The sequence below is a fragment of the Sphaeramia orbicularis genome, chromosome 16 (assembly GCF_902148855.1).
Source record: "Sphaeramia orbicularis chromosome 16, fSphaOr1.1, whole genome shotgun sequence".
Lineage (NCBI taxonomy): Eukaryota > Metazoa > Chordata > Actinopteri > Kurtiformes > Apogonidae > Sphaeramia > Sphaeramia orbicularis.
The window spans coordinates 41,354,742-41,426,830 of NC_043972.1; the positions used below are offsets into that span (position 1 = coordinate 41,354,742).

The 72,089-nt window shown below is 37.3% G+C and overlaps 3 protein-coding genes across 3 annotated transcripts in view; all 3 read right to left on the bottom strand.

Moving 5' to 3' along the window:
• Positions 1–561: 561 nt before the first annotated feature.
• LOC115436359 (mitogen-activated protein kinase kinase kinase 5) lies at positions 562–38,123 on the bottom strand. Its single transcript, XM_030159213.1, has 28 exons — positions 37,664–38,123; positions 37,418–37,557; positions 31,175–31,362; positions 30,851–31,019; positions 27,428–27,534; positions 27,173–27,343; positions 25,186–25,298; positions 24,274–24,433; positions 24,023–24,173; positions 21,169–21,273; positions 20,874–20,923; positions 20,278–20,373; positions 16,217–16,301; positions 15,555–15,688; positions 14,205–14,332; positions 12,882–13,018; positions 12,240–12,345; positions 12,010–12,167; positions 11,316–11,517; positions 9,635–9,803; positions 9,126–9,288; positions 5,513–5,698; positions 5,288–5,393; positions 4,848–5,094; positions 4,582–4,697; positions 2,435–2,532; positions 1,141–1,217; positions 562–975 (listed from the first exon to the last, which is right to left on the bottom strand). The coding sequence occupies exons 1-28, from the start codon at positions 38,004–38,006 to the stop codon at positions 879–881; spliced, it is 4,002 nt and encodes a 1,333-aa protein (XP_030015073.1). The 5' UTR covers positions 38,007–38,123; the 3' UTR covers positions 562–878.
• A 4,510-nt stretch (positions 38,124–42,633) lies between these two features.
• Positions 42,634–49,224, bottom strand: snip1 (Smad nuclear interacting protein). Its single transcript, XM_030158822.1, has 4 exons — positions 48,910–49,224; positions 48,708–48,834; positions 46,714–47,234; positions 42,634–43,513 (listed from the first exon to the last, which is right to left on the bottom strand). Exons 1-4 carry the CDS (start codon positions 49,068–49,070, stop codon positions 43,258–43,260), a joined length of 1,065 nt encoding a protein of 354 aa, XP_030014682.1. The 5' UTR covers positions 49,071–49,224; the 3' UTR covers positions 42,634–43,257.
• An 8,134-nt stretch (positions 49,225–57,358) lies between these two features.
• The window catches only part of gnl2 (G protein nucleolar 2), a 16,224-nt gene continuing 1,493 nt past the window's right edge, over positions 57,359–72,089 (bottom strand). Inside the window, exons 3-16 of the mRNA XM_030158898.1 lie at positions 71,671–71,765; positions 70,461–70,600; positions 67,363–67,547; positions 66,276–66,342; positions 66,011–66,169; positions 65,770–65,883; positions 65,011–65,139; positions 62,196–62,300; positions 61,704–61,862; positions 60,502–60,609; positions 59,938–60,404; positions 59,503–59,588; positions 58,687–58,766; positions 57,359–58,514 (exon numbers count right to left, since the gene is read on the bottom strand). Of these exons, the coding sequence (XP_030014758.1) occupies positions 58,371–58,514; positions 58,687–58,766; positions 59,503–59,588; positions 59,938–60,404; positions 60,502–60,609; positions 61,704–61,862; positions 62,196–62,300; positions 65,011–65,139; positions 65,770–65,883; positions 66,011–66,169; positions 66,276–66,342; positions 67,363–67,547; positions 70,461–70,600; positions 71,671–71,765 (2,038 nt within the window). The 3' untranslated portion in view covers positions 57,359–58,370. The remainder of the gene's footprint in view (positions 58,515–58,686; positions 58,767–59,502; positions 59,589–59,937; positions 60,405–60,501; positions 60,610–61,703; positions 61,863–62,195; positions 62,301–65,010; positions 65,140–65,769; positions 65,884–66,010; positions 66,170–66,275; positions 66,343–67,362; positions 67,548–70,460; positions 70,601–71,670; positions 71,766–72,089) is intronic.

The following is a 72,089-nucleotide window of genomic DNA, read 5'->3' on the forward strand; positions in this document are numbered from 1 at the left end:
TAACAACCATGTCACATCCGTCCACTGCCACATTTTGTGTTTTTGTGTCAGCTGTTATTGTTTTAGATCCACAATACTAACATTTATGAATAAGAGGAGAATTAGCAATAGTAAGTATATAAGTTTATTACTAATAAAGTACTGGTACTGACCAGATCATCATGGGTAATGTCACGTCCGTCCACCAGCAAAAGTTTTCACATACACGTGCTATTCAAAATCCAATATTTCTGAAAATATAGTTTCCACTGTCAAATAATATCAGTAGTCTGTGCACAAATGTATTAGCATTATTTCAACACAGTTCTATGCATTTCTTACAACTTTTTTTTGACAAAAATGGCCACTCATTTGACACCCTAAGTAAATTTTAGCCGATAATCAAAATAAACAGTGAATAACAATGCTTTTTTTTTCCATCAAGTGTATATAATTTTTCAATGCCTCTGGATATTGAATTTAATGCTTTTCAATTCCATTTAAGGCCTTAATTTTTTGCTTCTTAATGACCCGCAGAAACCCTGTACATTGGTTTCAACCATATACGTACTTCATTATGTCATCTACTATAGTGCATTTATCCTTGTTTTGACTGAAAGACTCCTAGCAGCAGAAATTACACACATTATGTTCAAAGCCAACACAACCCTTAATAACTTGACAAAGTTTTATTTATTAAAATAAGTTTTGCTTCCTAGCTTACATTCACAAACAGTATCATTACAAAAATACATTCACAGTTCAGCGGTACAGCTCATGTCCGTATTGCTTTAAATCAGTTTCTTGCAGAGTCAGTTGAGTTCATCTGTTTCCCGTCTGCCTGACACAGGACCAACCTGTCAATAAATATGTCCTGGGATTTACAACATCAGCAGCTGTTACAGAACCGTGTCCTCGATCTCCTCGGTGTGTGTGCTCAGCTGGGTTTTCCTGTGCGCCGTGATGGCCGCCCAGATTCGACACAGCATTCCGCCTCTAAAAAAGCGATAGCAGACATGGTGAAATGTTTCTCTGATATAAGAGACTACCAGAGGAAGAGACTTAAATGCCACAGATTAGATTAAAGCAATACATGGAACTCTATCTGGGCTCTTTGTGCATGGACAGACAGTGAGAGGGTGATGTGTGGAAGTAGTTCACCTTATTCCACAGTACATCAAATCATCCCTGCAGGCCATGATGAGGAGACAGTCCAAGGTAAAGTCATGGGACACCAACTACAAATGCAAGGCCAAACATGCATGAATTAACAGGAAGTGGATGAGTAATTACACTTGGCATCAATGAAAACTTCACATTTGACTTTTTTATTATATGAGCTTAATAAGTGGAGATGGTAGATGTGTTTTTGTTGTTATTGATTATTTTGTTATAATGCGAATCCTTAATGATGTACACATTTAACTTAATTTAATGTAAGTGGTGTGTCAGGTGAAAAGGATAGGCAAAAAACAAGCTTTTGCTTCTGGCCTATTCCTTTTTTTGTTTTTTTTTTGTTTAGTTGTTCTATAAACCAAATTTATTATATTTTTAACCAATAGTTTTGCTGCTACAGACATATGATGTCATCATGTCTATGTGTGTGCTGATGTCAGTGTATCACTTGCCTCTTTATATGTGCCAAGTTTGAAGTAAATTGAAATAAAATTAATATTTTTGTAGTTATTTTGAAATTTCGCCAATTAAAAGTAAATGGGAGGGAAAAAAAGACTTAAAAAATTCACAATAAAGCTGAACTTTGACCTACTTTTCCCAAAATGTAATCAGATTTATTCTGGGTTACTGACAATATATAAACCCAATTTGGTATGAATTCAACCAATTGTTTTGCTGCTACAGACGTGAAATTTTGCCCATTAAAAGTAAATGGAAGGGAAAAAAAAAAAAGATTAAAAAAATTCATAATAAATTTGAACTTTGACCTACTTTTACCAAAATGTAATCAGATTTATTCTGGGTCACTAGCAATTTATAAACCCAATTTGGTATGAATTCAACCAATAGTTTTGCTGCTAGAGTGTTAATAAACAAACAAACAAACCGAACCAAAAATAATACCCCTTGCCTCCCCTTCATGGGGCGGGGTAATAAAACTCACACGCCTGTATGAAAAGCCAGTGCAAATACTTGCATCTTGAAAAGAGATTTAAAGTGCTCAATGAACTGTGCACATGTGATTTGTTGGGGCAGAGTGATTTTTGAATGCTGTGAATTTACAGCACAATCAATGCATCAATAGGCCTTGAGCTGTTAAAATAAACTCAGCCAGAAATCATTGCTCAAATACGTATTTATAAAAAACAACAAAAAAATAAGTATATAGTTTTCATTGATGCCGTATGTACAATTAGCCTCTAGAGCTCAAGCTGTCCATCTGTGTGTGTGTGTGTGTGTGTGTGTGTGTGTGTGTGTGTGTGTGTGTGTGTGTGCGTACCTTATCAATAGCGTCTTTATCTACAGGGACAGCCTTCAGCCAGCGCACCATCGACCTCACCTCTGGATTAGAGTTTTTCTGTGAAGCCAGGCCATCATCTGAAAAACACAGACGTTACAATATCAGACCAGATCTCACACCATCAGTTACTGTCTTTTCTTCAGCCACACTCATTACATAATCATTATCCAACCTGACGAGTCAAGTTTGAGCACATGAGCGACTGATCCGATGCTCCACGCCTCCCACAGAAACCAGTCAGCCCGAAGCTGAGGCGTGGCATGGATTTATGAGTACAAGCATTAAGAAACAGCTAATGACTGTAAAACAGATCCTGTCACGGCTTGTACTGTGAATCACAGGAATAAAAAGAACTCTTAAAATCACTTCGAATGTGGCAAACAAATACAAATACATACAACATCTGTAAATATGAACACATTCACTTCTACATTGGAATATTTGCAACATAAATAATAACTTGTAAGTCACAGTGAAATACACTGAAAGTGAATAACCTCATGGCAAAGGAATTGGTAGTAATTTTATATTAAGAAGACAATTTATTTGACAAAAACTGTTTAGAACTTGATAATTTTGGGGTCACCTGATAACTACTGAACTGTATTTTCAGCATGTATTAACAAGTTTAAAATGAACTAAACAAAGTTAGTTTTGGTGACATGTCAAAGACATCAGTGTAGACTTCTGCATTACAGGGTGATCTGCTGAAGTTAGCATGCTAACCAGCTAGCCCTGACCTGTCCAGTCACTGCAGCTTCCAGTCTGCTATGGGAATTATGGTCAATACTAGTTACAAACATGAAAACTGCATATGAATGCCCCCTCACGTCATATTGTCCACTGGAGAAGTGGGAAAAAAATTTGATACATCAGCTGCCTAGTGACTAGTGAAGACAAGTCACTGGTTTTTCCCCTGGTTTATTTAACTTTATGATAAATACCTTTAATTACCGTAAACATATGCATAAAGATATTTCAGCAAAGTTTTATGTTAGAGTTTGCATATTGGTTCTTGGTCAGTTATTGGTAGTAATTAGCATTGGTGCTGGAAAAAAAGCAGTAATTATATCAAACTGCAATTATTTGTAATTATCGTAATAATAAAAAATAGAAGAAATTAATAAAAATAACATATTTTACCATTATTTCCATAAGCTACGATTGCTTAACTGGTTCTTGTTGTATTCTTCTCAACATGTACTGTAAGAATTCACTAAAGAACTACTAACTAAATAATTAATTAATTTCTATTTTGTACTTTGGCCATTTATTAAAAAAAAAAAAAAAAAGTCCACATCTCTGTAATGAATTTCCTTGGCCAAACTACATGGCTTTGATTTTGGAGATAACAGTATGCCTAAATGACAGTTACTGTCTAAAACTTAACCCATACAGACCCAGTGCTACTTTTGTGTCAGTTCCCAAATTAATTTTTCTGCAGATGTAATCTTTCTTAAGCAATTTATCACCATTTATTATCACATTATCTTCTGTATTTTGCATTTTTTCAGTGAAAATCACGTATTTTCCTATATTTATTTCACTGATCATATAGCTGTTCATAAAGGCTCAGAGTAAATTCAAAGATTATTATATCAGAAACAGAAAAAACTGGGGAAAAATGACTTTTTAAGAAAAAATATCATCAACTGAACACAAATATAAGCATCTCCATCCACTGTCATTGATCCAACTCCATAGGTTTTATTGGTGAATCAATGTTGTAGAAGACGACGGTGTTTCCACATTCATTATGGAGCCTCTGAACGTCCAAATGGGTCATATCTGATGACCATGAAAAGGTGACAAACTGCATTTGACATCAATTGTTTACATGCATTGACAGGATTAACGGATCAGAACTTATTAAACATTTTGCATCAGCAGATGGTTTTGGTCACCAGTGGCTATTTGGATCTTTATGAGTTAAACATCAATACAAATTTCTGTATCATACATGACATACTTTAGAATGACTCTTCTATATCTAAAATCTGGATCTGAGCTCATTAATCAGACTTATATCAGCACCAGTGGCGTTCTTTTCATTATGCCTGCACTGACACCAATATTCCAATGCTATCTACAGGGAAGAAACAGACTAGATGGTTTCAAATCATCACCAGAGGTGGATGCTGCTGCTTCCCTCAGTGCATCAATCTGTTCCTGTTTCCTCTGGACAGATTTTCTCAGCAGCTCCTGGTACTCTTTCTCCTTCTCACTCAGCTGATTCAGCAGTCTGGAACACAGTGGCAAAGGTTGTCATTAGTCAGCACAAAGCAGGGTAACTTCAGATTCTTGATAATTACTATGTGGTATGTAATAGAGATGCCAGTGTTAGAGCTGAAGGTTGTTATTAGTAATGTAATGAATGCTTTATTTACAATACCTGTGAGTTTCTGCTCGTAGGTCTCTGAATGTTTCACTGAGGGGACAGTTTGAGTTCAGGACAAGGTCTGTTGGGGAGTCAGGGCTAACCACCGGTAACCTCTCATTTATGGGTACCATCTGATATATGTCTCTTTGCTCCACCTGCTGCTCAGGAACCAGCACTACAGGAGTGTCTGGGTCTGCAGACTGCTCCTCGGGACTGCTGTCCTCATTCTCAAAAGATGACTGCAGCTGGAGTTTCAGCTCTGGAATGGTGAGAGAGGGTGGTATAGGAAGCAGGAGTCAAAAGGATGAGAAGATGAATATCCCAAAAAGTAAGCAAGTGATAAATATTCACACTTGATATATGATGAGAAAGGAAATGTATCCTAAGTACAGTCTGACCAGATTCTCCACAAATATAGCTCTAATATCATATTCTCTGTATGTCAGCTGTACCTGGAAGGAGAACGGTGATGGCATCCTGCACCGCCTGTCTCAGCAGATTGTCCAATGCAAACATCCAGTGAGGTTTCACCTGCTGTTGCCTCAACACCTTCTTCACCTACAATGGCGCAGACAGGTTGAAAAGATAAGACATAACCCAATATTTGAAATAATGTTCAACACAAAATATGGTAAACACTACCAGCAATATGTGTATCTGGAGCCAAAACAACTTACAGCATCTTGGAAGCTAAACAGCACCACCTGCAGGTTGTTAAGAGGTACTGCGGTAGAGACCAGCTTTTTCCGGAGGTCAAGCAGACTGCTGGTCAGCTGTTTCCTGTCTGGGGAATGGATGTTGTTTCGCAAGCAACTAATGAGCTCAGTGATGTGGTCTGCAGTGAGGCCTGATCCATCCCCATTCTACAAACAGGAAAAAAGAGGATATGGGGCTTTACTTTTCTCATTTTAGTGCTGTTCCTAGATACTCCTCTCCACAATCCACAACAGAATCCTTGTTCTGGGTTGGTAGGATCAGGGTCTGCTCTAGTCCTAAGAACCAGTGGGTTTTTCCTTCATCCAGACCACAGGTGTCAAACATGTGACCCGGGGGCCAAATCCGGCCTGCCAAAGGGTCCAGTCTGGCCCTTGGGATGAATTTGTGAAATGCAAAAATTAAACTAAGATATTGACAGTCCTTTAAGTTCAGGTTCCACGTTCAGACCAATTCACTCTCAAATGGGTCAGACCAGTAAAACACTATCATAATAACATATAAATAATGACAACTACAAAATTTTCTCTTTGTAAATGTAAATATTTTCATCTATTTACACTAAAACAAAGTATAATTTCACAAAATATGTGAATAACCTTAACAAATATGAACCTGAAATACCTTAAGAGAAGAAAGTACAATTTTAACAAGATTCTGCCTGTTACCAAATATTTTGTGTATTTGTAGATCCACTGTGATCTGTAAGTTATAATGTACATGTGTAAATGATAAACTGAGGCTAAATATTGTTAAAATTACACTTATTTTTTCAGTTTGTTCATGTTATTCACACCTTTTGAAAGGATTGTTTGTAGATGTAAACCTTTTCATAATGTAAATGTACTTTTTTTGCTCTAAAACAGTGAAAAGTTTGAAGTTGAGATTATTCATAGATTATTATGCTATTATTTTACTGGTTCGGCCCACTGCAGATCAAATTTAGCTGAATGTGGCCCCTGAACTAAAATGAGTTTGACACCCTTGATCTAGACTCTAGAGATTCTCTAGACCAGTGTTTCTCAACAGGGTCAGTTCCTGGCCATTTGGGCTGGTTTTGAACACTTTAGGCTGGAAAAAAAGGCATTGGGCAGGTTGATAAGATTTGGGCTGGTTTTCACAACATTTGGCTTAACTTGACTTAAGTGTGGTGGCTGATTCATTATCAACTACTCAATCAGGTGTGTGGGTGTTCGTGTGTCAAACCGCATAAGTTTACAGTTGGCTTTAGTTGTTTGGTTGCTCACATTTGATACTGGTATTGGAAAACTTTTTTTGCAGTTGCTATGGCATCTTGATTGGGAAGATAATCTGTGTTGGTTATTTGATTGTCTGATTGCACTCTGCGGGGAACCTGCTTATGTTACCGTTTTTACCCTTCAGCCAGTATTGTAATGGTTTTGTCATCCGTTCGTCTGTTAGTCAGTCAGTCCGTCCGTCCATTCTGGCCGAAGGGTAGCAGCATGTTCTGTTCTATGTTTATTCAGCGCACCAAGTGCACTGTGCTTATGACGTGTTCTTTATAATGCATATAATATTTTTATAGTTTTAACACGAGTCTCTGGAGAAGTTGAAATTCGGGCTGGTTTTTAATGAGATGGGCGGGTTTTATGTTGGATTTGGGCTGGAAACTGTCAGTCATATTTGGCAACACTGCTAGAGAACCACCACAGAGCCACATCCTGCTATTACTTGACTGATCACTTTAGTGGTATCACATGTGCATAAACCTGACTTTTTTTCCCCCTGCTTGTTTATCATCATGTTTTTTTTTTATTTTTATTTTTTTTATGTTATTTCATTGGGTGCCAGCCATGCAATATGTTGTATACTACTGTTAGCTACACATTAGTCCCACACTAATATTTTGTCAGCCCGCGATTAGGGCTGTGTATTGGCAAGAATCTGGCAATACGATACAAATCACAATACTAGGATCATGATATGATATATCACGATATATCATGATACTGTTAAAAAGGCAATTTTTTTATTGGTTTTGTTTCTTTTTTTAAAGATTATTTCTTGGAAGAATGGAATTACACCAGAAATATGCACAAATACTAAACATTTTTATTTGATCACAACAGGATCTAATGTTATATCGCAAAATTTTCCTGTGTTAAAAGTTAAATTATATTTTACAGACATTACAGTCTAAGATCCTGTTCAAATGTTCATATTCTATTAGTTCATAACTAACATCATAACATTATTTTTGAGCAATCCCAACAAAGGAACTATTATTATGTAATAAAAGAGTGTTAAATAATAATAAATAAAATATAAACAAAAAAGAAAAACTGAAAAACAAAAATGAACCTCCATAATATCTGCATTTGAATAAATACCTAAAAATATTGATACAGTACTTTTTAATATCGATACAGTATTGTGAAATGAAATATCGCGATATAGTGCAGAACCGATATTTTCTAACACCCCTACCCACCATTAGCCTTAATTATAGCAGGCATTCACTGTGGCATCAGTTTGATAAACTCCTACAATGTCACAACATTTATCTACAATATTTTTGGGTATAAAATGTTGCTGAACCAAGACCTGACCGATTGAATCAACCCCAGCTCTTGTACTGTAGGCGTTAGGCATGATGGGTAATCACTTCATCTCACACTGATGCATCCATCACCCTGGAACTGGGTCAGTCTGGACTCACAGACCACATGATCTTCTTCCATTGTTGAAATTGATGGTTGTTGAAGAAATGAGAAGCTACTCGTTGCATCAGTTACAGTTAAAGAACATGTTGCAGCTGAAACATATTAATATCTCTGCAGTAATTAGCCAATGAAAGGATCTGATCTATTTGTGAAGTTACACTGTTGCCCTTAAAGATGAAATAAAACATTTTTGACCTCTTCTCATGAAATGAATGTGACAATGACATTTATTCTTGATAGAATAAAGTGTAACTGGGACTCAATATATAATCATTGTACCTGATCAAAGGTGATTACTAATGTGTATAAATAGGAATAAAAAGAGGCATGTGTCTAAAAACGGAATTATTTCAACTTTATGGGCAACAGTGTAAATCCAAGTACGCTTTCTTCCATGAATTTAATAATGTGAACAGTTTTATTTTATCCAAAACCAACTAAAAACTATGAAAAACAGATCAGAAAACTCTTGTGTCTAAGTCATTCCCCCTGTGTCTTTGTGTTAATGGAGGCTGACGTTATGATGTTACACATTCTTTGTGTGGTCTGCGTTCTTGCGGAATAAAAAAAACAAAAAGACAGAAAAAGGAAGGAAAAACTTGGCCTAGACTAGCAGCTATATTTGTCCCATGGAAAACTGTTACCAAGCAACTTATGTGCAGGATAATTCAAATGTACATGTATTTTTTTCATTTCTCAGCAGCAAAACACCTTTAGTTGCAGACTTCATAAAGACATGCTGAATATGCCAGTAAACTAAAGTAAGTCTGATAAAGAGAAGGTTATGACAGGTCAACATTAGTTTGACTCTGTAGAAACAGGCCTCTGTGTTCGATACTGTAGCTCACATAGGATTCCATGTTATGCTCTGATGTGAGTTTCCTTCACCAACCTCAGGCATCAACTCCTGTATATGTCTAACAACGTGGCTAATGTAGTCAGTGAGGACTCGGTGCAGCGTGGCTCTCCTCTCGCTGTCTTTCCTCAGCATAAACAGGCCAACGCTCTCCATTGTTGAGGCTGGACTACTCATGTCTGTAGAATCGTCTGGAACCCTGGACACCAGGAAAAGTAAAGAGATTAAACATCATCAGAGAGCAGAGAAAGATAAGAAAAGAATAAGAAATGTGTTCACTGATTTGCCAATCTGTCAATAATACAGAAATTTAAATAGAGATAGCAATAACTGAGACTATTTCAGAAGTAATAGGAGGTTTATCCGCAGATGGTGGCATTTTCCTCTTTAACAAATAAACCCTTTTCAACACAGGATGTAGCCTCATTATACTGATGTGAGTGAAACCACTGTGTGGTTTGCCCCTGATGTAAGATCCTGCAGAACCTTGGCCGATACAAAGACTGAAAGGCTTTTATCTCGACTTGAGAGGTAAATTAACTCACGGCAGGAAGCTGCTGGTGCTGGGGGGACTCTCTGAGATTTCATCTGCTTTGAGGGGCAACTGATGCCACCTGAGGTCCAACGAACAAGACAGGTCAATAGAGCCAGAGTACGAATCAGTGTCTTCCACAAGGATGGAGATAGGCGCAGACAGACTGCGGTGATAGTCGGCTGCAAAACCCAACATGATAGTGGTTAGATAGGTTAGTGATGTAAATGTACAGTAAATGTGCAATGAGAAAAAACAGCAAAGAGACAGAAAACTGGAAGAGAAGAAGGAATGTGATGCAGAGAGGAAACTATGGAACCCTAACCATATAGAGCAGGGGTGTCAAACTCATTTTAGTTCTGGGGCCACACTTGACCTAATATGATCTCAACTGGGCCAAACCAGTAAAACAATAACAGTGGAAAAAAGTAAAGTAGCATTATAAAAATATTTATGTCTACAAAGTTTCCTTAAAAATGGGAATAACATGAACAAGCTGACATTTTTTAACAAAAACAAGGGCAATATTAACAATATTCTGCCTCAGTTAATCATTTACACAGGTTCATTACAAGATCACAGTGGATCTACAAATACACAAAACATTTAGTAACAGACAGAATTGGTTGTTCATATTTGTTCAGGTTATTAACATTTTTTGTGAAAGAACAGTTTGTAAATGTAAACATTTTCATGTAATTTTATTTATTTATTTACACTAAAACAAAGAGAAATATGTGGAGTTGTCATTATTTATAGGTTATTATAATTTTTTACTGCTCTGATCCATTTGAGATCAAATTGGTCTGAATGTGAAGCCTGAACTAAAATTATTCTAAAATCTTTGACTGTTAATATCTTTGGTGTAATTTTTGGATTTCACAAATTCATCCCACAGATTTGGCCCCCGGGCCGCATGTTTGACACCTGTAACATAGAGGAAAACTACTAAGAACATTAAAGTGTATCTATACTAGTCATGCTTTCGACATTAATTGTGCTTTGCCGGTAAAAAAATAAACAAATAAATTTTAAAAATCACCATAAATGCGCCACACTGGACCTTTTTATTGCATGAATTACAGGCAGGGGCAGAACCTATGGGAAGCAGTCATTGCCGGCCATAAGTGACATAGCTGCATTGTTTCTAGGTGATTGAGTGTGAGTAAACAAGCAGCAGTCAGTGAGCAAAATTGAGTTAAAGCACGTGTTGGTGATTGTTGTTTGTGCAGCCATAAGCTTTGCACTCCACCATTGTCCTAGAGTCATGACCCAGCACTGGCTGATAATGTGTCATCCTAGACTGGTGTCTGCTGCACGGGGTCAGGGACCAGTCCATCACAGCCCAGGTAATCTGATAATATGAGTCTGTGTCACTATCGGTGCTGGAACAGCCCGTGAAGGAGCCAACATGTCTTGCAGGGACTTAGTACTCAACATTTGACAATGACCTACGACTCAAGTTACCTGACAGAACCACTAGTATTATACATGATCTTTTGAAATAACTAGCAATGAAAATTCATTACAAGTACCCTTTAAGTAAGCGGAAGAGGATCAATCAATCAGCCAATCAATCTTTATTTCTAAAGTGCTTTACAACAACCAAAGCTGACCAAAGAGCTGTACAATACAAGAATAAAGATAAAGGCATCACAAATAAATACACATAAGATACAAAACTGAAGTCTCACCAGCAGAAAGAGAGTCTACAGGCTCCGATTCCTGCGGCGTTCGGGGCTTCTTTCTAGGGGATGACCTGAGGAAAGTGTCTGCCAGCAGCTCCGTGGCTGTGGCTCTGTTGTCTGGGTTTGGCTCAAAACAATTCATGATGAAGCCCTTCGCCTCATCAGACATGCACTCCGGAACCTTGGGGTGGATCTTGAACATGCCAACCTGCAAAGAGACGATCTGTCTGCAATGCTTGCTATGAAGTTCCTTGTATATCACATAACATGATCCATCTGTATTTTTTCTTTACATATTATCAACCTTGACATGTAGCGGGGAGAAACTGTGTTAATGGCTGTGGCTCAGGTAATAGAGTGGGTTTTCCCTGGTTTGAGCCCCAGTTTTCTTCATTCATCAAACAAAAACCTACTAATGTTGTAAAAACTATTTGAGTTAAGTGCTGATGCTTTGTTATTGGTGAAGAGTAGAGCCACCCCCCCCCCCCCCCCAAAAAAAAAAGGTGGGGAAACATTGACGTCTATTTGTGAGTGTTCCAAGAATGACTCACAGTTGCATCATTTTACAAAGTACTATTTTGCAGTACAGTTTACAATAAAGACTGAATTGCAGAACTCCAGCAAACTGTGATTTGTGAAATGTATCTGCACGTACTTATCACCTAAACCTCTAAAACTGATCATCTTTCCCTTCTCTTACCTTAAACATGGCAGCTTGAGGACTTCCCAGCTCATGGAAGGGTGTTTTTCCTGTAGCCATTTCTATAATCGTGCACCCGAGAGACCAGATGTCAGCTGGCTTCCCATAACCCCGTGGTCCCTGGTCTATAATCTCTGGAGCCATGTACTGGAGGGTTCCTGCAGGAAAATCATGCTCATTCATACAAGTTTCTTGAAATGTAATACGTCCTGTATGTTAAAAATACTTACCAGTGAATGTCTCAGTGCAGGGGTTGATTCCAGCTAAACGTTTGGAGGTTCCAAAGTCGGATATCTTTAACACCCCACTATAAGTGTTGATCAGGACATTATCACCCTGCAGTGAAGACACATTTTCCACATATTAACATGACACATAAACTTTTCCATAGCTTTATATATAATATACTGTGTTGATGCTTTGGGAAACATACAAAATCAGTGATAATCCCATACTTATACTCCTGAAGACAGCAATAAGAGTAGTAAGTCTATCAGATTATTATACACCAACCAATAAAACATTTATTTATTAAAAATAAAGTGGGAAAATGGGTGGAATGATTGCAATAGAGAATTGAGGATTCACTCAACATGTTTAGAAAAATGTTCAAATAAAACACATGGAAATTCTTTCATTTCTATATATAACTAGTTTTTGGAACTGTGGAACTAGACTATTTGTGGAATTGTAGGGAGAAAAAACATCTATTTTTGTTTTTGTTTTTGAGTTGCTTTAACCCAAAGAGCTGCCTTCAATGACAAATATCTTTTGTTCTTCATCACTGTCTTCATTTACTCTGGTAAAGAATTTGGTACAGACTGAGTGAATGACTGAGTGAGCTGCTATTTTCCACTCAGGATCCTTCTGACCTTAATGTCTCTGTGGACGATCTGATGGTCGTGAAGGTATTTGAGCCCCTCCAGGATCTGTTTGGTGTAGAAGATGATGGTGGGTTCGTTGTCTTTCAAGGGACCCCACTTGGAGCGCAGGAGGGATGACAAACTCCCTACAGGCAAGAATTAGAAGGAGACATTTTTCTCACATAATGCATTTTCTCTCACATATGAAAATACTAAATATCTACTGTTTCTGAGCTTCAGCACATCTGGACATTTAAACCAAGCTATGGAGACATTTAAAGGCATTTTCCATCAGCACTTTGGGTTACTAACATGGTACTAGTTTGGTAATAAATGTAATCATGTAATACTTCCATATAATTATTAAAATAATAGCCACATAATAATGCCTTTAGTAACCATGAAAATCCTTGGCATAATTATAACGCTGATCTTTTTCTTATTTAGCAAACATTGCTTTTTATTACATGAAATTATATGTTTAATGTGATGACTTGATAGCTGGAGACAACTGTGGTAGTTTCTGTGTAAACCCAAAACTGTGGATGAGAAAACTGTTTGTTCAATTTCATTATGTCAGGTTAAACCAAGCATTTATTAACACAATTATCTGTGATAGTTTCTGTGTAATAACTATGTAAAAAAAACTACCTGTTACACATAGATTTTATCATAATATTAGACTACACCATCACAACGAGGCAAGAGCCCATCAGTACTGCAGAATGAAAACTGTTAATACACATAAGATAATTACAATTTTCATTTCCAATAATTTATAATGGGTTGGCACTGTAGTTTTCATGTGGTTATTACATTAGTAGCCACATAGTATTACTACATTACTACCATTGTTTTTCCAATAATTACCGCCCATTGTCATGTTACTGTCAAGCTTTAAGATACAGTCCCACACATTTTTCTTCAATGAACAGGATGAGAATGGAACCACCCACTTCCTTAAAACTGCCTTCCAGTAGATATTACCCAATAACACATTCACAAAGAAAATCTACCTTCAGATTGTTATTTAAGGACAGACTTCCTTAACAGCTAAGCAGAAAAGCTGTAGCTGTAAGTGGGAAATGGACAGGCTTCCTTATGAAACTCCTCTGACCTAGAGAATATAAGCTCATCTGGTGACCTCCACACCAGTATGGAATTATAAATTGTGGGTGATATTACTGCAACACCACAGATGTGTTTATTACACAATATTTTGTATTTTAAGGCTTGAACCGTGACCAGTTTAGATTTGTGCGTATTGGTTTGACTAATAAGATACAGTAAAGGACATTAAGTGCTGTCAGTCTGAGTGTTAAACATCTGCACCTCCAGGGACCTCCTCCATGAAGATCTTGATAAAACCGTCCTGACTGACAGAACCCAAGTACTGGACGATGTTCCTGTGTTTCAGCCTTTTATGCAGCGCTATCTCCTCGTGAAGGGGCTGGGAGTACCTGAATGACACAAAGAAATAAAGGTTTGAGTTATGTCAAATATTTACCAATCATAAAGCATAAGATAAGATAGAACGCTATGATCCCAAAGGAAATGCTTGTGGTTGTAGAAAAAAACAACATAACTAGTATCAGTCAGTCATGGATATATTACATGAAAAAAGTGAACTAAAACAAAAGACATAATAGAATAGTAGTAAAATGACTGTTGACAAAGTAACCTGAAATAATAAAAGTTAATATTGTGTGTGGAAACAGGAATTATTGTTCATAACAGTATTTTTTCATCCTTATGTGAAATCATATTGCAAATAGATAAGAAATATAAATCACACAAAAGCTTGAAATACCAAGTTAAAGTTGAATTATCCATAAAAAAACCCCAATGTTTTTGACTGATGAAAACATAAAAACAATGCGGAAGATACAGAATTCCATTGACTGACGTTAATTAATTAACACTGTTCCTATTTACTACATCTCAAGCTGATGTGATTTCTTAAAATTACAGTTAAAGTAACCTTAAACCTTCTTTTGAAAAAGAAAACAGAAAAAGTTACAAAATTAAAAAAAAAAAACAAAAAAACATTTAATTGTTACCAAAATAAGAAAAGTTATGCAAAACAATTTCCATCCTGACAGTTATATAATTCCCTCCTTAGATAATTCCTTTCAAATCTCCTGTCTATAATATATGTTATTAGAGACTATGTAATTACACCTTGTGGAGCAGTAACTGGATAATACTACACTGCTGGAGACAGAATTTTGTCAGTGTAATTGCAAAGAAAAAGGCAATAAACTGAGACATTAAATGAAATTAACAGATATCTATTTTCTCTAAAGGAAAAACCAAACACTTTTAATAGTTATAATGGTCTGAGTTCTAAAACTTTGGACTAGTTTTGTATTGATTATATTTCACAATGACTAGAAAACTAACAGAACCATGATGTTTTTCTTCAGAGAAATCCGTAACAACATAACATTGTAATATGAGCCAGAACTTTTACCGATTATAGTAAAAGTCTAAACACTCATCCATCTCCCCTGAGTTTCAAAGAGCATTGTGGATCTAGAGCATACCACTGAGTGATCACTGCCAAATCCTTCCCCTCTAAGGCAATTTTGATGAAAATATCTCTGTGAGAAACATGGCTTATGCCTCCTGGCAGAAGATGACTGTCTACATAATAAAAAACAAACTGAGTGTTTTTCTCACGTGCTGTCCTTCTCGGGGATCTCTTTGATGGCAATGCGTACTTGGTTGCTCAGGTCCCTCCCAGCGTACACCACACCATAGGTACCTTTACCCAGAACCACCTTGTCCCCATTCTCATTGGTCTCATAGATGTACTGGCAAATGAGATGACATAAGAGAGTTTGCAAAATGTGACGGTTGAATAAGCAAACTGTAGACTGACTATAGTATGGTATGGTAAAATCTTATTTGAAGAAATTTTACCAAGATTATTTTCACTTGTTCCATTGGCAGATTTTTTTGCTTGAATTAAGCAAAAAAATCTTGAATTAAGCAAAAAAAAAAAATCTTGAATTAACCAAAAAAAATCTTGAATTAAGCAAAAAAAATCTGCCAATGGAACAAGTGAAAATTATCTTGGTAAGATTTCTTGAAATAAGATTTTTAAGATCTATTGTCAAAAAACAAGTTCTTATATCTCACTGAAAAGTTACTCTTTAGGTGATTATGTCTTATTTTAAGCGTGATGAGATATTTTGACTAGAAATGAAAAAATACACTTGGTAAGATTTTGATTTTGCAGTGTTTCTTCTTTTATCTTGCTATGGTTTTTCTCTTCGTCTAAATGAGTGAGACTTAAAAAGTACCCACTCTGCATCAGAGGAGTGAAGGACTGTACCGACCTCTAGTATTCCATCAGATAGGGGGTTCAGGTCCTGAGCCGGGGCTTCGGCCTGCTGAAGCAGAGAGTTCACCAGTTCGCAGAAACTAGTGGGAGAACAATGTAAGAAAAAAAATTTAAATAAAAAACATGAAGGGATGGTGAGTATGTGATGAATCAAACTTTTACAAGTATCAGTTTAGGTCAGCGGTGTAACTAAAGGCTGGGTTCCTACAGATTAAATTTAGGACCTTTTTAAGACTACTTAGAACAGAATTCAATGCCCATTTGACAGCCAAACCGGCAAATATTAATGACTCCTTGAATTTAGGAAAACGCATTCATTTACTCCAATACTTTGATTCCCATTGTTCCAAGTCATTTCTCACCAGGGGCTGCAAAGTTAGCAATAACTGGTTCCTAATTTCAGTATAAATTGTCGGGTTGAAATGGGTGGAACTGAGTTGACTAACGTCACTTTCTTTGCAGCTTGGACTTTTAACAGACACATTTAAACACAATACAGCCAACAGGTTTATGACAACATAACTTAAGACCTACCATATCAGATTTATTAGACTTTTTTAAGGCATTACATGCAGATTTGTAAATTCAAGACTTTTAAGACCCCCTGAGGAACCCTATAAAGAGCTTTTAGGTAAAATATGGCATGTTAGGGATTGAACCAGAGGGTTTTTTGGGGGGTTTGGCATCTTATAAAAAGCTGTAAGTAATAAGGCTCATATTTCAGATGTTTATGAGATGTTACCAACTTCCCCAGAGTAAGTAGGTGAAGTCCCACTGCTTCCTGTTGTGCCCCATCAGACCTCATTTCTCTACACATTGTACATGTACACAGTAGTGAGAAACAAATGATTTTTTGACCCCGTTTGAATTGTGCATCATTTACTCCTACGGTGCTTTTTTATTTAAACTATTGCAGTGTGTTGTACGGATGTTACAATATCAGACTGTGAGAATATGTAAATACTAAGACTACAAACCTGAAAGTTGTGCAAGTGACATCACCTGAACTTTCTTGCTTCAGATCTGCTGAAGACGTCTCTGCAGCGTAAACATGACCAGACCTGTAGTGATTTCCGCTTCTTTGATTACTTTTGCCCTCCCTCTTGAGGAATGAGGTGAAATACTGTGTGTCAATGGCTGTTTCGGTGTTGGTGACGTGTTTCATGTGAAATATGGGATTGAGTCCATTGAACTGTTTAAGCCTAAACTAGATGTTCATTAGCCTTATCATAACGTAGGACTTTCTCAAAACATAAACTGTCTTTTAAATTGACAAATTGTGGCACAATTCAATGAAATCAAAAAAATGTTTAGTCTCTCCCCATTGACTGCCATTCCTATTTTTTCTGATGTTAGATCCCATTACCTTTCTGTTTCAATTTTTGGCTTATTTTTTTGTGCTTTATTTTTTTTTAATATTATTATCTTTTTATTTATCCTTTATTTAACCAAATAAGAGTTCCAAAGTGCAACCTGGCCCAGGGGTCAGCAGTACACGCCATGAAAGAAAAGAGGTTTTAAAAGACAGCTAATAATAAAGCAAAACAAACAATAATTTAGTAATACCAGGAAAGTTTGAGAGTTTTTAAAGTGCAATTAACATTTTTTTAAAGTGAAAATTTAGCTGAGGTCAACAGCAATTTAAAAATACAGACACTGTCCGATTGACTCACTTTTTTGTCCGAAGATGGAAGGAAAAGTTTGGAGTGACATGAGCTCAGGTATTCTCATTACTCTGGGAACATTCAAATACTACATTTCACTATGTATGTTTTAGTGGGAAGGTATGGGTCTATTTTCTGTAACCTTTTGCTGCTGCTATATTAGCTAGGACATCCTTGCAAAAGAGATTTTTAATCTCAGTGACTCAATTTTTCCTAGTTAAATTAAAAAAAAAAAAAAAAATCCTAATAATGGAATAATATTACATGGCTGTATTGGTACTTTATGCTTCAATACTTTTTCCACCAGTGACTGAGGTAAGATATCAGACACACCTAATAACTATATGACATCCAAACTACCACTGTGTAGAAAAAGAAAATGGGACCAATGGGAATAGGAATTTGTGAGGCTGTCAGGTTCTGTCTATGTTAGAGTCTTGTGGTCTTGATGCAGATCAACCTCCCAATAAAAGCGGGTGGTACTTTGACTGGAAGAGAACTGAACTTATTAAATGAAAGTCCATATATGATTTCCTGTCAGTGATCAATAGTAACTACAGTTGCAGAAAAAATTATTAGACCACCTTGTTTTCTTCAGTTTCTTGTTCATTTTAATCCCTGGTACAACTAAAGGTTAATTTATTTGGACAAATATAATGATAACAAAAAAAGCTCGTAACAGTTTAATTTCAGAGCTGATATTTAGCCATTTTCTATGTTTTCTCGATAACCAAAATCACTTAAGTTCTTACATCAATCGCTATGGCATTGTACTGCCAAAAACAGTGCTTTTAGGCATTCCATGTTTTCTTTTCTGTCTGTTTTAGTCACATGATACACACAGGAGTTAGTACTTGATTGCATAACCATTGTTTTTGATGACTTCTGATGGTTTAATAATGTTTTCTGGGACTGTGTATTGATATCTGTAACCATTTCCATGTTATCTAAACATTGGTGACCTTGAGTTCAACCCTTTAAGGTCACTCAAGGTCAAAGGTCATGGGCCCAAATTAAAGTCCATATATGACTTCCTATCAGTGCTCAACAGTAACTATATTGATATCTGTAACCATTTCCATGTTGTAAGTCTTCAAAATATGACCCATTATAAGTAAAAGCAAATTTTTTATATTTCAAAAATTCGTCAAAAATTCAAAAATCTAAATTTCTCAAAACTGTGAACAAACTTAGTAGACATTGTTCCAAGGAACCTACATATAAAATTTTAAATGAATCCGACCAGCAGTTTCACCGGAGATGATGTTTAGAAGAAACAGTCACTTATCTTATCTATGACAAATCATCATTGTTACTCCAGTCAAGACCATGGTGCAATACAAATACATTAGTTTCCCATCATTTACTACTGTTTATTACTACAGGGTTTCTGCAGGTATCAGCAGATCTAATTTAATGCTTTTTAATGCCCTTTTCAATGCCACTTTAACAAATGTGATGCACATATCCAACTGCAGATACAATATTATATATATTTTTACTGTCAACAGGCTTTGACCAGATTCTGAATAGTTCCTCCTCCAATCACTTCTGCTGAAACTTGCACTTTCCCATTTTTCCAACATTTGCTAATATTCCCTCCACTCTTTCACCACAGCATGAACATGCTCACAGCACATTGCATTCCAAGCATCTGGTGTTGTGACTTCGTGCATCGGCCATAAACAATAGCCAATTAAAAGGTTCCACCTGTCAATCATCACACTATACTTCTGATCAAAACTATTAAATGTTTATATAATCAAAATAAATTGTGAATAACAATGCTTTCTTTCCTCATCAGGTGTATTTAATTTTGTAATGCCTCTGGACATTGAATTTAATGCTTTTTAATGCCATTTAATTTTCACAAAATCTATTTAATGACTTTTAATGCTTTTTAATGACCTGCAGAAACCCTGTACTATTGTCTGGTAAGTAAGAAAGAGAAAATGAGGAAACTTCTGGTACAGTGGGAGTGAATTCTATTCTACTGAAGAGTGCAGCTGGATTTTGCGGGTGAATGTGACACTAAACTAAATCTTTTTGAAGTGATTTCATTTAGGTCAAATATATATTTCAGTGCAGGAATCGGTCCAGGGGATTTCCTGGAGGGCATTAGAGGAAGTATGACTCATGCAGTGCAGTTGCTTCACACTTTAAGATGCCAGTTTACCAACAGTCTTTGTCAATCAACCTCGGATTATCCCTCCATAACATGTACCGCTGTGGCCTAGTGAGTATCTGCCCATCTATCTACTGTCAGTCAGATGGTGTGTTTTTCTTTGTTGTGGCCGTCAGCTGGTCAATGGTCAGGTCATTCACACTGACTGACGCACAAAATAAACACAGTAGGTCCTGCTGGATCTGAGCCAGTCTGGAAGTCGCTCACCCTTTGCAGTGAATCTCTGAGGGGAAGCATAGCTGGAAGTCATCCGAGTTGTAATGGACATACAGGAAGCAGCTCCGCTCATCAATCTTTGAAGCGCTGACGAGGAAAAAGAAACAGATTTTAATAATTCACGCACTCTAATCAGTCATTCTTTTGTTTGCTTTGGCTATAAAAGGCCTCGATACAGATATAAACAGATTGCATTGATCGCGCCCTTTTCTGTTCCAGCGAAGCAGCAGTTTGGTTTCTACCTCTCAAATACAGCACTTTTCAGAACCGTGTTTGCTTTCTGTTGTTAAAATTTGCTTAAACTGGCCGAGTGGCAAATCAGCAGACAAAACAGCGCTAAAGTACACAGCTGCAATGATTAGTAGTTGAAAAAAAAAAAAAAAGTAATCAATAAAAAGCCGGGGTCGCATAACAAAGAAGCAAAGCCTGAAACCATATTGACAGAGCAGAAATCTGACAGGCAGCCAAGGTTTCCCAGACAACGCAGATGTTTTTGTGTCCCGTGGCTGGTGCTGTGGGCTTGAACACACCCAAAAAGTCAGAGCAGATATTTGAGAGATGTTAGCACATGCTGGGCTCCAGTGTACCTCACTCCCCGAATTGCAGAGGCCGGGAAAGTCCACTGGTGTAAGCCTTTCTGTAGATGCAAAAAATGACATTTACTCTGAAGTGCATTACACACAGCAGGACAGCTCACACCGGATTTTGTTTTCACGGATGAAGTATGAGCTAAATCTTTTTTTTTTCTGTGACTGTCAGAGCACGCCCACACACTTCTGATCAAACATTCATTCAACCATAAATGAGAGTGCGCAACAAAGGTCTTGAACTGCGTCTCTGTTTTACTGACAGGTACTTTCAGAGATACAAGGGTCTATGTACCTTTAATGTAGTGATATGTTTCAGTTGGACGGTGCGGTTTTCATCCTCCTCGCTCACACATACTATAGATGGCTGGAAGACTTTACTGGGCTCCAGAATAAGAACCTGGAAAGACATGGAAAACTAGGCTTAACATTAATAAATTATGGAGCCTTTAGTTGTTTTAACCCTCTTTCCTTTTTGTTTTTGACCCATGCTTGTATGTTTATACAGGGTTCCTACAGGTTTCTACAAGTTGAATTTTTAAGACTAAGAACAGAATTTAATGCCCATTTCACAGTCTATTTCACTGGCAAAAAAACCATAACTCTTAGAATTTAGGCAAATGTATTTACATACTCCAACACCTTGATTCCCACTGTTCCATGTCATTTCTCATCGAGGGCTGCAGAGTTGGTGCTAATTGGTTCCTAATTTCAATATAAATTGTCAGGTTGGAACAGGTGAAACTGAGTAGACCAGTGTTTTTCAACCTTGGGGTTGAAAACTTAATAAAAACTAAAAATAATAAAAAATACATGGTGAGTTGAGAGAGACCATCACAATCCATAAAAGACATAACAAACTGTGAAGCTGAAACTGAAGCACTGTGGTACTGTTTATCTTTCAAATGTTCAATGTAGTCGGTTTCAGATTCTGCAGCTCTTTCATAATTCATAGTTTCTGTTATTGTTTTTTCAGTATTAATTGTCAGCCTTGTAAATCCAAGCTGGACTGACTGTACATATCCTGACCAAAGAAAATAAAATTCTCACTTTGTGCAGTAATCTACACCTGGCTTTTCTGCCTCCATCCATAATAATATACATTATATAGACTAAATGGTGTCTAAAATTAATGTTTATTTGCAACATAGTATAGCAAACAATTCCATGATCAAAAACAAATAACTTTAGCAAAAGAAATGTCTCCGTTTTGAATGTCTGGGGTCGCCAGAAATTTGTGATGTTAAAATGGGGTCACAAACCAAAAAAGGTTGGGAACCAGTGGAGTAGACTAATGTTGCTTTCTTTGCAGCTTGGACATTTAACAGACACATTTAAACACATGTATGGCAACATAACTTAAGACCTACCATATCAAATTTAATACCTTTTAAAGACTTTTTAAGGTATTAAATGCAGATTTGTAAATTCAAGACTTTTAAGACCCAGCAGGAACCCTGTTATATGACGTTTGTGTTGAGAGTCTGGAGCTAGTGTTGTCGCTTTACAAGAATAGAACAGAGGAGAAGTCTGGAGTGAGTGAAAAACAAGTGAAGTTCTCTGCATAGAAATCAGTGTCCAGGCTGTTATCATGGATGTCGAAATGAGATTAGCTAATATCAACAATACAGGGTGTCCAATAAAGTCTCTTTACAATTTCAGAAATTTATTACAAAAGCAAATGAATAGACAAATCTGTGGAAATTATTACAAAATGAAAGTAGATATTGAAGGCTTTTTTTTTGCCTCATTTAATACTCCCCTATATGGGCACCATTAGCAGGGATCCCACTCTTTACCTGAAATTATTTTCCAGGACAGTTCCAGCCACTACAAAGACAAGTTATCACATCATACACTAATCCATTCCCCCTCCTTCTTTGGAAGCGTTCTTTTCTACAGTTGTAACTTGCATTTACCCAGATTGTTTCTATGTTTATTATTCTGACATTTGATGTACAGTCTATGGCTATAATTTATCTATGAAAACTAATTATGACAAATGTATCATAATAATGCAAACACACCCACAGATTACAGCGTAGCACTTCTTTAACCTGACAAACTGGTGTTACAATGTTCAAATTGGGCAATTCCAACTCAACTTTCTCTTCTCCGTTCCTTTCTCTTCCGCACTTCCTCTAAAATATTTGTATATTTTCAATAAATCACTGAAAAAAAATTTCCATTGTTTCATCTCAGTTTAGGCAGACAAGGTCACAAGGCAGGGGAAGGATAAATAATTTTCCAGGATAACTTAACTGTTTCCAGGACATTTGACCTTTTTCTTTCTCATTTTCCATATGTTTTCCATGACTGGAAAATTGGTTAATCATTTTCCAGGTTTTCCAGGATGCGTGGGAACCCTGTTTAGTTGCTCAAAGCACATCAAAACTGTACTGGATTTCTTGCCATGTTGGCTGCAGCATAGCACCATTACATATCATCAAGTGCTTTTGTTATAATTTTTTTTTTTTTTTTTTTTTTTTTTTTTTTTTAAATTGTAAAGAGACTTTGTGGACACCCTGTATTATTTTTTTTTTGTACTTTTTTATTGTTTTAGTATAAGGAACAAAACAAACATAGAAATGGTAACAGGTACATTCAGACATTTACATACTGTTTACTATCCACAGATTGGATGAAAAAGTCCCATTTTTTCCAATACTTTACACCCTTGTGTTGTTGTAGGCGGAGACTGCAGGTCATCATTTCCATTAAATGGATATGATTGACAGTTTTTATCACCAAGGAGATTGAGGGAGGATCCTTTTTTAGCCAATATTTGGTGATGGCGTTTCTGCCTGCAACCCCCCCTGTATTATTGAGGTATTATGGGAAAAGGATTATGAACCCCAAAATGCTGCCTCTTCTTTTCTTTTCCTCTTTTATTTATTTTTTTTTCACTTTTCCTGGCTTCCATATGACTTCCATGCTATACAGGGTTAAAACTGCAAATAAACGAACGTTTGCTAGCAAAGATTATGGCTCAATTTGGTCAAAGCGAAAAATGTTTGGGCTTAAATGTTCTGAAAGGTGTAATAAACTTGCTGTGTTTTTAGTTTCCCTGAACACATCTGTACATAACCACCACTAGAATCGCTTGTTGTCCTGAAGGATGCCGTTTAGTCTGATCTGTGTTGACTTACTGGGCAGCGGTTTGTGGAGATGGTAGGTTTACAGGCCTGCAGAAGCAGCTCCATCCAGAAGTCCAACATGTCCTGTTTGGGAGATCTCACCTCAGGCAGTTTGGCAAACTGACGGTACAAGATGTATGTCTCCATAATGGACGCTATATACCTGAGAAACAGACCTTACACTCATGAGGACACTGGACCCCTTTGAAATCCTTCCTACTCTACTTTTAACATCCTTATCAACATAACTGTTTAAGTCTTACCAGATGGGCGCCTTGAGCCTGTAGAGTTTCTCAGAGGCATCGATGACTTTTCTGTATTCATTAACAAGGATGTTTGCTCCAAGGTAGAAGCCCACATCCCAGTACTCCTTCATCTTCTCCAGGCTGCCCTTCCTCCCAAGCAGAGTGTTGATGGTCACACCTGGACACCAAACACAGAATGTTAACAAAACAACCATGGCTTATTCCTTATAAGCATATCATTGATGTCAGGCGAAAACCGAAAACCTTTTAAGTCCATTTTTGGTCTTCTGGACGATTCTGTTGGTCAGTCTTCACATTGGTTTGATGGTTTTAGAAATATTTAACCGACGAAAAGTGATGAAAACAGTTTGTGACTACATCTCTTAACCCCATTCATTTATTTAGAATATACATCATTTTTCCAGTTCGCTGAAAAATAACCATTTTGGGCATAAGAGGTTTCTGCTCGACAGTGACGATATTATAGTGGTATTTTTAAAATTTTGAAGAACAGACATAAGACGCATCACAAAACAGACAGAAAATGACAAAAAAGACTCCACACCCACCCCTCCATCCACTCTTGAGCAAATAAAATAGACAAAGAATGACAACAAAAGCAACAAAAACAAAAAAACTATCTGCTCTTAGAGGATACAAAAGAAAAATAATCATAACAAGCATCATCTTTGAGTGGACGTCTATAATGATTCTCAGACCACAGTAAAAGTTAAAACAGTGAATATACAGTGCATTGATTTAATCCAGTTGTACTAGGCATGACTACGTACATACATTAGAATGTATTCAGGATAGTTTGGACAAATAAGACAGAAATGGTTGCCACATTCATCAAAGATTGCAGATATGACAGAAACAGTGTATTGGATCTTATAAGTTGGTTTCAGCAAAAATGGGAAAATAATGTACCTATTTTGCGTAGTTCAATAGAAGTGTCAAACTCATGTCCGACGGCCATCAAGAGGACCACGCTGTTGATGCCAGAGTGGAGAGTCGGCTCTGTTTCAAAAGCTTTCCCATACCTGAAAAAAAAAAAAAAAAAGAATATACCACATCTACACACAGAGACCCGCAAGGATAATATGAACAGCACAAAAGAATCAGAATACTTTATTAATCCCAGGGGAAAATTATTGGGTGTTAAAGTCACTGCATTCAAGTAGAATAAAAAGTAGCAGGAAAGAAATGATCAATACAACAGATAAAGAAAATATATAAATATATAAAGCTCTAAGTATACATTTTTGATTACAGGAGATATTCACTGTCACAGCTTTATTGCCAAATAATGTTTATGTAGTGTCACAATAAGGTTCATAATATGTTTTCCATCCATAGTTGTATTAATTTTTAATTACTGATGATAGAGAACCGGACTGCTGCATCAAGTTTTCATCACATCCTAAATTAGAGTCTGGACATTATGGAGGTTAATCTTTGTGTGTAAATGGTGTCTCATTCTCCCTGAACCATTCTGTCACAAACCTGATGATCCTGATCAATCCTGGCATTGTCCAATCTGTTTGACATTAGAGACATAAGAGGACACTTAATGCATCAGTTAAAGTTAAATATCCTGTTCCAGCTGAAACATTACACACTGCAGTACTTACCCATGGAAGGATCTGAACTATTTGCTTAGTTAAATCCAGGAAGATACTTTTTTTTTGATCCAGGCTGTTTATTTAACTCTAACTGCAGTAAGTGTCCTGTCCTGTGTAATTTGGGATGTGATGAAGACTTGATGCAGCGGTCCAATACTCCATCATCAATAATTAAAAATTAATGCAACTATGGATGGAAAAAATATTATGAACCTTATTGTGATACTACATAAGCATTATGTGGCAAAAATGACATCACAAAGAATGTCTCCTGTAATCAAAACCAAAGGTAGTGCACTGAAATACTGCATGTCTGACTTTTTTTTGGCCGGGCAGTGAAAATAGTTCTGAATATATATATATATATATATATATATATATATATATATACACACACATATACACCTACACACACACACACACCAAATATACACTACCAGTCAAAAGTTTTAGGAACACCCCAATTTTTCCAGTTTTGTATTGAAATTCAAGCAGTTCAAGTCCAATGAACAGCTTGAAAAGGTACAAAGGTAAGTGGTGAACTGCCAGAGGTTAAAAAAAAAAAAAAAAGAAAAAAGTTAAGGTTAAACAAAGCTGAAAAATAATGTATATTTCAGAATTATACAAAAAGGTGAACAAGAAATGGGTTAACAACTTAAAGCCATTCTGCAGCAATGGAGGTTGATCAAGCCTCGAAAGTTGGTGCTACCAATTCTTACAGGTGTTCCAATGTTTCTGAATTACTTACAACCCCCTGTGTCTGCATAAAAGTAGTGTTGGAACACACTTTGGTACCATACCGTTGTGAGCATTATTTGAAAAGTATTGTACTGCAGAAAGTAGTGTGTTACTATAAAAATGGAAAAGAGGAAAAAGCAATTAACGATAGAAGAGAGACACACCATCATAACACTTAAAAATGTAGGTCTGTCCTACAGAGAAATTGCCAAGAAAGTCCAGGTGTCAGTAAGTCCAGTTTCCTTCACCATCCAAAGGCACTCAGAAACTGGGGGAAATGCTGACAGGAAGAGGTCTGGCAGACCCAAAGCCACAACAGAATCAGAAGACAAGTTTCTGACAGTAAACAGCTTGCGTGATAGGCAACTCACAGGACAACAGCTTCAAGCTCAGCTCAATAGTGGTCGTAGTAAGCAAGTCTCAGTTTCAACTCAAATACACAACTTTCAACACAAAACTGGAAAATTTGGGGTTTTCTAAAACTTTTGACCAGTAGTGTATGTATATACTACAAAAGAAGTCCCTGTGTCACAAAAACCCCAAACTGAATGTACCAGTAGCAGGCCTGGTCTCTGCTGCGGTGGTCAGTAAATCCAGAGCTCATGAATATGTCTTTGAAGATTCGTCCACACAGGCAGTAAACGTCCGACGCCACCTTTCCCCCAGACTCCACGATGGGCAGAATGGTCTCCAACGCCTTGGCGCGATCTCCAGGGTGGTTCCTCCTGATATGAGGAACAAAGAGCTTTATGTTTTTCTCAAGGCTAAACATTAAAACAAAAATATAGGGGAAAAAATACAATGGATACCTGTTTAGAGCAAATATATAGTGAAACTTGATATTCTGATGTCCTGCGACCAGACACATGGGCAGGTTGTTTAAAGTCTCCACCAGTTTAATTATGGAATCATAATCCTGAGAACAAAGAGGAACCAGAATAACAACATGTTATAGTGTTGGAGCTGCTGTTGCTGGACATGTGGGTGCCCTATGCTCAGCTGCTTTATGACACTAACCCTCAATAACAACAACAACAACAATAAAAAGAAACACACACAAAGCCTAACAAGAGAGTTTTGGTGCCTCAGTTAAAAACTAAAAAAATAGAAGTTGTATTATTATTATTGTCCAGTAAAAAAACAACAGTGAGTTACAGTTTAGCAGCACACATACTCTACTTCTATGTATATGATCAAAATAAAAGCATAAAAGATCTACAAAAAAAAAGAAATAACTTATAAAAAGAGCACACATAGCATACAAAATAAAGTGGAAATGATGTGAATTATATAACAACACAAATATAACAAAATGTTAGTCCACTAAGACTGCAATAAGTAACACAGTGAATGACATTGCAGTATTAAGACGAAATTACCATATACATATATATATATATTAACTGAAAGATGCGAATATTAAATAGCATTTGTAACTACCAATGCAAAGTAAAAAAAAAACAAAAAATAAATCAACCCACAGGAACTGAACTGCTGTCTCCTGCATAGAAACAATGTTGACAGTATAGCAACAGCATCACATTACACAACAGCCTACATTTGCCCATAAATGCATTGTGTACTGACTATATTGGTAATGATGCCTATGTACATAATGGTAATGGTGACACTGAGCAGTGCAACACAATACACATGAAAAACCTTTACTTATTCCACATCACAAGTCCATAATTCAATTGTTGTTAGTGCACATAAGTGAAGTTTGCATCACAATCTGTTTTGTGCCGAAAGTCGGTGATTTCTTAGGGTTAGACTGTAAGTTGACAGTTGCCAGTACCATCTGGATGTGGTTTGTGCAACTAATGGAGTCTATATAGAGGTGTATTAAATGAGGCAAAATGAAAACAAAAAACTTTAATATCTAGTTTTCATTTTGTAATAATTTTCACAGATTTGTCTATTCATTTGCTTTTGAAATAAATGTGTTAAATTGTAAAGAAACTTTAAGGACACCTTGTATTTTCTGAATGTCATATTCATACTTTTACTTAAGACTCAGCTTTATTGTCAATTGGTTAATGGTACATGATAGAAAAAACTATAGTTACCCAGGTGTCAGTTTTGTAGCAGAGGAGATTAAAAAATAAAACATGAAACATATAAAAGGTAGAATAAAAACTACCATAAAATGTGAAAACAAAATAAATAATAAAATGACTTCTTAATATGTACAAAATTTCACAGTAGGCAGCAACAGTACAGTTAAAGTGGTGGTGTATGTAGCAGCAGCATGAGCAACACTGAAATAAAGTGGCAATACTTTATTTCATGTTTGCCCTTGCACTACTGACTGACTAAGTCAATAGTTGTTTTTTTTTTAATTTCGCCTTGAAATTACAATTAAAATATTTAACCCTTGTGTATCCCTCTAATTTACTACCCTTTGGGCAACCACGAGCTAAAAATGTACATGCACTAAATAATGCTATAAAATCATCATATGTCATTTCTTTTGATTTTTTGTGTAAATCTCTCATGCAGAGGGGGATTGCTGGAGATTAGAGTCTTGGATGTATCAAAAAGTAGAAACAACTTTGATTTCATTGCATTAGCATTTTTATATGGTGTCAAATTGCCCCTGTGGGAACACTGGAGCCAAAAATGTACATGTAAAAAACTGCTATAAAATCATATCATCAATACTTTTTCTTCTTTTTCTGCGTAAATCACATAAACCACTTCAGATCAGTTCAAAACTACCAAAACAGACAAAAAAAGCAAAAAAAAAAAAAAATGTATACATAAATAAAACAAGAAAAGCACTCTGAGAGTGCAGACCTCCGCCAAGGCAGATCAGCCCCCCCAATCACCGCCAAAATTGAATCATTTGTTCCTTGGGTCAGTATCAACATTTCCTGAAAATTTCATCCAAATCCGTCCATAATTTTTTTGGGAGTTATCTTGCTAACAGACAGACGGAGAAACAAAAAATCCGCCTGCCCATCCCCTCTGCCCTGATCACCACCAAAATTTAATCATTTGTTCCTTGTGCCAGTATCAACATTTCCTGAAAATTTCATGAAAATCCATCTATAACTTTTTGAGTTATCTTGCTAACAGACAGACAGACAAACCCCGATGAAAACATAACCTCCGCCATTACACTTGGCAGAGGTAGTTACATCAACATTACTACTTTACTACTTTAACTCTTTAAGTGCCAGACAGTTAAGGGGCTAATAAGCCTTAAAAGTGCCACAGAATTTGGCCGTTTTTCAGTATTTCGCGTCGTTTTTATAATATTTGAAGAATCCTGCAGGAAACCGCTCGGTAACATCCGACAGATTGCTGATTAGATCCAAAACGCACCGGACGCAGCCGATTCATTATTGATCGTAATTTGCATAATTTATAATAATAATAATAATAATAATCTTTATTTATATAGCACTTTTCATACATTAAAAACTGTAGCACAAAATGCTTTACATATCAGTTTAAAAATCAGTACCGCCCCCCACCCACACCCACCCACTCACCCGCACACACACACATATACATGCAAACCCACAAGCTCACACATACCTAAGAAGACTGACTGAGCACGGGTAGACCAGAACAAAAATGTACAAGTAAAAGTAAAACATCAATTTAGGAGGCGCTGTCTCAGGGAGCCATCCGCACCAGGATGCAGCCGCCGACCCCGGCGACCAGGCACCAGCAACACAGCCCCGCATCCCAACTAGTGGGAGAGGGCCAACTGGGACCCCCACCCACCAGAAAGAAGCGGACCCCAGTGAGAGAAGGCGCCGCCACAGCCCCCGGAGTCCACAGCCGCCCCCCGGCATGGAGGGCTCCCTCTGATGAAACACCGGAGAATAAGAAACATTAAAAAGATATAAAAATATTATTCGGTCGCGTGACCTCAAATTCCCGTCTGCTTGGTCTCAAAAGGGGGACACAGAAAGAATGTCATCGAAATGTGAGAAAGAAATGGGGGTGGATGGTTTGTTTGTACACAAATATGGCGTGTTCTCCAAAGCCGATCTGATCGGCCCGTGGCACTTTACAGGTTGTTTTCGTAAAGCCGATTTAATCGGTCCATGGCACTGCAAGTGTTAAGCAGTACACAAGTTGTGGTTTCAGTTACAGTCCTGTCTCTGTGTGTGTGCTTAAAATATTTTTGAAGGTAACACATGATGAATGACACTATTGACTAAACAAACAGTCATCTGGTTTCTGCACATACTCACAAACTTACACCCACATACCTGGATGTCCCGGTAGGACAACAGCAGATTCATGACAATATCAGGTGTGAGCAGTTCTACACTGTCTAGGCGCGCCTGGATGCGACCCAGTTCCTCGCTGAGCGCTCGGCCCCTGAAGCGCTCCCGTGCCATACGGATCTCATGCCTGACCGACTCCCGGAAGTACTCGCTGCAAGAACAAAGAACAAAATAGGTCATACATTTCCAAACTTTCACAATCTTCAGTCCTGTGGAACATGGGCAAGGCTCCGTGTTACAGTATAAGCAAACGCCTGTGTAACGTGAGACGATGATGTTTTGGTGGTAAATTGAAGCCGATCAAACCTGGACTGAATCTGCACATTGTTCAGCAGATGCACCAGTCTCTCCACCAATGGTGTAAGCAGTGGCTCCAGCTGGAAACTAGGCTGCATCAACTCCTTGATACCAGTCATGATTGTAGCGTCGCAGGCAAACACTTTACCCTGAGGTGAAACTACATACGGGATGAACGTGTAACTTCCACACTGCTCCTGAAAACACACATAATGCATCATGAAGGTCTAAGTCACAGTGTTAACCATTTATTGGGCAAGTGACTAATTTTGGTAATTTCCTCAAACATTAAATATGGGGCCAATCCTGTGCCTCATTGAGGTCCAGAGGCATGTTGGTTTTTAGAAACACTACAGTGTGATTGAGAGAGATTTTATGGACATTTTGAAGCTGTAAATAGTGAATATGAATGATTTTTGTCAGTTTATGACCTTATAACAGTTGTTTTGTTGCATGTGTTTACTTTTTAGCAAGTGCTGCTCAGATGTTTTATAGCAAGGAGGCATATGACGATAACTAATAACACACTAAGGTTGAAATTTTGAATTTCAGAGTATTTCAGAGGATGAGTGCCCTATAAAGGGTTAAGACTGACCATTTTCCAATGCTTTAAAAGTAGGCTGAGGCAATAAATGATCACATCAGTTTCTTTTATCTCTTTACAAGATCAGTTAAAGGAGTGATATTTTGCTTTTTTAAGTGGAATTATGTATTTTAAATATTTTCCCTGTGGTCTACATAAACTGTAAATGCTATGCTTGGGTCTGAATTCTTCATTAATTCAACTCCACAGGTCCATATTCAACCCTATTTCTGAGTAATGACACCAGAAAGGTGGTTTTGAGCACTGGCCCTTTAAATGCACATGAGCCATGTCACGCCTCACTCCCTCCAGGTTGTTGATCGTGCTTTCTGTTCCATTCAGCCACTTGTGTTCATTAATACAACCAACAACTGAACATTTTAGGTAATCTCCTCGAAGTTAGGACATATTTTCAGTATTGGCTACAACCGCTGCTGCTGATAAACAATTATGCCGTACTTGGAGAAATGTTCATCTGAAGTGTTGACCTTATATGTGCAAATGTCATGACATAACTAGTCATAAAACGTAACAAATTAAGCAGGAATTGAAATCGGTTGTAGAAATCCACTCGATTTTTGCCAAAATGAATATCAAGATAGCTTTGCAGCACCTGGAGGGTTCAGATTCAAACTTTATGAACTATTAGGGTCCAAATACATAAATACATGAACCAAAGACTAATAAAAGTGGGTTTAGCAAAATATGACCCCTTTAAAATACAAAGACTTTTAATGTTTTGCTTTATTTTATTTTACTATAATTGCTGTTGTAACAGTTCTACCTGTGTTAGTGAAATGCTGCACTGCCTGCCAAGTGTTTATCATGTGCTGACCATTAAATAAATATTAAATATGCCTGTACAATATGAGGAAATCTGCAATATGTGATAACATTATTCAATAGTGCAAGGATTTTCTGCTTTATGAGTTAATAATCAAACGTGCTTTCAGATCACTATTTTTTAATTTTCATTTCTTTATATTCACTGCGAGTCAGACAGCCTTTTGTGATACATTTTCCAGCCATGTCTGTATGGCAATGATGATGAAAATGTAACTTTCCATCCATCCATCCATCCATCCGACTTGTTTACAATATGTGCACCGCAGTCTTCAACACATTTCTGTTCATCTCACTACCTTACTACCAACTTAAGATACAACTAATCTGTAAAACTAACGGTTTTTTGTGTTTTTATTTTACTATAATTGCTGTTGTAAGAGTTCTAACTCTGTATTAGTGAAATGCTGCACTGCCTGCTAAGTGTTTATCATGTGCTGACCAATAAATACATATTAAATATGCCTGTACAATATGAGGAAATTTGCAATATGTGATAACATTATTCAATAGTGCAACGATCTCCTGCTTTATGAGTTAATAATCAAACATGCTTTCAGATCACTATTTTTTAATTTTTATGCCTTTATATTCATTGTGATTGAGAAAGTCTTTCCACCCATGTCTGTATGGCAGTGATGATGGAAATGTAACTTGACTCCAACACCTTTCACCTCAGACTTCAGTCTTCCACACCAATCTTCACAGAAATAATTATTTTTCATGATAACGATCATGAACTGATTTGGAAAGTCTTCACTGGGTTATCAGTTTTGGTCATATGGTCCAGCCATACTTGCCTAATTTGTCAGAGTTTCTTAATTTTCCAAAACCCTTCCCACATTAGTCAATAAGCTCAACCACCAAAAGTGATTAATGCTGCCTGTAAAACACACTCTTACCCATAACACTACTTTACCATTCAGTGTACAGCAAACTACAACAAAGATGTCTTCTTCTTTTCATTATAATTCACAGTTTGTCTTTGTTTTACTGAATATAACCGTTGTAAACTCTATACTTTTCTTCTGTTACGATTAGGAAAATAGATTTACATGTCATACACTAATACGTATATTAATTCTACTGTATGATAGATTTTGCTCTGGCTGATAAAGACAGCTCCATGAACACAGGAATAGAGGCAAAATATGTCAGACTAAAATGTGTCTGATATATGTCTGTGTAAACATATGTCTTTCATGGGGGGATGTCACATTGACGAGCTCTAAAGTCAATAATATCGCAAGAAGAAATTCATAAAACCACCATCCTCGAACCTTGTTGAAGTTGTTCTCCTTGAAACAAAATAAGTTTGTGAATTCCTGATCTCTTGACTTACTTTGAGAGAGTTTTCTAACAATGTGATTCACTTGGAAAAAGACAAAACATTACTAGAATTATCTTTTTCCCCCCAAAATAACTATTGAAATATTTAACCCTTGTGTATCCCTCCAATTTACTACCCTTTGGGGACCCTCGAGCCAAAAATGTACATGCACTAAATAATGCTATAATATCATCATATGTCATTTCTTCAGATTTTTTGTGTAAATCTCTTATGCAAAGAGGGACTACTGGAGATTAGAGTCTTGGATGTGTCAAAGAGTAGCAACAACTTTGATTTCACTGGATTAGTATTTAATATAGTGTCAATTTGCCCCTGTGGGAACACTGGAGCCAAAAATGTACATGTAAAGAACTGCTATAAAATCATATCATCAATATTTTTTCTACTCTTCCTGCTAAACCACATAAACCACTTCAGATCTGTTCGAAACTATCAAAACAGACAAAAAAAGCAAGGAAAAATAAAAAAAAATTAAAAAAAAAAGGATTATTTTATTGTATTTTTTTGCCTGTACATTTTCGTCTTGAGTGCAAAAAGTCCTGACAGAGTAACTGATAATAGATTTTTTTTTTTAATGTCAAAAATAAAAATCCTTGCAGAAATTCATGCCATATACTGTAAAACAGGGGTGCCCAACTCCGGTCCTCGAGGGCTACTATCCTGCATGTTTTAGATGTATCCCTCTTCCAACCCACCTGATTCAAATGATAGGCCTATCATCAGGCTCTGCAGAAGCCTGATAATGACCGTCAGGTGTGCTGGGAGAGGGATACATCTAAAACATGCAGGATAGTAGCCCTCGAGGACCAGGGTTGGGCACCCCTGCTGTAAAACAACCACAACGATCACTAAATCTGAACAGAAAAATGACCCAAAAAAAGTACAAAAATGAAAAAAGGCATGCTTACCTAGACATGATTCACATGTTATTGTCTATACAGTATATTCTAATCTAATCTCTAATGTTATTGTTTATTTTACTGTCACATATTTTGTCTTAGTTCGATAAAACAAAAACTGACTGCATAAAATATGACATTGCGTCATGTTTATGCACAGAGGGGGTAGGTGGTACCAAGGCTGCTAACAGAACACAACCTTTTTTGGCTCATGACCCCATTTTAACATCACAAGTTTCTGGCGACCCCAGACATTCAAAACAGAGACTTTTTTTTTTTCTAAAATTAATTGTTTTTGATCATGTAATAGTTTGATATGCTATGTTGCAAATAAACGTTCATTTTAGACGGCATTTAGTCTATATAAGGTATATTATTATGGACGGAGGCAGAAAAGCCAGGTGTAGATTACTGCACAAAGTGACAATTTTATTTTCCTTGGTCAGGACATGTACAGTCAGTCCAGCTTGGATTTACAAGGCTAACAATTAATAATGAACAAACAATAACTCAAACTATGAATTACGAAAGAGCTGCAGCATCTGAAACTGACCACAATGAACATTTGAAAGATAAACAGTACCACAGTGTATCAGTTTCAGCTTCACAGTTTGTCATGTCTTTTATGGATTGGGATTGTCTCTCAACTCACCATATAGTTTTTATTAGTAAATTGTTTTTTTTTTTTTTTTTTTAATCAATTACTAGAAATTTCAGGTGACCCCATTGAATTCCAGGCGACCCCACTAGGGCCAACCCCTACGTTAAAAAACACTGTTCTAATTCTAATTTAATCTAATCTAATCTAGTCTAATCTCTAATATTATTATTGCATGTTACTGTTGCATATTTTGTCTTAGTTCGATAAAACAAAAACTGACTGCATAAAATATGACACTGCCTCATGTTTATGCACAGGAAGGTTGGTGGTAACAAGGCTGCAAACAAAAACCAGAGAATAATCTACACTGAACATAAATGCAACACTTTTGTTTTTGCTCCCACTTTTCATGAGCTGAACTCAACAATCTATAACATTTTCTATGTACACAAAAGGCCTATTTCTCTCAGATATTGTTCATAAATTTGTCTGAATCTGTGTTAGTGAGCACTTCTCCTTTGTCTTTTGCTGAGATAACCCATCCACCTCACAGGTGTGGCATATCAAGATGCTGATTAGACAGCAGGATTATTGCACAGGTGTGCCTTAGGCTGGCCACAATAAAAGGCCACTCTAAAATGCGCAGTTTTACTGTATTGGGTGGTCCAGGGGGGTCAGAAAACCAGTCAGTATTTGGTGTGACCACCATTTTCCTCACGCAGTCTTCTTCATGAATTCTCTGAAACAGCTTTGGAGATGGCTTATGGTAGAGAAATGAACATTCAATTCACAGGCAAAAGCTCTGGTGGACATTCCTGAAGTCAGCATGCCAATTGCATATTCCCTCAAAACTTGTGACATCTGTGGTATTGTGCTGTGTGATAAAACTGCACATTTTAGAGTGGCCTTTTATTGTGGCCAGCCTAAGGCACACCTGTGCAATAATCCTGCTGTCTAATCAGCATCTTGATATGCCACACCTGTGAGGTGGATGGATTATCTCAGCAAAGGAGAAGTGTTCACTAACACAAATTTAGACAGATTTGTGAACAATATTTGAGAGAAATAAACCTTGTGTGTACAGGGTGGGGAAGCAAAATGTACAATATTTTGAGGCAGGGATTGAAAGACAGTGTATGACCAATTAGTTTATTGAAAGTCATGAGAATTTATCTGCCACAAGAAAATTGACATAATAGAAAATGTTTTTATTCTATGTGTCCTCCTTCTTTCTCAATAACTGCCTTCACATGCTTCCTGAAACTTGCGCAAGTGTTCCTCAAATATTCGGGTGACAACTTCTCCCATTCTTCTTTAATAGTATCTTCCAGACTTTCTGGTAATAGTTTTGCTCATAGTCATTCTCTTCTTTACATTATAAACAGTCTTTATGGACACTCCAACTATTTTTGAAATCTCCTTTGGTGTGACGAGTGCATTCAGCAAATCACACACTCTTTGACGGTTGCTTTCCTGATTACCCATATGGGCAAAAGTTTCTGAAAAGGTATGGATAATAGTGTTAGGTATGATTATGACATCAATATATGTTTGGTTTCAAAACAATTGACGTAGTGCCTGCTGAGAAAAAACAACTAAATGTTCATTGTAAATTTTGCTTCCCCACCCTGTACACAAAAAAAGTTTTAGATCTTTGAGTTCAGCTCATGAAAAATGGAAGCAAAAACCAAAGTGTTGCATTTATATTTCTGTTCAGTGTATTTTATCTGAAGTGCATGCTTTCATATCTGACTAAATGCAGTGTTTTTCCATCTAGATCTTATGAAATGTGTGTGTGATGATTTCATTGAGGGCGATGATTGACAGAAAAGCCTGTTTGCAGGATGCATTTTGGACCAAATCAAAGGAGAAGTACAGATGAGTGCACATGGTTTGTTGCTACAGTGGTCATGGCTCTTCGATTAGTGTGAATGACAGTTGTAAACCTTATCTGTGTGTGTTGACATGTTTGTACCTTCACTGCGTGGAGATCACTATCCTGCTTGTAACAGTACAGGATGATGTTATTGGTCATACTGAAACTTTCTCTCACTCCGAGGTGGTAGAAGAGTGAAGGCTGGCAGAAAGAGTCACTCATCTCCACCACGGCCACATCTGTTTGAGGAGACACATTTAATTAATATAGACAAGAAAAAGTGCGCGTGAGGTTTGCGTAATGTGCGTAAAGTCCTGCGTGGAATTCCTGCATGCCTACACTTGCCTGCGTTGTAGAAACTATCCAGGATGTCAGCGGTTCCCAGGGATATTCTCTCAAATGAAATGGTTTTGAGGACTGCGTGTGCGTCTGCGCAGGCTTCCTTCAGACACTTCAGGGACAGGTCCTCCTCCGTCTGCGGCACCGACGCGTCCTCGTTGACAATGTACGCCACGGACACGGCCCGGGTCCGGGTACGCGGAGAGGCGCTGTGTTTACCCGACCCGCCGCCCCCGGAGCTCAGCTCGATGGCCAGAGAGTCCTGCCATAAACTTCCAGCGGACACCCACACGGGATCTTTCCTCTTCAGCTCGTGCAGACTCATGCGCCTGCGCTCCGTGGTGTACATGTCGCGCGCTCTTCTTCTGTTTCTTCTTCTTCTTGTTGTTGTTTCTGCGTCTGAAAGTCAATGCATGTCTGTTAGATCAACAGGGTTACGACTTGGTGGAGTTTCCCAGGTGTGTCACCGCCTCCGCGCATATTCTCAGTTAGTCCTCCCGTGGATCCACACGACCCGCCCTCCTCTTCCTCCCCTTCCTCCTCTTCCTCCCCTTCCTCCTTCCAGCTCCTCCTTCCTGTCAGACTGAAACTGCACACCAGAGCTGCAGCTGTTGATCATTTTTGTAATCGATTAAACCACTGATTAGATTAGATTATTACGTCCGCCAAGGAGGTTATGTTTTTGCCAGGGTTTGTTTGTCTGTTTGTCTGTCCGTTAGTGTGCAACATAACTCAAAAAATTATGGACAGATTTTGATGAAATTTTCAGGGTTTGTTGGAAATGGGATAAGGAAGAAATGATTAAATTTTGGTGGTGATCGGGGGTGGGGGGGCCCACGGGGGGGCCGCAGACCTCCGCCAAGGCTGATCAGTGACCCCCGATCACCACCAAAATTTAATAATTTCTTCCTTATCCCATTTCCAACAAACCCTGAAAATTTCATCAAAATCTGTCCGTAACGTTTTGAGTTATGTTGCACACTAACGGACAGACAAACAGACAGACAGACAAACAAACCCTGGCAAAAACATAACCTCCTTGGCGTGGGGGGGGCCACTGATCAGCCTTGGCGGAGGTCTGCGCTCTCCGAGTGCTTCTAGTTTAAATAGGTGGAAAAAATAGAAATATTAAGAAGACGTGCATGAAAATGACAAACACCTTGAACAACAACCACGAAAAGTATAAAAGTAATAAAATATCTATCTATCTATCTATCTATCTATCTATCTATCTATCTATCTATCTATCTATCTATCTATCTATCTATCTATCTATCTATCTATCTATCGATTCATGTTATTATTTCTATCTATCTATCTATCTATCTATCTATCTATCTATCTATCTATCTATCTATCTATCTATCTATCTATCTATCTATCTATCTATCTATCGATTCATGTTATTATTTCTATCTATCTATCTATCTATCTATCTATCTATCTATCTATCTATCTATCTATCTATCTATCTACAACAAACAAGTCAAGTGACATCTACAATATGTGCACTGCAGTCTTCAACATATTTCTATACACCTTACTACTTAACTAACAGCTTCAGATGTAATTAATGCTGCCTTCACATGCTATTTGAATTATGGTAAATACTAGTTATGAACTTGAAAAATGTTTGATCTATGTGCTGCCAAGATGAACTTTTCAACATGGTGGAGATCAACAAGAGATTCATCGCAAATGATAAATAATGTGTTCATTAACTGCATTAACTGCATAATCTGCTGCTGTTAGCTGAGGATTTTGCACATTTATAGCATAAACAATTTGCAAAAAAATGACAAAAATGTAAATAAAATGCTGTAGCAGCTGAATTATCACTTCCAAAACTGTTTTATCCAAGTAGCAGGTCATGATAAATTGTGTGTCAGCCATTCTTCATTTTGCTACGACAACAAGAGCATTTGAACACAACACTCTTAATTAAGATTTAATTAGTAATTTCAAATTCACAAGTGAAAAGGATCACCTTCCCAATAACACATGAAGGCAGCATTACACATAACTTTGCTGTGATCCTGGTGTCATGTGTGTCACAATAAGAAAAGAAACGAAGATGCCTTTGGTCAAACTCCATTAGTTTTACTGGTGAATCAGTGTTACAGAAGATGATGGTGTTTCTATGGTCACCCAGGAGCCTCTGAACGTCCAAATGGTTCATATCTGATGACACTAAAAAGCTAAGGAAGTGCATTTTAATTAATTTATATTTACGGATAGAATTAGTGATTGAAAACTTGTCAAACATTTTAGATCAGGAGCCTCTTTTGGCTGCTGTTGAACAGCTGTTTAAGTCTTCAAGGATTCATGTTTTAAAGTCAAGGACTCTTCATAAATTCAGGTTTCCCACAAACATTTCCTAGACTTTTAAAAGAACACTGATATAATGTCCATAACCTCTAAGTATATGAACAGAAGATAACTTTTAACATAAAATAAAAGTCTTTAATTGACAGTTACTGTCATTTTCAGTCCAAGTTTTCGACAAACTATTACACTCGTCTTTAAACGTCATACTAACATAATTGCAGACTTGATCTCTTAGTTTGATCATTTCTAAATTAAAAGTTAATATGTTGATTTCTAAGGATTACAACAGTAAATTTTGTGCCAAATTGCATTGTTAGTCAAATAACAGAAAGCCATCCCAGCACCTAAAAAACAAAACAAAAAAAACGTAAAATAGGATAAGATAAAATTAAATTAAATTAATTAAATTAAACTATGAGGTTGACCACATTTTTATAATCTCTATTCAGTGTCTAGACCTGACAGGTTTATTCTCTCGTCCATTTCATTACATCTCATGAAGAAAAATGTTAAAAGATCATATATGACAGTTTTCCATTGACAGACTTTAACCAGGTTCTGAATAGTTCCTCCTCCAATCACTTCTGCTGACACTTACATTTTCCCATTTCTCCAACATTTGCTAATATTCCCTCCACTCTTTCACCACAGCATGAGCACACTCACAGCATGTTGCATTCCAAGCATTTGGTGTTGTGACTTTGTGTATTGGCCATAAATAGTCAATTAAAGGGTTCCGGCGGTCAATCATCACACTATACTTTCAATCAAAATTCTTAAATGTTTATATAATCAACATAAATTGTGAATAACAATGCTTTTTTTCAATCAAGTGTGTTACAGTTTAAATGCCTCTGGACATCGAATCTAATGCTTTTTAATGCCATTTAAGGTCTTAATTATCACAAAATCTATTTAATGACTTTTAATGCTATTTAATGACCTGCAGAAACCCCGTTGACTTTTTATGTATTTTTAAACTTGGTTTCCTACTTTTTTGGTTGAGATTGTACCTGTTGTGTGTAGTAGAAAGGTTAATTTTAATAAATGTATGAATGAATGCATAATTTGCAGTAAATTATGTTTTACTGACAGAAACATTTTCAAAACATATGAATATCACAAAAGTGCATGAATATTACACAAATATGTCATTAGAATCCTTCCAGTACTGACCAGTTAGTGAAATATTATCAAGTTTTTTTATATGCTTTCCTCATGTATTTCTGGTCTTACAAAGTTATGTTCCTCTGAGCATACACTAAAATTCAACTATGAGAAACTTTGTTAGACTTTCAAGACCTGCACAAGCACCCTGATATCAATAAACCCCATTGTTAAAAATTACTTTCTGAGCATCAACCTCTGGATCAAACTGAATATTGTTAGTGTCATAGCAGAATTGCCTAAGTCATATTTTTGGCCAAACTGTGAAATCTGCATAAAATGAACCAGCAGTGTTAAGAAAGTAAAGTTATGCTGATTTCACAATTTGGCCAAAAATATGACTAAGGCAATTATGTTATGAGGCTAAAGATGTTTAACTAAAAATCTACATAAATGCAGGTTTTACTTTTAAGCTTTTATTTTCCCTAAAAGTCAGTATTTCCAGTTACAAAACATAACATTTGCTCTGTTTCCAGCAGGAACTTATTGCTTATTTAAATGTTTGTTAAACATTATAAGTATTCATTATCCTGTTTTAACATGAGTGTGATTTCCTTCAATTGTATCATTACTAAAACTGCTGAAATGTTAGTTTGAGTCAGTTGAAGAGGCCTCATCTACCTATAGGTGAAGTCAAGGGAAGGTTAACATCTGGTCAAAATAATTAAATTACAATAATCTACACCAAGCTTATATTTTTGTGTAGGTAATTACTTATATTTTCAGGAAAATGTATTTCGAAATGAGAAAAAATTTGAGTTTTGTGAGTGTGAATCTTTGGAAAGTGACAAAGTTTTCTGCCATCATTCTGGGTTAATTTTATAAACTCAAAATAAACAAAATTTATTCCAAATACATTGATATTTGACTATTATATTATTTGTCATATTCTAAACACAGTGTTTAAAATTAATAAATACATACGGTATATCTATGTAAAATACATTTGAATAGAATGTTAATATTATTTGTACGTTGTAAATATTGTAAAAAATAAAAATGATATTGATAACTGAAATAAAAAAGATTTAATTTGATATTTACTTTTATTGTCCATCCGTGACGCTATTTGTCAAAACTCTTGCTATTTAGGAATGATCAAATATTTTTTCCTATAACCAATTATTAGGTTGTAAAACAGAGGGTTTAAGGTACACACTGAACATATTTTAGGATGAAAATGTCTTAAGAACTTCACTTTTGAGAACTTTGTAATTCTGCAAAAATAGATAAATTTTTTATCCATCCATGACACAGTAGTTTTTGATATTTTTCATTTAAAAATATTTGAAACAAAATTTTGTCCTTCGAGTTTGTTTAAGATGGCATTTAGACCTTTACAATTATGTGTAATAATTGTCTTGAACTTGTCTGGTTCAAAAGTTATGAATCAAAAAGTAGTGGGCTGTCCATCTGTGACACCCTTGACCTCACCCCTATGCAACTCTGTGGCTACAATAAAAAAATAAATTAGACAATCAAAATGTTCCACTGTCTTTATTTACAGTACAAAAATGATGATTTACTGTGACTGAGTGGACTTAATAGACAAAAATAAAAGAGGAAGTCCTTAAATACACACTGCATGGTGCAAAAAAAAACACCCAACAGCATTAACAAATGTTCCTGAACTATAAAGCCAAAAAAAAAAAAAAAGCAATATTATATCACAATGTGTGTGTTTTTGTGTTTAAATGCTTATTATACACAAATCTAGAATTCACATTCCACATATGGTGTACAATGACATATACAGCTCAACATTGACAACAGATTAATCCCCAGAAAATGATGCTCTCAGCGCTGTGGTCAAAAAAATATAGAACTATTTGAATCGGATTATCTTTATCTGGCACCGAGAAGTTTTACATGTGAGCGCTGTCAGATGAGAGAGTCGTGCATTAAACAGAAATTACACAACCAACCTGAGAAAAGGAAGTCTTCTTGGAGACAGTTGTGGCAGGTTTGAGCAACAATTAAGTAATTAGAGAACATGCCAACCGGCCATTCTTTTACCATCCAACACCTCTTTTGTTCAATGTTTTGTCCCATTCCCTGCAGAACCTGCTACTGGTTGAACAGTGACTGTCCCATCCATCCTGAATTCACTCGTCCACTCCTTCGTCTTCCTCTTCTTCCTGCTTGGCGTCCACCTCGCTGGTGTCTGAGAACTCGTGCAGGAGGACGTACTCGCGGCTGCTGAAGCCGAACTTGATGACGTCTTTCTCTTTGAGCTCATAGTAGCGCTGGGCCTCGATGCGCTGGTTGTTTAGGTAGGTGCCGTTGCCGGAGCCCAGGTCGATGATGTAGGGCCGTACCCTGCGGCCGGTGGTGCCATCTGCACGGGTAAACTCGACCAGTCTGAGGGAACACAAACACAACAGGACACATGCTTTACTTAAACATTAACACGCTGATGTCATACAGAGAGCAGTCACTTCTACAGCTACAGTACTTTACTTATGTTTAATATTTTTGCACTTATTTATGCATATTTTTTAATTATATCAATAATATATTGTCTAGTATATATTGTACAAATTGCTGTTCTAACTGTGTCTGAAAGGAGTGATATTTTGCTTTTTTTAATGGAATTTTGCATTTTTAAACATTTCCCTGTGGTCTACATAAACTGTAAATGCTATGCTTGGGTCTGAATTCTTCATTAATTCAACTCCACACGTCCATCTTCAACCCTATTTCTGACCAATGACACCAGAAAGGTCGTTTTGAGTGCTGGCCCTTTAAATGCAAATGAGCCACTTCATGCCCCCACCCCCTGAACATTTTGAACTGAACATTTTAGGTAATCAGCTCAAAGATTGGACATATTTTCAGTTTTTAGTACAACCGCTGCTGCTGATAAACAATTATGGGGTACTCTGAGAAATGTTCATCAGAAGTCTTGACTTTTTATGTGCAAATGTCGTGATGTATCTAGTTATAAAACATAACAAATTAAGCAAGAATTAAAACGGGTTATAGAAATCCACTCAATTTTTGCCAGAATGAATATAATAAAAGCTTTGCAGCACCTGGAGGGTTCAAATTCAAATCTTATGAACAATTAGGGTCCAAATACACAAATAAATGTACCAAAGACTAGTAAAAGTGGGTTTAACAAAATATGACCCCTTTAATAGAGTGTTTTAATATGTATATTTGGTATATATATTTATATCTGTTTTTTTGTTGTTGTATTGATAATTTCTTTCCTGCCACTTTTTAATTATACTTGAATGGAGCATCTTTAACAACCAATAATTTCCCTCTGAGGTTAATAAAGTATTGTGACTCTGATTTCATTGTAGACTCTGAGGACATGATATTTAATATTCTTCCTGAGGAACTTCATTTGGTTTGTACATAAACATCCATTTTTACCAATCAGGCCTCAAACAGAAGGAAAAATAAGTCAGAATGGGAACATTTATGAGGTAAAAACTAAATAATATCATATCAAACAACCAATATGAGCAGGTGATTATAACCATGATTGAGTATATCAGAATAAGAATACTTTATTAATCCGAGGGGAAATTATTGTGTGTTGCTCCATGCAAGTATAATTAAAGTAACAGGAAAAAAAACACACACCAAATATATATTTTGAACACTATTAAACACAGAACAGCAAGTTGTACTATGAGTACAAGACAAATATTATCAATATGATAATGAAAAGAAATGTAGATGTAGATAAATAAGTGTGCAATAAGGGTAGCATCCAGGGAAGGTGTCATCCTTCAGGACCAAAGATAAGCTGAGGAACACTGACTTCTCTCAATGTTCCTCAAAAAATGTGGAAATGTAGGAATTTTGGATATTTCGCCTTTTCGTAGCATAACTGTATCATGGCCTAAGTTTAACATTAAACCGATATTATCAGTTCTAACGGACCTTAAATGGCTATAAATGTGTTTCGCTTAAAGAAATGTTCTAACATTTTTTAACTTAAGCATATGTAAGACATCTATCTTTTGGAATTAAAATCATAAAAATAACACCTCACACTTCCTGTCTGAACAGAAGAAGGTATTTATGTGGTCTACTAGGGCGCTGACCTGTGGGGATTCACGGGTTCTAGATGTGGTGGTTTTTATGCTGTTGTGTATTTGTGCATGCTGTACCACATTTGTCCAGCAGTCACCGCCAAAGCGTTCTGGCCAAAGCAATGTAATCGTAAAGCTACTGAATTCCAAAATTACTAATATCTCCCAAAATATTGGCCCTATCAACTTGCCGTTTTCACTAATCTGTTCCTTGACCAAAAATACATACGTATGCCAAACTGCGGCAGTCAGCTTTTTCTGGATTTTGTGTGAATCCCCGGACACACACACATGCGTGCCCACAGAGGCCACTTCGCTTTTATAATATAGATGTAGACTGACAGAGGATGAGAAATGGATGAGATTATCCCTCCAGGTGCTTTTCCCCAGTATCACAGATCAGTACATTTTAACGATATGATATCTGTGCATTTTCACAGTAAACTGCTGGAACAATGCACTGTGGACAGGTCAGCAGGTCATCACTGGACTGACCAACAGGGACTGGATTCCAAGTTCGGCCTCGTTGAACTTCAACCACTACAAATGATCAACATCACAGAGCAGTTCACGTTGGGGTTCAGAGGTCACGGTTGTTCACATTGTGTGTCGAAGCCCATTCACGCAGTGGAAATATAACAGGGTTTGATTTTTTGGACAGTGGTTTGCTCCAGAATGACAGGCTCTTTCCTGGATGTGTGTTTGTACCAGATAATGATTACAATCAAATACTTTAAACCACATCTCTGCTCAAAGATGTTACTTCATTACTAACCTTAAATTTTTCGCCTGCCAACTTTTTATGGAATGAGTTGTAGAACTGGCAAGAACAGGAGTCGATTTATAGATAAAAGTTAAGCGATTCAGACAAAATGTTAGACATCATCTTCATACCAAACCACACGTCAATGTAAATTTAGAAATCAGTAAGGAAACATAAATGATCAGATTTTGGACTGATACCAATACCGATATTTAAAGTAATGGTTTGGTCAATACTAATGTAATATTCTGATAGAAGGTTAATTATCCCCCTTAAGAGGCAAGAAAAGAAGGAAAAAACAAATACTTTGATTATCTAGATATAAAAATTGAACTGGCTCCTATCATATTATCCTTTCTTTATAAACACAAACACAATCATACATTTAACATTTTTGAAACATCTTTCTACTTTTATTTATCATACTCTGCAAAAGTTTTCTGATTTGAGGTTGTAGATTGTACCAGTTATATTAAATAGGGTTGTTAATATATTGTTAAACAGGTTCATTCTTTTGTTTATTAGTAAAATTACGAGAAAAATATGACTGCGGTCATTAGTTATTGGTTCTTGTCTGTCTGCCTGTTTGCTCTGTAACAAACTATTTTGGATTCATGAACAACTTCCTTTGAATAGACCTTTAGTCATGAGGAGTCTCACCCTCCCATGACATAGATTAAGAGAAAAAAAGAGACATAAACAAGCTACAAACTGAACCTGAAAGAAATGTTTTCTTCTCCACATACCTGTACTGGAACACTGCGTGTTGCTTGGAGCAAGACGGGTGGTCGATGGGGATATCAGCGATTCGTCTCTGCCTCCCCAGTAAGTAGGCGCTCTGCCTGTGAATGTACATGACTGGGAGGGGTTCGTCGTTCTTGAAGGGGTACAGTCGCCATCTGCGCTTGGGAATGCGAGCCTCAGGGGGTTCGTTGTATTTGATGACAACCCCTCGGAATGTGTTTGTATCTTCTGTGAGCGCCCCTGAAAGTTCAAAGTTGGGTTTCTCTTTCTCAGCAGGAGGCTCGTTTGTGTCGTTGTCGCCTCCTTCGGACTGTCCGAAATTAGACTCCTGGTTTTCCTCGCGCCTCTGCCGGTTTTCCCTGCGCCGCTCGTCTTGCCGCTGTCTCTCAGCTTGCTGGGAGGCTAATGCTTCTCGTTCCCGGTGTCTGTCTCCGCCACTGTCTCTCTCTCGTGACCTGTCCCTTTCCCACCGGCTCCGCCTCTCTTCTGGCTGATCATTTCGTCTTCGGGGCTCATCCCACTCCTACGACACATTTAATAGTAAAGAACTTTAAAGATGACTGCAACTAATGGAACATAACGTGCCCACACTTCAAAACCCTCGGCATTCAGTCTACGCCAAAGTTTTTGCATATATGGACAGACAGACGGACAGTGAACTGATGACATTACCTTGTTGTGAGGGCCGAGGTTAACAATCACATGTTCTCTAGATTTAGAGTAAATATAATTGTTACAATCTACCACACTTTGGCTGACTTTGAATCAGTAAACAAGCCATTTCTAAAAAAAATTAAATAAAATTATACACTTTTGTTTTAAATATGTGTTAATGAAAACAGAATTTATATTAAATATTTAATGTGTTCATTAAATAGGAGGTAACAAGCCGTCTCATTCTTTTTATTTCCTCCTACTACTAATGAAAAAAACAATATACGCATTTGAAATAGTTAAAAAGCGCAACATGTCACATTCACCTGTGACTGTGTCTGTACAAGAAGTACAGACACAACCCAGTCTTTTGATACGAGCCAGTCATTTAACGATGTGAGACAATTCCAAACTAAGTCCTTTACAAACCATTCAGTGTACAGATTCTTCTTAGGGAATCTACTCACTTTTTAAAGTTAGATGATGAGTTCTCACTTCTGCAATAAAAGCTATTGTTGTAAGTCACTTCATACTGAAATCCCCAGAATGATCACGTTCAGTCACACAGTGTATGTTTACACCTTTGCGACTGATTCTAACTGGAGAGGTGAATCTATAATTGACATCTTCTGTTAGTGTTCTGTTAGTTTGTCAAATGTCATCTAACAAAACCTAAAAAACTCTATGTCAAAAATGTTTACAGTTTAGTTTTGTATTACCTTCTTGTCAGGACACACAATCGCTCATAACATTGTGACCGCTGATAGGTGAAGAAATAATAATTTTGATTATCTCATTAGTACAATGGCATCTTACACATCAGTTGAATATATTAGGCAGTAAATGAACATGTAGACCTAAAGAGTTGATGTGTTAAAAATGGGCAAGAAATGGGATCTGAATGCTCTGACGAGGGAGAAATTGTGACTCAGAGCATCACCAAAACTGGCATTTTTGTCGGGTGTCGATCATCTACAGTTGTTACTGCCTTCCCAAAAGTGGTCTGAGGAAAGACAATCTCAATTCGATTTCATTCCAACAGCGCCACTGTAACAAAATACTCAACATTACTATTACTTAACCTGTCAGTGGTCAGAATGTTACATCGGATCAGTGTCAGCGGTGATTGCTTGTAGGCCTATAGCAAGCAAAGCATGTGAAAACTTTAACAAAGTTATGCTAACACCAAAATCCTGGCGTTTGGACTATTTAATATGTGGCTCTTTCAGTTTATAATATTGATGCCACTCATACCGGACTGTTTGACCAACAATTTCAATACAAATGTCTTCTTTTCTTGTTGTTGCCCCTTTTTAATGATTCCACATTAATGTCAAATTACCCGTTTAATCCTAACATCAGCACCGCGATGAGGACTCCGGCTTCTTCTGTTTCTGGGAGATCTGCTGCGTCTGGCTGGGGAGGCATTTCTTCTACCTGCCGAGTGGTCCCTCGCTCTGACAGGCGACCTACAAGAAAAAAAAACACAAATTAACCTTTACAAGAAAACACAAACACATGATCCGTGTCATGTCTTCACTTACCTGCTCCTTCTCCGGCTGTGTGGGCTGGAGTGGCCGCTGGATCTGGACCTGGAGCGCCTGGCTCGCTGGGGCCTAACCGGGCTCACTTTCTCCTGCTTTATCCGCACCGTAGACTCCCATTCCGGAGAGTCCCTTCTCTTGTGTCGCTTTTCTTTACTCATTTTAAAAAAAAAAAAGTTGTACAAGTCTTAGCGCCACTTATCTAAGCACACATTGTTTGAAGCGCGATTCGTTTGAAACAACTGAAAACAAAAAGAAGCAGCGTTTCAAACTTCGACTGTTGTGCTCGGATTACGTACTACTTCCGGTTCCTGTGGTACGTACAGAATATGTCCGGCCTCGTCCGCTGTCTGTCTGCTCATGGTTCCTCTTTGACTGCGTCTTTTTCACAGACAAGTCCAGAGGTTTGCAAAATTTCAAAGCTAGTTAAATAACATTTTGGCAGTCGAATACTGTTATTTAAGTTACAACAAATAAAATGTCCCAACTGTAAGCTCTTTAAAATGATGCTCAAGGGACAGAAGAAGATCCAGAAAGATGATGGTTTTTCCTGTGGTGCGAGTAATATCTTTAGTGACACTGTGGCTTTTATTTGTGTTGCTGATTCCACTCGGACCGGATTGAGTGAAACGCCGCAACATTGTAGCTATGAAGCCGAAAACTAGTTTGAACTATAAGATTTTGAACTGTACAGTTATTACTGTTGTGGTTAAAAAAAATGAGTCCACCAATAAAGTTGCATGTTCTCCTTATTTGATAACAAACTAAAAAAAAAAAAAAAGTTAATCCTCCGAAAACTTAAAAGCCTTAATGTGCATGACAGGAAATGATGAATGATATGATAAGGATTGTAGACTGATAAAGTAGATTAGTTCCTACTTGCCTTTGTTTGTGGTGGGATATATTTGAGTGTAACAGCTGCTCTGTAACGTGCTACAGACGTGCCCCCAAAGTTTTTTTTTCTTTCTCAACTTTATTTATCAAAATCTGGCAATACATTCAAAAGATTTCCATAGAGAAATACAATTTTTTCCAGACTCAGCATTAACATCAAACTTTTTTTTTTCTTTCTAACAAGGTCTTTGTATTCCAACTTGAGTGTCCTTTTCAACTGCTTGTCAGAGCTGAAGCAGTGGCTAAATGATAACAGCCTTCAGATGAACTCCAGCAAAACAGAGACCCTCATTATTGCCCCGGACAGTGCAATCCCAGGGATCAAACATCACCTTGGAGACCTGAGTTCCTCGGTAAAGACCAAACTGAGGAATTTGGGTGTCATCTTTGACCAGGACATATCTTTAGAATTCTACTCCAAACACCTAGTTAAAAACTGTTTCTTCCAACTACGCAACATCTCCAAACTCAGATCTATGGTGTCCATCAATGAGCTCGAGATGATCGTTCACGCTTTTGTGTCTTCTCGCTTAGACTACTGCAACAGCCTGTTTACATGCTTAAACAAGAAGGAGCTGGCCCGTCTACAGTTTGTCCAGAACTCTGCTGCCAGGCTCCTGACCCGCACAAACAGGAGAACCCACATCACTCCCATTCTTAAATCTCTCCACTGGCTCCCTGTTCTATATCGTCTTCATTTCAAAATTCTTGTGCTAACTTTCCGGGCCCTACATGGCCAGGCCCCTGCATACATTGCTTCCCTGATCCAGCCCTACAGCTCGACTCGTAGCTTGAGGTCTTCTGGACAGCACCTGCTGATGGTTCCACGGACCTGTTTTAGCACACGCGGTGACAGGTCTTTTAAAGCTGTGGCACCACGTGTATGGAATGACCTGCCTCTACACCTACGGTCCATGGACTCTGTAGAGAGCTTTAAGAAACACCTCAAAACCCTCCTGTTCAAAAAGGCTTTTTAGTCTCCCACCTGACCCAGGGCCACCACAGACTGATTACACTCTATGTATTCATCATAAAGTACTCCATGTGTCATCCCCCCCCCCAGTCTCTCTATATCTCTATCGCTCTCTCTTTTCTCCTCCTTTACTCTCTCTCTTTAACCCCAACTGGTCAAGGCAGACAGCCATCCTTCAGGAGTCTGGGTCCGCTCGAGGTTTCTGCCCGTTAAAGGGAAGTTTTTCTCACAAGTGTTTGCTCCTGAAGGATTCTGTTGGGTCTCTGTAAACTTAATTTGATTCTGATTTGAATTGATAAAGCACTTTGTGACTCTGTCTGTGAAAAGTGCTCTATAAATAAAATTTACTTACTTACTTACTTTTCAGATATCCAGTCTTGAAATGCTTTCCAAAATGCTTTAGTGTTTGTGCAGTTAAAAAAACATGTTCTAATAAGGAAGCAAATCTGTCTCAACAGATTTTGAATTATAAAAGCCATTGAATTTCTAGCATTGAATTTTTTTGCTCTGAAATTGTGCATAATTTTTTTTTTTGCACTGAAATTAATCTCATTTTTTTTTGTCTCTGAATTAAACTCTTCGAGTCTTCAATATCCCATTTTCTTTTTATTTTTCAATGTTCATAATTCAGAATAAAAAAAACACATTTAAAACATTCAAGTAATATAAATTAAGGCTGCTCAAATGCAATAGGCCAAATTCAGATGCAAATAATTCAGACCAAACATCCTGGACTGTAATAGTGTTTCATGTCTTTTTGAAGTTTTGATGTGCTCTTTTTTTGGTTGCACAGACAAACAACCTGTGGTAAAAAGAAGCTGGACACCAGAAGAGTCTGCTGCAGGAAAATCATAGTGAGGAACCAGGCTCTAGGGAAAATGCACTGTCAGCAGTGTATTGATACAGAACCTCAGACCCTTGGAAACAGAGTCACGACTGTTATATCGAAAGCTCTGGCAAATCCTCCTGAACAGCCTAAAAGACATGTCATGGTAACATCAAATGACGCTTCTGACGAAGGCTACAGAAAGTAGCCAAAACTAGTAAAGCAGGTAAACAACTGCCCCTGTCTGATAAATGAATGACTTACACAGTTGTAATTGGAAGACAGTATGAACCTTTACCAGACTGATGATTTATGTTTGTAATTTTGTTTGAAAAACACCTTTTTTGTGGTCTGATGGAAATGACTGACGATATACTCTACTGGTGGGAATTATTCTGAAATATTGATTATAATTTTATTTGGCTTGTATTTCATTGTAAACATTTCATAAAGTGGTGCTATATCCCCATGCTTTGACAGTGAGATCACTTTTTAGAATTTTCCCTCACCAAAAAAACTTTGTGGCATAATAAAAACTACGCAGGCTACAGATAATGTCCATCCAGAACAACCTTACTGTGAAGTTTTCCACACAGAACATTTCAACAGTACAGAAAAAAAAGAATAAGAATGACATACATACTAATATGTGACCTGTGGAGAACCATGGATTCTAGATGTGGTAGTTTTTATGCTGGGGAGAGCAGACTTTTGGGAAAAGATGTTGGTCTATATTTTATAAGTAAATGACAATTAATATACAGTATTAATACCCAGGCGCGCCTGCAGAGTGAAATTGTGAGGTACACACAAATTGCACGGACAGGGGTGGGGGCTGAATAGTTCATAGGAACAGTCTATTATTCTCTCAGTTTTAGTTGCTTAGAGACATCTTTTGTTTTTGATCCCACAAACAACACTGTCCGCCCGAGTGGAGCTGTTCTAAGTTGCTTGCAAATCAAACAAGTTTAAAACAAGACAGAAAGACACACAAAAAAGAAAAAAGTTGAAGTGTTCTGTTCTAAATCTATTGTATTCAACAAATTAGACATGGTGAAAATTTTTGTATTACTATGCAAACCCTTTGTTTTGTAAATATTGGCCAATTAGATAAATTCTATGTTGTTGGTTGTCAAGATCTGGGTGGATGTTTTATTTTATTGTTAGGGACCGAGCCCACGGGGGGAGGCCCTCTCACTCACACAGAGAGGGGAGGGCCTTTGCCTGCAGGGCCCTATTGTATTTCGTTCGTTGTTTATTTTTCTCCTGGAGCCACTTTAGACTGGAATTTGACCCCCACAACATGTTCAAAAACACACCAAATTTGGCACGCATGTCATGTCTGGCAAAAAATGTGATATTCTATAAAAATTTACCCCATAGGGGCCAAAATATGCTTTCTAGCACCCCCTAGATACATAAAATCAGCCTTAGCAGCCAGTAAGAATGTTGTAGAGACATGAAACGAACACCAAAATTTTTGTCTCGTCGAGCCCGACAAATCATACACTGACACCCATCTAAATTAAATTCCACCCCACCCCCTTCCCCTCAAGGATCCATTGCTCTTTGATCAGGCTGATATGAAATGAACGCCAAAATGTTTGTCTCATCGAGCCCGACAAATCATACACTGACACCCATCTAAATTAAATTCCACCCCCCAACCCACCCCACCTCCTTCCTCTCAAGGAGCCATTGCTCTTTGATCAGACTGCATTTGTAAATAAGAATCTATTCTTAATTGCTTGCCTGGGTAAATAAAGGTTAAATAAATTCAAAAAAATTAAAAATGGAATAACAATATAAAACATCAGAAATTAAATACTCAAGTACAAATCTGTCAAAGTTACAAATAGAGAATATGTACTCCATTCCATTGCTGACCATAGGATAGTATCCCATTAGTCAGAGTGTGGTCATCATGTGTCATCTAAATACTGTAAATTATGTAATCCTATACATTTAATTTCCCAGAATATCCTATAAATCCAGAAAATGTGTCGACTCCATCCCTTTTCCACCACTTCCTGCACCAAAGGCAGGGATTTCGCTGTCTAGGTTTGTTTCTCCCCACTTGAGCACATTTGGACTCTTCTATCTCAGTCCTCCTTGAAGATGATCCTGTCCTGTTTTTGATAGTTTGTGATTTTCTCTGAAATGAAGACAGTAATTGTTCTTAAAAAAAGTCACACATTATGAATATCTGTCAACTGAACCAGAAGACACGTTTACAACTGAGAATATATATTTATGTTATTTTACAACTGTCATGTTTAATAAGGATTCCTGATCTCAGTTTTCAACATAACATGTAGCTCACATGTAGCACACTTTCACTGTTCATCACTTCTTAAAATAAGAGCTGTTTAAACAATAATAAAACTGATCACATCCAGTCCACCACGAGTCACTTCAAAACCATAGATGAGAGGAACATGAATCCAAAACATATGAGTGCTTAGGGTTGAGGACTTGATTTAGAACATATGTGTGCTTTAGTGTATTCAACATAGTATTATTTAGCGTGGGGTATGATCTAAGGGGGCCATTTTGCTGCAGTTTTAGGATTTTTGTTGGTTTTCATTTTGTCTTTTAGATGATCTTTGAGTTTAGGCTAGTTTAACAAATACATAGTTTTATTTTGAGGATTTTACTAGGTTTAGTCTGCTAGTTTTTCCCATTTTATGAGTCCTGTTATGAAGCCTTGAACTACAGAAGCTTCTCATTTCTCTAACAACCCAGAGTATTCCCAGAATATTTAAGTAGCCTGCACTAAAAAAAAAAAAAAGTAGCCTGCACAACTTTGCGCGTTGAGGTATCGTGGGGCGGAATTTTCCATCAAAATGTGACATTGAAAAATACACAATGTTATGGAGCTGTTTGAAGTACACAATTTTCATGCAAACTGCACTTTCACCAGAAGTATGTGTGTCTGGTCTCTTAGTAAACCTCTGTAGTATGCTTTCTGGCTTGTAACATAACTGCATGTTTAGCATAGATGCTGTGCATTTTTTTGTGTGATTAGTTTTGGAAAAAAAAAAAAAAAGTTCAATTAACACAATTAAAATAGCAATAATTGGTGATGGATTTTAACCCTTTCATGCATCAATTATGAGAACCTTAGTCAATATTTTTTTCTTGGGTGATTTTTTTTTCCCTCTTTAGGCATGAAAAAAACAATGCAATTGATTTTTTTTTTTTTTTAATGACACTGTTTTTCATGGAGTTACAAAAATGTCCACTCAGCTGGAAACCATGCATTTAATTTTTGAAGCCAAGATACATGTATTTAATTCCCTGCACAAACTATGTGTGAGACCTTAACTAGGGGACCATAGCCTTATGGGAATCTAGGCACTAGAAGGTTCAGTGGCTGGTGGAGGCTCTGAAAAATAAAATATCAATTATATAGCAGCTCAGAACATTACTGAAAATGGCAAAATTAGATCTATATGGCAAGACCCAGAATATTTTCTAAGTCCAAACATGAAAAATAATTGGCCAGAATTTCCCCTGTATTTTGTCATTTCACTCATTCATAAAAGTTAAAAGAACAAATACAAAAGATCTGTGAAATGAAGACGACAAACGAAAAATTGCAATTATTTCAACTTTTAAACTATGTCATTGTCTCAAATCGGTAAGAATATTTAAAAGTAACCTGCGGACAGGAGGGTGGCAATCTGCGATTCCGCAGGCTGCAGGCGCTCTTGGAACACTCTGACAACCACTAGTTTGCAAGATAGGATAAAGCTTGTACTGTGCTTCAGTGGAAAAAGGTCATGTGGTCTGATGAGTCCAGACTGACCCTGTTCCAGAGTGACGGACATATCAGGGTTAAAAGTGATTACGCTGGTCTGCAAGGAAAATGCTTCCAGAATAAAAGTAATGAAATTTTACCACATGAGAGTCACTGATAAAGAAAAATCAAGTCAAAAATGCTGGTTGGCTGAACTTTCCAAGATACAGCCTTGGGTCAAAATGTGAAATTCAAGAATTAACGAGAGAATGGGTTTGACTCAAAAGGAACGTTTGTCTCAGAGCTACAAGATCTACTTCAAAACACTGTCTGCACATTAGAATACATTCACTTTACAGGTTCTATTTAGTGGAAGATTTATAAAACTATTATATAAATGTACATAAACCAATATATATGCGTAATAACACTTAATCATATACCTTGAAAACATGAGCAAACTGGCACTTTTGTCATTTATTTTCCAATTAATCTTATTAAAATACATAACATTTAGCACATTTAATCTCTGAAGCAAATCATTTCTAAAAAACTGTAGACCAGTGTTACCCATCATGCCTAGTGCCAACAGTATGAGCCTGTGGGGGAAGAGTTCTGATCTAGGGCTGGTTCAGTTGGTCAGGTCTACACAGTAAAAAATGCAGTGTCAATATTTCAGAGTTCAGCTATTTTAACCTATATAGAGTATTTATAGCTCTATGGAGAGAAAACCAACTCTAACAGCAGAGTTAAAAGTCAGTGTGAAGTTCTGCACAGATGCAGTGTAAAATTCAACTCTACAGAGTGATGATTAGTGCCTGTCTGCCGCATTGCATTGTGGGTACTGGACATTTTACTCATTGTGCTCTATTTTATGTACAGGGGTTCGAAGGGGGTTTTATGTTAATGTTTATTTAGGTTAATATGTCTGCTTTACAACATTTATTGGCCTTTTTATGTTTCTTATTTTTTTATTAATGTGACACCATTAGTCAAATCTGTAGGCAGAACAATGCCGAACCTGACTGTCGCAGTGTCGCAGAGTGTCTGGGGTCGCCAGAAATTTGTAATGTTAAAATGCAATCACGAGCCAAAAAAGGTTGGGCACCACTGTCTTAGCCAAAAAAGAATGCAACTATTGTCATAAAAATGTATTGCAACATTGCATTGGTACCGTGTGAAATAAATGCCGCCACGGTGGATGTATCCGGCAATCAAAGCTACAGGCGGTCCAACATGTCAGTGTGGAAGTTTTTTGTTTTGTATCCTTTACTGTAATCTTTGGGTTTTGTCTATTTCAGTCATTCATTTAGACGAACTGATCAGCTGAATGATTATTGTTGCCTACCAAACACTGTATGAGGAAAAGCTGTGCAGGCTGAACAGCACAAGGTCAACATGGCACCAAGAGTAAGGAGTTATTTAGGCTATGTATTATTTACATGCGGTGTGAATAAATAAGGACACAAAAATGAAACATTCATACATGGTGCTCATAACTGAGAATTTTGAGTCATAAGAATATCATGTCATTTGTTTTGGTGTCCAGCAGAGTGCATCATTTCACTTTAAGAGATACTGAAGGCCATGAAAATGACATTGTAACTGATGTACCAGTGGAATGCACTGACTAGTGTCTGTCTACATACCTACATTTCAGATTTGGAGAATGATCAAATATGTGAGCAGCTTGACGAGCAGTGAGCCAAAGTTAAAACATCAACAAAAAAGAGCAAACTGAAAGGCAGCAGGTGGTGGAAGAGAAGCTCACAGACGAGATCCAGTCTCTTAAGGGAATCAACTGGTAACTCAAGGTGACAGTTTCTTTTTTAATTAGACAAATATATTTATAGGTTTAGCAGCAGTGGTAGGTGCTACCTGACAGAAGTTTCCGTGTCTTCCTCTTTCGATGCAGCTGGAGATTCTCAAACCAAAGTAACTTTGACAATCAACAACAGAGCCGACTTCTTCCATTTGTGTTGTTTGCACCTCTGAGGTGCTGTCATTTTTTGTGTGTGCATGTTGTCATTGACGTTATTTATTTATTCTCCAGTTATCAACCTTTAATGGTCCTCCCACATTTTGAAATTTTAACTAAAAACATGGAGTTTGTCATCATTTTAGACCATTATATTATTATTATACCCACCATACAAAGGTGCAGGTAGATGATAAATAAATTATCCAAAAAGGTTAAAGATATAATTTACTTCCCTGGGATGACTTCAAAAAGCACTTTAATTCTACATTAATTTGGTTGAGGTGAGCCCAAAATGACTTGGGTGCTGTAGCCTGTCCAGCCAATCTGTCTTTCTCATTGAGAAATCCGTCTGGAATCATGGGGCTTGAATCCAAATATGAAGGTGGGACTTACAGGTGCTGAGTAAACCAATCACAGATAAGATGGATGTGACGCTTTTGTCAGAGAAATTTAACAATACAGGGTGTTATCTGTAATCCAATCCTTATTTTTGAATCAAGTAAACAACTGACAACAGTTGTAAAGAGATTTGCGGACTTGGAACGGACTTTGACCCATGACAAAGGAAGTCGATGTGTATGACACACTGTGAAATACCCACTCCCCAGATTTGTGATTGGTCCGATATAAAATAGATTGGGCACATTTCACAGGGACTGGCCCAATTCCAGACTGTTTTCTCAGTACTGAACACACTGAGAAAACCAGATGGATGGACAGGCCATGGGTGTTGCACCCCAGCCTTTAAAGTTTAGAGAAACCCCTGATATAAAACACCTGCAACTGTAATGTGTATAATTGGCCTTTTTAAGCACAAATACAGTTAATAACTGTACATTTTGATCTGTATACATGTACATGACGAATGAAATATCATTCAAGAACAGTGTACAGTGTGGTCAAGGGAAAAGACAGTTGAAAAGGCACAAAACAAACAGTCCTTTTCTTCGAGGTCAGGATAAGGTGTCAAGTGTCCCATTGATAAAGACCATTTTACCAGTTAGCATCTCTACATTTTGCCTGATGTAAACATTACAGCTCCAGTCTAGTGCTTTGGTCTCTTGGACTTTGGGCCGTCAGTGGCAGACACTGGGATCTTTCGGTTCTTGTTCTTGTTTTTCACATTGTGTGTTTCATAATAGCGTACACCAACTTTCTTGGCCTTCTGTGCACGGTCCAGCGCTCTTTTCTGCAGGGGTGAAAAAAAGAGAAAAGAGGGAGAAAAATAGATTTAATCTACTGCTTTAGAAAAAAATTATGCAGAGCTTTTTATGCTTATTCCCGTAACAACAGTAATGGGAATAGAACCACATCTAATGTGCTGACCTGGGGAAACTGGCCAAGACATAAACCCTGCATACCTGTTTGGACGTCAGTTTGGGTGTCTGGACCGAGTCCTCATCGTCCTCGACCTTCCTCTTCTTGTTTTTCTGAGTTGCGGCTAAAAACAAAGGAAATATTAAAACATGTGAATAAGAACTTGTGATCTTAATGTCACTATGATCTAACTGTGCACATCTGTTACTTCATCGTTCAGTTTTTGTGCTTTAGTCAAACTTGATTTGCAAATCATTCTGAAAAAAACTATTGTCAGTATGTGGTGGTGCAGACATTACGCACAGGAGAAATATTCTACTGTTGTTTTCCATCTGAACAGGATGTTTGATTTCACAAATGACTGTGAGGAACAATTCGGTCTTTGTTCTGTTCACACGACCAGCCAGATTTTAGTGTTTAAGGGACAGTGGAGATCAGTCAGTTCATTTATCTGAATTTAATGTTCACTATCTCAGAAAGGATGTTACTGTTTTTTTTTCACCCAATTGAAAAGTCATACTTTATTAGTGATGGTATCTTTTTTTGTAACCGAGTGGTTTCGCAACTTTACTGACAATATACTGTTTTCTACTTTGCCTCTTAAACTAAAGAATGACAAACAGGACAGGATGATGGACAACAAAAGGCATAACTCCAAGACATTACTGGTAAATTGTGGCAAATACTGCACGGTTTCCCAGTTCTGCTCTACAAATGATGATCCCCTTGCATCATATTCTGGTAGAAGTCACCCAAAACTGAGGAGGATTTTCACAAACTGTTTCTAATGCAGTACTTGCACATAATTACACATTTACGAAGACAGAGCTAATGTCCTGTTTGACGTGTTGGTGGAATACCTTTCCTCTGTTGTTTCTGCTTTTCTGCTGCTGCTTGTTTCGTCATGATGTCTTTGAACGCTTTGTCAGAAAGTGCCTTGGGTATCCTGTCAAAGAGAAAAGCCAACAGTCCAGCATTACTTTCTACCCTACAAAGAAAACACTTTATAGTCCTATTGTTTCAGTAAACCTAATTTAATCCCTGCTCTTTGTAGCAGATTTGAACAGCACTTGTTTTTGTCCTTCAGCATGTGGGATGACATTCAACCATGAGCCCCTGATTAGACAGGGTGATTTGGGACCGCCAGTCTCTGGGGGCTTGGAGACCAGAAAAGACCACCTACAATAATGCATCTCTCTGCCTGACTAAAACTTTACTTTACTGGATAGGAGACAACAAAGCAATACACCAGATTAAGGAAATATGTAGTGAGGTTTGGGCGAGAGTCGACTGACCGGATCGCGGAGAAGCGCTTGGATTTGGCCCGGTCCAGGAATTGCTTGTACTTGGAGATCTTCTCATCCAGCTCACGGATCACCTCGCGTGAACTCTTGCTGCCATTTGCCTGAGCAGTTGTGGGCTCAGAGACCTCAGTATCCACGTCGGCGGGTTCATTGTTGGTCCTGTCCTCCTCCGCGTCCTCCTCTTCATCACTGTCTCCCTCACCATCGGAGCCGGTTAAGTCGGACAGGTCCAGGTCAGGCATCTCCACGGGAACTAAGTCTTCCTCGCTGAACTCAGGTGCTACATTGATCTTGCCAAAGTTCTGCCGCACATTAGCCAGAATCTTCTGGACTTGTTCCTTCTGTCTCTGCTGATGTTCCTGGTGTTCTGCTGATGCCGCCTCTGGATTGTCCAACTCTTCCTCCTGAACACTCTCGACTACCTGTGACGGTCCTTCAGATGGCAACGTCTTCTTGTCCTGGAAAATTGCGGTAATGAGAGTTTGACAGAGTTCGGTCTAAAAAAAATGTCATGACTGGGCAAGTAGTGAGGTTAACAATTCAACAAAATCTGACCTCTTGACCCCCTTCAGGTCCAGGCGGTTTCACAAAAAAGGGGATACGACCTCTTTGCCAATCATTCAACACCATTTTGGAGACTGTGCTAAGGTCTGGTTCACCCCCCTGGAAAAAAAAAAGATCAGATCATATTCATTTTGTTGCCATTTGAGTGAAAGACTTCATAGTCTCAGTGTAATTTAATAAACAACCACATATAGACTACACGAGTGACAATTACAATTTTCTAGTATTGTACGAGATGCATTTGTTGAAGGAATTTGCTTTAATCCTTTAGCCCCTGATGTGTCTGTGGTGCTTATTTTGTATGTATGATTTATTTTCAATATTCCTAAAAATTCAACCGTTTACTCATAGGAAAAATTTCTAAACATTCCAAGACAATAGACCTTGTTCTTTCCACAGATATCTGAGCATGCTCAGTGTACCCCTTGCCACCAATGCAATGGGGGGCAAAACACAGAGCAGTGAGTGAGGCCAACTTGCTATAAAAAATAGACAGTTTGGGCTCTTTTTTTATACCATTTTGCTTGTTTTTACTATTATCTGCAGTGTTGTTGTGTTTTTCCTTTATTTTTATTCTTTTTCCCTTTATTTTAACTGAGTTTTGGCCATGTAACTGCAACCAGGTGCCAAAAAGCAGCTGGACTGATTTAGAAAAAAAAGAGCCCCAAAATGAATCTTTTACTGATGTACATTCTGAGTGCCTTATTTAGTAAAAACCTGTCAAACTTCAATTTCTCTCTGTCCTTTTCTGTTATTCCACCCTGTCTGACCCTAAAACACACAGTAAAGCAAAACCACTGAAGAAAAGGAACACAAACACATACTCACAGCCGCTTTTATGACACTGAAACAAATGCAAATTCACAGCAGCACGTTTACCTGGAATAATGTCTCAGGGGTTAAAGGATTAAACTGAAATTATTATACGTGCAAATACTTAATTTGGCCATTTGCATAATTGTATTAATCTTTTCACTTGTGGACATTTTAGTGGATTGATTTAGTAAAATAAGTGCAGTGCCGATGGTGCAGGACATATTTATTTCAGTGAACACAAACGATGCACGAGATGAAAAAACACAACCTATATATCAGCTCTGCTCTCTAAATAATGAATATCAGTCACTGAAAAACTTACTGTTCCACCACTATAATGAGATTCTAAAGTGGAAATGATAGGGTTATGCTCACACCTTCAAGAGTTTCCCTGTCCGGAAAGCCAGTTTCTCCAGGAAGTCTTCAGCCGAGGTCCAGCTGGGGATGCGGTATGTCTTCTGGATGTATTCTGGCTTGGCCCGCTCTAGTACTGACCCAATATGTTCCTCTGGGTTTTTGATCTTTTCCACCTGAACCTTTATTAAGAAGGGGAAGGAAAAGGCATGCGATTAAACATCTGCACCTGCAACCTTTCAGTTACGGGAGCTACATGTTAATCCTCAGAGCTGGAAAACGGATCCATGGGATCAGGATGGAAGCTGATGAGCTCATGCTAAAGGGTTCGGTAATAGCAGCATGACGCCCACTTCTTCACCATTTTTGGTAGTTCAATTGTCAGAAATGTTGACAAGTGACAAAGTATTTGCACAATAAAATGCTACTGACAATAAACCACAATGTAATTTTGTTTGTGTGGAGGCAGCAGAGGCAAACAGTACAATCATCACAAAAACAAGGTAGAAACTTACCACTCCTTTGAGGACAATATCAGACTCACTATCTTCTGATGGGTAAACAACTCCAGGGCAGTCGATGAGGAAGATGCGCCTCATCAGTGTGATGTACTGCCAAACCTAATGAGAGAGGATAGGCTGTGTTTTCAATCAGTTCATCCTCAAACAAATGAATATAAAACAGTGCACAAAAAACAAAGACACACAAGTGACAAAGTAAACAACTTACTAATACCCCCAGCCCCCCAGTGGTCGCACAACATCCTGATACCCCAACTACTCAGGGATTCATTTTGGGTCTTAACTTTCAATCTTTTTTTTTTTTTTTTTTTACTTTTCAAAAATTTGTACAAAATACAAGATTAAAAATATATTAAAAAAAACAAAACAAAATAAAACTGAAAATCAACCATCAAATTGTGCATTGAACCTCTCCTAGTTGGAAAGAATGTGTTTGAAATTTGAAATTCGAAAACAAAAAAAAAAAACAAAAAAAAAAAAGAAATTCGAGCGAACAGTCTCTGCGGAATCAGTTGGACAAAAATCTCAGACAGACAGAATTATAATTATACCCCCCCACAGACACACACACCACCCTCAGGGGAGGGCAGGGGTATAAGTACAATTACATTTCTGTTTGTCTTCTAGTTCTATAAACAAAAAATTAAAAATATACAAAAAAATACTGCCAATTACAGGTACTTATAATGTCAAGTAGATGGCATCTTTAACAGAGTTCCATGGTGGCAAATAGTGTCAAAGTATTGATGAAAATATGATATTTCTCTTTCTTTCATTCAGCTGTTATGTTTTTAATACAGGTGAATGTAAACGATCATGATAAATATGAAAAAAAAACAGCTATTTCACATAATTACAAAAATTGAATATGTTATAACTGACAGGTCTACTGGAAAAAGTCATAATGAGTGGTAGCATGACAATAATAATAGTAGTAATAATAATAATTGACACCTTGCTTCAGTTTTCTTGCTATAAAAACTATGTATCCTCTCTATGACCTTTCACAAAAGCATAAATGATCTTTATTTTAACAAAAGGGGGGTCAAAGCCAGGCTGAGAACCATGTTTGACTTTCAAACACTGATACTTGTGTGGTGACAAACAATGCTTAAATAAAGCAGCGTGGGCCCCAGGCCCATCAGATTCCTCTTTGTTACGGTCCAGATTCACAGCTTTGGCAAGCACCAATGAGTTGAAGATTTTTCCCTTTTCTTTCCCCTTGACCCTGCTTTGGACATTGGGGTTTTTAGCCCCTCGTTCATTTCCAACCAGGATAAGCAGGCCCAGAGAGAGGAAATTGAGGATAAAAATGGTTGTTGTTCTTTCTCTTTGGCGCGACTTCCAGTTAGATTTTCGATTATAGAGCTGAGGACACGGAGCAGACTACTTATGTTGTTGCAGCTATCAACAATTATGGAGTCAAACGAAAGGGAACATGCATTCTTCCCCGTCCATCAACTCCCCTTGCATCAGACAGCCACTCTGTTGCTTCTAGTTTCAGTTATTGTTTTAAGTATGGTTCAAGTACAACTGCTATAATATTTGCCTTTTCACATTTCATATTATAGATGCGTCTTTGGGTCAAATTAAGACTTCTGACTGGCAGATTTTATTAAACCAATGGAAACTTAGTTAACTCTTTAACCTCTGACATGTCTGTGGTGCTCGTTCTGTACGATTTATTTTAAATATTCCTAAATATTAAACAGTTTGCTCAACGCAAAAATTTCTAAACATGCTAAGACATGCTAAGTTCTTTTCATAGACATCTGAGCATGCTCAGTACTGCCCCCCAGTCTGTGTAATAAGGGGCATAACACAGATCAGGGAGTGAAACAGACTTGCTATAAAATATACAATTTGGGGTCAAAGACCAGTTAGTCACAGCTCAGGTGATCAGACAAATCAATGAGTCTGCATCACTACCAGTGCTGGAAGAGCCCATGAAGAAGGTAACATGTCTCTGACCAAATCTGAGTGATGGAGCAGTGACTTAGTACTAGCATGTACTTAACAAAGTCCTATGACGTAAGTTTCCTGACAGAACCGCTGCGTGATCTTTTGAAATTGCTAGCAATGAAAATTCCCCACAGGTACCCTCTATCCGTGTGGTTAGAAACATTGTAACATAAGCAACATTGGCTAGGCTGAATTTATTTGATTTGTTAACAGGATTAATTATATAACAAACAAAAAAGCGCGCCAGGTCGCAAAACACTTTGCTCCTCCAGCTCACTGATATCCTGTTGATATCATGATATTCATTTTGAGTGTTAACTTTCAATCTTTTAGAAAACTTTTCAAAAATGTGTATAAAAAAAAAAAGCAAAAATTGAGAGAAAGGCACATGTAAAGAACATGTTTCAAATTGGGTGAATAGTGTCTGAGAAAAGGGTTAGACAAAAATCTCAGAAGGATGGACAGAATTCCCAGTATATCTATATTATTATTATTATTGTTATTATTATTATTATTATTATAATACCCCCACCTATCCAAGCCCAAATCAAATCCAGTGTTAGAGCATTTACACACTTAAATAAAAATCTTTAGAATTTTGATTGAAACTAATTTCTAACACATTTTGTTATTTACCATCATGTACATGCAGTAAAAGCCTAAATTCTATATTAAGAGGCTATTGTGTATCAAGGTTTTGGATCATCTTCTTTTAGTGTGCAGGTAAACCACTTACCTCTACACACACACATCTGAAATTAACAAGAACCCTCTGCGGTTTTCACAGCTTATGTTGCCTTCTTACATTCTCCAGGCCTAAATGCTTGAGATAACGCCAAGTCCTTACCTTTGTTTCTCCAGCGAGTGGCGCCACATTGCAAACCTTCTTAGACCGCAGTGTGTTGATGACTGAGCTCTTTCCCACATTAGGATAGCCAATGAAACCTACACTAATCTGTTTCTTGTCTGTGTGGAGCTGTGGGAGGAAAAGAGAAAAAGTCAGTGTTGCATTTCCTGAACAACGTCCTCAGTTCAGGGAAGTAACTTTAGAGGGTACAAAGTGCACTTATCCAGAAGTACATAGAGCAAATGATATCTGAAAAATCATCTTTTTCAGATTAGGGTAACCAATGAAACCTACACTAATCATATTTTTCAGATATTGGACAATCACAAAGGACAAGTTTTCCAACAGAAGGTTGTTTGTCTCTCTCATAAATGTGTCTTAAAACTGTGAAATTAAATTTAATATGAGCACCAGATCACTTGAATTTGAAGACCTTCGAGCTACATTAACAAAAAACAAACTATTCTACTGTTAGTACATCAGTTAAAAGAATAAGACTCAGAAAATATGACACTGCTTCAAGTTATAAAGAAAACTAAAAGGAAAAAAAAAGGAAAATCTTAATGGAACTGCAGATTTCCTGGAACGTCTACACATAACGAAGTAAAATAAAATATATTGATTATTGACCACACTGTTTTACTTTGTGCTATATACAAAACTTCTGGAGGAAAATAATGGGCAAACGCTTTGTTATAGGCTCCGTAAACATTTTAGGCTGCTGACAAATTAAAGACATTTTATCTTTCATGTGTTTACCTTGCCAAACTGCCTGAGCAGCTGGATGAGGGAGCCTTTACCGAACGAGTTGGTAAGGCTGGCGTGGAAGGCCAGAGTGGGGTACTCCTGGGACAAAACAGCAACCCACTGTTTCTGGGTTGGATTTAATAAAGAGAGAGAAAGTTTTAGGATTAAAATGAACAAAAGAACAATTCTAAATACAATCTTTCTTGGTCTAATAGAGAGAACGAGACAAATGAGTCGATATAACATGTCTTACTGTGACCCAGGTAGGAATGAGGTCACACTTGTTCAGCACAAAGATCAAATGTTTCCAGGGTTTTTCTTTCTTCAGGTAGGTTTCTATACTCTTAGAGCGAGTTCCCATGGGATCGCGAGCATCCAGCACTTGGATGATGACATCAGATGAGTCAATAACCTAAAGCAAACAAACCAATCAAAGCTGAAGAATGAATCCCAAACACATAGTCGTGCAGCAGCTAATTAAAATAATGGATGATACTGAGAACAGAACCCAGTCGTACCTTGTAAAGTTCTCCCCAGATTCTTTTGGACTGACCCTTTTTGAAGATTTCCTCTCTCACTTCATCCCTACAACACAATGACAATTTAAAAAAAAAAAAGATGAAAACACTGAACTCTTCAAAAGTGCAACCAGCTGAGCCCACAGGTTTCAGCTTTTATACACACTAGGGATGTAACAATTACCGGTATAATGATAAACCGCGAGGGTTGCAGACGGTTAGTATTACTGTTTAAATTCTAATCATCATGATAACCGTGTTCGATTACCGCACTTTTCTGGAGAAAACGCCTATGTAAAGATCTGCTTTTATGTCAAATATTTGAGTGTATTTTTAATTTATTACAATTTTAATTGTATATACCTAATATTTGGAACCAATATTCATTTTTAAAGTCTTTGAAAAAGTTCGTTAAGCATTGTTGTGTTATTTATGCAATAAATTACATACATTTTTCAAGTCGGATTTTATATATTTTTTTGTGTTTTTTGTCCTTTTGTGTTTTTATAGTTGGTTAAAGTGAAAAAAAATAATAGGCAGATGATATAGCTGAAGTTGTGCTGAAAAAAAAAAAAAAAAAAAAAACAACAGATCCCAAACATGGGTATATCAAGCATTTGTTTATATAGTATATAAAGGCAAAATCAAAAGTACTGAAAAACAGCCAAAATAGGCTCAGACCACTAAGGGTTAATATTTGAATGTTTCTGCAACAGAAGGTGCATTGTGCCTATTATTTTATGTTTTTTGTTTTTTTTTTTTAAATACAACTTGGTTAAATTATTTCAGTGTGTGTATAAGTACTTTTTGAACATTTTGAGCACAGTTTCAACAATACCACGATAATAATGATAACCGTGATAATTTTGGTCACAATAACCATGATATGAAATTTTCATATCGTTACATCCCTAATACACACTATGTGCTACTCTGTGTAACAGCGTCTTACCTGAATGAATGAATGAATGGTTTATTTTTGGTTTGTACAGTAATCACCACACACAGTTCAACAACCACAATACGCACAAGAACCAAAAAATAGAATAGGCCAGATGCAGAGGCGTATATTTTGCCTATCTTTTACCTGACTCCTGTGTCCTCAGTCACCAGGTCTTTGTCGTTGTCAGCGTTGTAGTTGAGGGCTGAGGCCTCGGCCTGCTCCACCAGGTCCTTCATGTCCTCCACCATCAGGCTGGGCTTCTTTCTCTGAGCCTTGGGTCCAAATGTGATTTCGAAACCTTCTGTGTCTAAAATATGCACTTTGGAGTTCTGCAGTTGGGGAATCAGAGGAAATGTTTAGGATCAGACCTGAGGTGCAGCTTGAACAGTTTATTCGATGTGTCAGACACTAGGCTGTTTAAGGCTTCAGTCTGCATTTCTCCTACTTAACCACCAACTGTGGTTCTATTCATTTGCCTGTTGGGAACCAGATACTCCTCCTGGTCAATGCTCAATTAAAAGTCAGATGTCCACCCTGACCACTTCTTTTTGCGTGTTAGATTGAGAGCCACACCGCTGCTTTGGCAAGTATGAACGTGTTTGTATGGTATGTTTACACTGAGAACAGTTAGATCACAGGTGTCAAACACATGGCTCGCAGGCCAAAACCAGCTTGCCGAAGGGTCCAATCCAGCCCATGGGATGAATTGGTGAAATGCAAAAATGGCATTTAAGATATTAATTATTTTAGTTCAGGTTCCAAAATCACATCTGAAATGGGTCAGTCAGTACAATACTGTCATAATAACCTTTGAATAAAGACAACTGCAAATGTTTCTCTTGGCTTTCGTGTCAAATAAAAAAAAAAAAGTCAAATTACAAGAAAATGTTTACATTCGCAAACTGTCCTTTAAAATATGTGAATAACCTGAACAAATATGAACAACCTGAAATGTCTAAAGAGAGATAAGTGGAATTTCACCCATATTCTGTCTGTTACTAAATGTTTTGTGTATTTGTAGATCCACTGTGATCTTTAAGCTGTAAGGCACATGTGTAAATGATAACCTGAGGCATAACATTGTTAATTAAAATTGCACTTATTTTTGTTAATAAATTTCAGCTCGTTCATAGTTGTTCAGGTTATTTACATTTTTTTAAAAGGATAGTTTGTAGATATAAACATTTTCTGATGTAATTTTCCTTTTTTTCCACTCTAAAACACAGAGCAAAGTTTGGAGTTGACATTATTTATATATCATCATGTTATTATTTTGCTGGTCTGGCCCACTTCAGATCAAACTGGGCTGAATGTGGCCCCTAGACTAAAATGAGTTTGACATCAGTGATTTATATTATTATACACAGATAGCAGATACATATATAACACTTAAAGTCTTCTAAACTAGTACTGTGATGGTTTGCACTGTACAGTCCTTGTTCTTTTTTAGCAGTTTTGCACAGTGGTATGGTTGAAAATGTGCACTTTATGTAGACTTACTTTCTTTATGCATGCTTATGATGAAATGTTGTGGAGGAATCTTTCATCTCACTTTGTTCTCATATACAGGTGCAATGACAAGAAAATAACCTGACATTTAATGAAAATAATCAAAGGTTAAGACCTGCTCCCCAAAGGAAAAAGAAACAAAAGAAGAAAAATGCATGGGATACAGAGACTGTAATAATCTGGACCAATGCTGATGCAGTTTAAAAAAAATAAAAGTCTATTCTTTCCATTTGTTTATTTTTTATTCCATATTCTGCAACTGGGAAACCAAGAAAATTATAAAAAATAAATCACGTGTTTTCTGCTCATCATTTCACTGTGTTTGAGTGAACACAAAGTCTTCAAATTTAATAAACAACCTTTAATATTAGAATAGATGAACTTGACTGATGGCCATCAATGGAATGATATCTTATTTGCTTATATCATGAAGGAAATATAATAAAGGTGATATGATAAAGGTATGATAAAGGATGAGCGATCTGGAATGGCAAAGTGTTGAAAAAAACACATTATAGTTTTGAATGTCTTATATTAATCTTGTAGAAGTGTAAACTGTGTTTAACTGGTAGCAAATCATTATCCATATTAGAGCAATATATTGCACAATATATCGTTTGATCATCGACATCGCATAGTCACATCGCAGGTCCTGCAATGTAGGAGGCAAATGAACTCAGTGTGTTGTCATCTAATTTCAAGGGTACCTGACACACACTGCGTGCAGCGATCCAACAATCACAATTGTTCTTAATCAGTTTAGAGTGAGATGCTGGTAACAACATTGAAAAATGAGTAACGAAAAACAGAAACCATAACCGAAGGCTTGGTGCAAAAATGAAAAGCAATGTCAGTTATCTGGAATTATTTTGGCTACAAGAAGGATGATACTGAAACACGTGTTCTCTGTCAACAGTGCCTTGCACCTGTTGCCACAGGGAGAGGTAGCACAACTAAATTGTTTGACCATTTACGTCAGCACCACACAGCTGTTATATCCTCCTGAGTGTTTCTCATATTGCAATATATATCACAGGGTTAAAAAAAAAAAACGCATTGTCAGTTTTTACCAATATCGTGCAGCCCTAATCCATATTATTTAATTGCCAAGTGCTTATTTTGAGGAATAGCTCTTAATTGTGTTAAAAGTTAGTGTTTCCCTGGCAACTTGCTAATTAAAATTAGACATAGATGTAAAAGAAAAAAAAAGCCTCATTATGCTTCATGAAGTTTCATTATAAGTTCTCATTCTAGCGATACCTAAAATATAATATATTTGAAAGAAAACGCTGAAACAGACCCCTCACTTTGCTGGAGGAGAGAAAGAAGAACTACATGTTACTTAGACTCCTGTTACTTATGGGGTGGAAAACTTCAAGCCAGGCGGAGTACGTAGCCTCCCTCATGACAACCACAGCACCAGGGCATACAGGGACAGAGTGAAAATTGAATCAGGATTAAAGTGAGGCCTTATGTTCATTTCTCCTCATAAATACCCAAGGAACAAGCCGTGAGGGAAAACAGAGGTACAATTCCTGTGTTATATGGTAAGGATTGGGTGAGAATTATAAAACCTTTATAGGCTAAGAACCTTTTATAGAAACTTACCACAACTCGCGGAAGTTGTTGATTTACACACATTACACATGTTCCTGGGGCCTTCCTGAGAGCTACAGATTTGCTGAGAACACTGGACAAAACAGAGCACTGAGCTTTACATGCAGTGTACTTACATGGGCTTTAACTCTATCATGCAGGAGGGACATGGGGAGTTTGCTCTGTCTCATCACTACACGATATGGATCCTTCTGTACAGCTCCCATCTCCTCTTGAAACTTCTGGAGTGATGACTGCTTGATTACACGAGTGTTTGCTGCAAAACAAAACATTCCAAAGGAAATATGGAAGTCTGAGTTAGTTTTAATGCCAATCAACAATTTATTCACTTAATGTTCACATTTGTTCTTCAGATCTGATGCTTTTGTTTGACTGTCCACATGTTTTTCTGTCTTCAAATGGGGCCAATATAATATTCCTGTGTGAACTTGTCACAGTCCTGAACTGAGTGGTACTAGAAGTGGTCCTTTCATTCATTAAAAGTTCTAACCACAACACTCCACTATGTATAAAGATGTGTATTCAAACCTTCAAGTCACAGGCACTTCAAGGCCAATCAGAGGGATCCACTGTTATGGTAAAAAAAAAAAAAGAAATTTCATGGCAAAATATTCTTGAATTGTGGTCAAAAATGTGTTTTGTGAGGTTACACGGCCCATGACCTTTTGGACCCGAAATCCAATCAGCTCAGCCTCATTTCCAAGTGAATGTTGGTGCCAAATTTTAAGACATTCCACTGTGCCGTTCCTGAGATCTTGTGTTTTCAGTGGAATTTGGGCAGACCTTAAAGATGCGTGGACACATCCAGAGCTATAAATCTGCACCATTTGGATATTTTACTAACAATAGGTGTCAGCGAAATTTGACTCTAACAATGGTTGACAGCTAAGACCGCACATCTAGGCCAGACTTGCTGAATTTGTTTGAAAAAATAACAGCTCAAGAAACCCCTCCTAAAATCCCCTTGATTAATAGTTTAATCATCATGTGTCAAATCTACCAACTGGCTTTAGTGCATTAAACAAGCAATGCATTTGGGTGAGTATGACTGCTCAAAGGAGTACATAGTTATCTCAAATTTAACACAATGACCAAGTAAATATCTGATAACATATCAGTCACAGCTCAAAGAATCATGTCTGTGGAGTTTGGTTTTGCTAAAATAACCAGTGCATGCCTTGCCTCATTACCCGGGAATAATGATCACAAGTATCAGAAAGTTGGATATGCCTATTTTTTATGTTTTATTAACTCCAACATGAAGGACATTCATTACCACTGTTGTAGACAACTATGACAAAATAAATAAAAACTTAGAACACTCACCAAACCATTTAATGTTGGGCTCCACTCTGGCCACAGTCCCTGGAGCCACTGTAGACTGATACTGCAAAGGTTTGATGACTTTCCCCCGGCTATTACTGCAACAGATGAGTAACATATGAAGAGTTCTAACCTGATATACAATTAAAACACAACACACACACTCACCACTATTCCAACCATAACTTACCAATATGACCTGTGTACACATTGTATGCATACAGGGTGGGGAAGCAAAATTTACAATATTTTGAGGCAGGGATTGAAAGACAGTGTATGACCAATTAGTTTATTGAAAGTCATGAGACTTTAAATCTTCAAATCATATTTTCATATTTTACTGCAATTTACTCTAATGGTCTTGTTGTCTACCTCAAGTTCAATTGCCATTTTTCTCATGGATTTGGTTGGATCCTTTAGGA

Bases quoted from the DNA above. Each gene is read 5' to 3' on its own strand.
- snip1 (XM_030158822.1), bottom strand. From the start codon at position 49,070: ATGAGTAAAGAAAAGCGACACAAGAGAAGGGACTCTCCGGAATGGGAG. The intron at 48,835-48,909 runs GTAAGTGAAGAC...TTTTTCTTGTAG, and splicing joins CACAGCCGGAGAAGGAGCAG to GTCGCCTGTCAGAGCGAGGG. The intron at 47,235-48,707 runs GTAATTTGACAT...AATGTGTCGTAG, and splicing joins CTGATGTTAGGATTAAACGG to GAGTGGGATGAGCCCCGAAG.
- LOC115436359 (XM_030159213.1), bottom strand. From the start codon at position 38,006: ATGTACACCACGGAGCGCAGGCGCATGAGTCTGCACGAGCTGAAGAGG. The intron at 20,924-21,168 runs GTACATAGACCC...TTGCATCTACAG, and splicing joins AACATATCACTACATTAAAG to AAAGGCTTACACCAGTGGAC. The intron at 12,168-12,239 runs GTAAGTATTTTT...ATTTTCCTGCAG, and splicing joins CTGCACTGAGACATTCACTG to GAACCCTCCAGTACATGGCT.